Genomic DNA, 69,874 nt, shown 5'->3' with positions numbered 1-69,874 from the left:
CTTTTCTTTGAGGAAAAGCTGAGCAAAGTTGTAAAGCTGGGGGCAGATCCTTGGGACCAGCAGATCTGTGAAATCTCCTCTGCAATTTTTTGTCCTACAGCATTTAATTACAAGGTCCCAGGGGTGTGTTCTTTATTTTAGAAGCCCCCACTGTGTGATGCTGATCTGTCTAAGATAGATGGAGATGCACTGATGGAGGGACAGATACCCTGAGCTCTGCATCCTGCACCCTGCACAGCCCTCTTCCCATGGGTGCAGCAGGTCTGCAACAGAGGCACCACTGACCTTTAATTCCCACTGCCACCACCAGCAATGAATTTTTTGCCACCAGAAAAAAGCAAACAGTACCTCAGTCTTTCATAAAAATTAATTGTCCTACTTCCTGGAATTATTACTTTCTGTCTTAACACTTATCTATTAATTGCTTTGGGATGGAAAGCAGCAGATGGACAGGAGTGCATTACACACATGATTTAAGGCCCAGGGTTACAGTGTCACCTTCTCTTATTATTTCACAGGAGCTGGGGTCTAACACAGTGATTGTTAATATTTGGGTTGGTTTGCCTGCGAGTGCCTGGAAAAAAAGGCATCTCTTGAGTTTATTTTTCTTGGCAGAGGCAGCCTGTACATACAATGCATCTTTAGTTTTTGTAAGCAGTTGAGAAGCAGCCTGGAAGGGGTGATGCTGAGTCCTTGCTGAAGGGCTGCCCAGGCTGAGAGCCCCCAGCAGGGTCTTGCTCTGCACCCATTTCCAAAGGAGGTGCTGGAGCAGGTCCTGTGCTGTGCTCCCAAACCTCTGCCAACCCCAACTCACAAGATTCCCTTAAAACTCCAGCAAATTCATATTCTTTTAAATTGTAACAAGGGAGTTCTTTCCTCTGCCTTCTGCCTTTGGCATTATTTGGGGTCCTGGGGTTCTCTGGAACCATCAAGGCCAGAAATGACTCCTGAAAAAAAGAGGAAAGTTGAGATTCTGGTACATTCACAGGTCTCCCAGGACCCAGGCCTTACAAACCCCATCAGCTATGAGGATGTGTTTGTAAGAGTTGGCAATGGCCAGGTTTTCATGTCCAAGTGTTTGTGCAAGTGAAAGCCCAGATTTTCATTCGTCTGAAAATTATATGGTGCGATAAGGAAACGAAGTGCATGAAAAACATGGCCAAGCAAGAGCAGCCTCCAGCTTCAGAGCATGTGAAAATGTGTTCCATTAAGTGAGTGAAATGATGGGTTTCAGGTAATGCAGGGTTTTTTTATCCCTTTCTATTTTTGGGGGACATAATCGTGTGAGGAGACATAGGGGATGTGCAGTGAGGGTGTGCAAGGGAGGTACCTGTCAATAAATAGAACTTCTGTAAATAGAGCAGTGGGTGATCCAGGCAAGTTTGTCCATGTTATTAAATGAAAGAAAAAAAATCTGCTGTTTCTTTATGAAATCCTGTAGATTTTAAGGGATTATTCAGGGCTGCAACCTGCAGCTACCGTGCTGCAGCACCGCTGGGCTCCTGTGGGCCAGAGCCAGGTGACAGCAACAACTGTCCCACCAGAAAATGCCACCACTGGAGTGAGTAACCCCAGGAACACTGGGAGAGGGGCTTTTTGTCAAAGGATAAAGGTAGATGGAGTGTTGGAAGGAGACAGCTCCTAACCAGAGCTGATGGGAAATGCTCTCCGGGCTCCGGGCCAAGGGCAGTGGGCCTGGCTCCTCGCTATCTGTTTGACCATTTGCACCAGTCCTGGGGGGATAAATGAAGCCACTGAGATTTGATAGTGTGCTGCAAACATTTTGTTCCTATTTTGCAATGTGTCAGCCTTTAAAGGCACCAGTGTGGAGTGCAGGGCAGTGGAAATCCATCCCCACACCAGCAGAGCCGTGGGTCCCAACAGCAGCGCCGCTGACCCTGAGGCCATGGGAAGGAGCCTGCAGCTCATCTGGACATGTCTGCAAGGGCTCCTGATGCTCCAGCACAGGAGATTTGGGAGCCATCAGGCAAACCATGGGGCTGAGGAACTGGAGCCATCAGGAATGAGATGTTCCCTTGGGTGGCAGCACCTGTGCCATGAAGAGTCCCCGGTGCAAGACTGGACAGGGGACATGAGGAGCCCCTGCCTCTCCTCCCTCCCCTTATCCACCCTGCAGGCATCTCTTTGGCACTGGGGTGGCCCTGCCTGCTCCTTTGCCGTGAGAATGAGCCTGGGACAGGCAAGGGATGAGCAGGTGAGGATGGGGGCTCACCAAGCCACTGGCAGCCCCTGAGCTCCCATTGCTGCTGGTGAGGAGAGGAGATCCTGGGGTTCACAGAGACTGGAGCCAAGACAGGCTCCACAGCCCAAGTCAGCAGCTCCCACCAAGCCTGGCCTGGTGACACAGTCACCCAAACCTAGCTGGCAGCTGTCCCTGCCAGGTCCCAGAGCCCCTTTGCAGAGTGTGAGGAGCAGGTTTGGCTGGCACGGAGGGCAGGAGCAGAGATGTGTGCTGGGGTTTCACTGTTCCTGCTGTCCAAAGCCAAACTCTTTCTTTTCTCTCAGAAATATATCTAATGCTTTAGGCAGCCAGGGTGTGAGTGTCCTGGGGCAGCAGATGTGTCAGGAACTGGGGCTGGTTCCTCTCTGGCACCGTGGCAGCAGCGGTGCCAGAGCTGAGCTGGTGCCATCCAAGCCCAGGTGAGCCAGTGTCAGTGCCATGGGAGGCAGGTCAGGCTCAGGAAGGTGCCTGAGCACGGGGGCTCAGCCCCAGGGTGCCCCAGCCAGCCCCAAGCTGCTCCAGCCCAGGTTTCAACCTGCCCATGTTTCTGAGCTTTCAGCCATTGATACAAGCCTGGCTTGTTTTCAGCTGAGCCTCAGCCTGGCTTAGAGGAACCATAAAAAATGTCAAGCACATGAAAACCAGGGGGTCTCAGGGAAGCTGTTTGGGCTAACAGGAGCACTGCAGGCAGGAGATGAACTGGGGCTGTGCTGGGGTGCAGCATCACCTCACTGTGACCATGGGCAGGACAAAACCCCCAGGGACATCCTGCTAAGGAGCCCCCAGAATGTGTGGGCAGGTTCCTTCCAGGGTGGATGGTTTGGGAAAGGCTTCTCCTGCACAGGGGTGTTCCTCCCTCTGGGTTTGTGGGATGTTGGGTATTAAGAGGAAAGCAAATCTCCTTGACAAGATCTGGTTGTGGGCTGAGCTTCCATTTTTCATATGAAGAGGCTTTGTGGTACCAGGACAGCCCTTTGCAGGCTGATACATTTTCTGAAAGGATGTTTGAGCACAGATAAGAGTGTTTCCAAAGCTATTTGTGTCCCAGCCAAGGAACTCTGGAATGGGAGCAGACCAAGGAACTCTGGAATGGGAGCAGACCTGCATTTTATCTCCCTGTGGGAAATGAGTAAAATTAGTTTTCTGGAGGGACAGGGTGAGACTGGATGTTTAGTAGCCCAACCCCTGTTACACATGGAGATAGCTGGAAGCTGGACTTTACTGGCAAACTTTGTGTTTCCCCTGTCCTGAACCATCCCAAAGGGAATCAGTAAAGTTCCAAACACGATGGAGGTGAGCAGAGATCACAAAGCGAGGTTTGCACAGCTCAGGGTGGTGCTGGGATGCAGCAGGTGGGAACTAAGCCACTGCAATATAAAAAAATCCTCTGGACATTTATCCAGGGCTTTCAGGGGATTAAAACCAGATTGTAATTAAGGATTTTTCTCCTTTTCCTGTTATTATTTTCCCTTCTCAGCACAAGAGGGATCTGTGTGGCATTGCAGGGCACTGGCAGGGTTCTAGCTCACCTGCAGAAGGTGAGGGGTGCAGGAGGCACAAAAGCTTTTATATAAATGTTGGATGAACCAATTGACCTCCAAAAGAAAATATTTTCAGAAGCACTGCAGGGAACTGTGTGTCCAGATCTCTGGGATTTGAGCTTCTGATTCCAGCTTGGAGAGCTGAGTCATGTGAAGGCTGCAAATCTGATTCTTTGCCTGTGACCAGACTTCCAGGCTTCAGTGGCAGGCAGGGTTTGGCCTGCTCCACTCATCCCAAATACATCTGCTTGTCTCAAGTGAAATCTAATTTGGCACTTTTGTGAGATTTGGCCATTGTTAATTATGCCCTCAATTAATGGCATAATGTAGGCTCCTGAACTTGAGTCTGCTGCCGAGTCAGGGCTTGGCTTGGAAAAATGTTGTGAGATGCCATTCTTGGAGAGGATGTTTCATGGGCACTTCATTTAGGACAAGTCCTAATGTGCATTTGGCAGCAGAAGAACTAATGGTTGCACAGACTATTTAAACATGACCCCAGAGATTATAGGTTGGCAACGTGTGCTGAGCACAACCATCTCCTTCTGCAAAATGAAACTTAATCACGCACCCCAAAGCAGTGAAACATCGAGTTAGCAGAAAGTTTGCCCTGCTGTTATTAACTCTGATTTCTTACTTTAAAAAACTGCCTCTTACTTGATTTTTCTAGTGGGATCTTACAAAGCAAAGTCCTCCTACTCCCCTTGGAAAAGCAGGAAAGCATATTAAGAGCACTGATAAAAGGTAAACAAACCAGGAGACACAAAGTTTCTTGATATGCTCTAATTGAGCTGGTTTCCTTACTTCTGCTTTGAAAAGGAACAGCCATGAGGCATTCTTGAGAGAGCCAAGTGAACTGCTGTTATCTCAAAAAGGTCTCCTTAATGTCTCGCTCGTGGGGGCTCCAAGTCTGCTCCGGCCATTGCCTGGAAGTCTAAGAAAAGAAGTCTACTGGCCTCTGTGATAAAGCTCCCATTTTTAGGCCTTGGGAAGGATGGGGTTGTTGACAGTTCATTCCTGTGAAAATTCAGTGCGGCCCGGCCTCGGGATTGTAAATGGAAGGAATATATGGCAGCACTAATGCAAAAGGTATGTGATTAGATAGTCCTGGCTGCTATCTGCCCCAGCGTCCTGCTGATAGGCAGCTCTCTCTCCCCTGGTGCTACATGGGAGCCATCAGCGTTGCCAGACTGACGCCAGCCCCTTCATCAGCTGCCTCCCAGATAAGGGGGAGGCTGCGATCTTCACGTAACGCGGCGTTTCCCCAGTGGGTGAACTTGAGCATTCCTGGCTGCATCTTTCACAGGCATCTTGAGGGGCCACAACGGGGATAATTTATGGTTTCATACTGCAAGGAGTCCAAAAGTTCAGTGAGAGGGATCCTGTGGCAGCCACACACGGCTCCCAGCGCCTGCCCAGGCTGGAACCTTCACTTGAGCAGTTCCAGACACAATGGCAGCAGAAGACCTTGGATGGTGCTGGTGTTCCAGGCTCCTCAAGGTGGGACCCTGCCTGGCCACAGCTCAGCCCGTGGGCACCACCAGGGTCCCTGTGGGACATCAGTGCCCTGGCAGGTCAGCAGCCCCAGGCACTGGTGGCCTGAGCCCTCCAGGGTTCTGCAAGGCACAGTGAAGGTGATTTCAGCATGGACACGATGCGGCTCCAGGCTGCTCCAGTTTGAGCCCTGAGCTCTGTGGTGGGAGTGGAGCAGGTTCTTGCTTTCCTGTGGTGTTGGTAGGGTGTGGCCCACAAGTCTCTTGCACAGACCCAAAGAGAAGGGGCCTCCCACCCACATAACACCCACACCTCTGAGGGGCAGGCCAGCAAAATCAGCTGCCTCACCCTGTGTTGTGGCCACCACTGGTTTGTGCTGCTGCTGGGGAGCTGGAATAGAGTCTCAGCCTGTCCCTGCCCTTTACCTGGGGCACGTGGGAGATGCTCCTGGTGCTACAGCTGTCTCTGCAGACCTCCAGGGATCTAGCTAGGCTCAGCAGAGTTTTTCCCACCATTAGCTTCCCTGCATGCTGTAGCTCAAGTGAATGATCCTTCTAAAGTCTTTTAGCACTTGGCAGTGGGTGATGACCTCCATAAAACCTATAAACCCCCCTCCAGTGAAATGCACTGCAACCAGGATCTCGGGTGGACTGGTTCCAGTTAGTCCAGAACATGATGCAAAGGCACCCATAATTTTTAGGATCAAATGCCAGCTGTTTCTAGGAACATGCTGGAAGCACTTGGTAGACCTGAAGGCTCCACAGACAATTGCATTTCCTCCTTAAGCCTTATCTTTTTCCACACCCTAGAAAAACCTTAGAGCTTATTCATTCATTAAAACAGAGGGGAACTTTCCTCTAATCTTTTCTGGGTGACTCACAGGCTGTCAGAGCTGCCATTGGAGGCGTGACCAGACTGTGGGGATGTTGACCCAAGTTTCCTCTGGGCTTTTCAGCTTGGGTGCCCCAAACTGTTCCCGTGGCAGAGTGGATCCCCACGTGTGTGCCAGGCAGTGGGTGACACCACAGTGGGAGCTCTCTGGGTTTGAAGGAACCTCCTGTTGGTCCCAATGGTCTCTCAACGTGTGACACAGGCAGGCTGCAGAGCACGGCTCCCTCAGAGCCATGTGTGGGCTCCTGTTAGTCATTGTTTGCAAGGATTTGAGTGATGGCCAGCACTGATAGAAATGTCTACACGGCCCTGGAGATTCATAACTGTCGGCACAGAAGAGCCTCCTACAGAAAATCCTTAGCCTGAAATCCCTAAATCCAGGTGCCAGCCCTTTCCTGGCAGCTGGGGCAGGGATGCCAGCAGCCTCCTGGCTGGCAGCTGGAGGGTTGGACAAGACACAAAGCCAGATGTTGCATGGAGTAGGTGTGAAATTCAGTTTAACTGAACTGATCTTCAAACAGAAATTAAAAATAGGGGTGACATTTTACTGCACTCAGTAATTGACATCCCTGGGCTCATTGCTGTGCATTTACTTGAGGATTGTTTTGTTCTTCTCCTCCTTTGTGCTTCCTCTGTCTCGTTTTAAAACTGCCTTGATTTTCATGTCTTTTCCATGGAGCAACTACACCAGTAATTTTGCAGTGAGGTGACTTTCAGATTTCACATTAGGGTTGTTCCTGATTTCTTGGAGCTGCCAGTTTAACAAGGTGTGTGAAGCTAGAGGTGTTTGAGTGGGTACAGCTCAGGTGCAATGCATTGCTTACCATAAAAAGGAAAGGAGCATGATTTTGGGGATCTGGTGGGTGGCACTAGCTCTGACATCCCATGCATGGCTGGCTGGGTCTGGGCATCACCTTCTCCAGCCAAATAGCCAAAAGGGAAAGGAAAAAGAGATACAAGTGCAATTTCTGCACACCTGTTGAGAGCTGCATTTCTGTGTGTGCTAAACCAGGCTTTAGAAGCAAGTTTAGAATTTCAACTTTCATTTTGAAGGAGGTTCCAACCACCTCTATTAGGGACATCCTGTCGGATGCTGCTGCTGCAGGGAGTGTGGGCCCTTCATTTCTGGGAGCCAATTTAAAAGCCAAGTTTAAACATGCAGACCACTACTTATTTCAGTGAATCATGCATGCTTAGGACCTGATCCTGCGAGCTCCAGAACATCTCCTGGGAGATCTTGAGAGCTCTCCTTGATACTGCAATTATCCTTTTTCAACTGGAAGACTAAGGCAGCAAGTGTGTTGTTTGGAGAATTGCAAGGGAGGGCTCGGTGGTTTGGGTTCTGCTGATGAAAAAACCCATTAGGGGCGAGCTCACCCCATTAATTGCCCCAGTAGCAGCATGGACAAACAAGTGGTTACATGAACAACAGAAGCAGTTGGACACACATCCATGGGTTGTTCCTGCTTGTTTGTTCACTGTTTATATCATAGGTCAATTTAAGGAGCTGACTTGAAGACCATCACCTTTTCCATCAGCAGAACCCACCCACGCAGGGGATGATCACTGCCACATTTTCTCCCATCACATTGTTCCTTTTCTGCCCAGTGTGAAGCTCAGGGCTGACAGTAGGAGGACAGCCAGGGATTTCTATGAGGTTTGAATCCATATTTACTTCAAACCATCACCTTTCCCTTTTTATTCAGACAGAGTAGATCTTGTTCTTAACCACTGGGCAGGATCAGATAAACCCAGCACAATCAGATAAACCCTCTATGAAGGAATGAAGCTGTGGCTGACCCTGGATCCCTGGAAGTGTCCAAGGCCAGGCTGGACAGGGCTTGGAGCGCCCTGGGATAGTGGAAGGTGCCCTGCCCATGGGGACAAGATGAGCTTTAAGATCCCTTGCAGGATTCAATGACTCTGAGAGCACACCCCTGTTCACATGGGTTTATCTCTGTCCTTTACTGCACCTCCTGGTTGCTGCTTGGCAACTGGAATAATATTATTGCACACACACACATGAAATAAGGTCTTCCCTGCAGTTAGGGTTTGTTTCTCATTCCAGGTGAGCAGATCCAAGCCCTGCCATTTTGGAGGCTGCTCTCCTTGCTGCAGAGAGCAGCTGCCAAAAGGGAGGCAGCTTACAGCACTGAGGGGATGAGTCACGTTCTTACACACTCGACAGGATTAGACATTTCACTCCTTAATGCTTAAATGGAAGGTCATTAAAACAACCCTGTGGTTTGGGGAGGATAGCAATTCCATAAGTCGCTTATTTTGGTGGCAAGTGAAAAGCTTGGTTTGAATCTAAATTGGTTCTCAGTGTCGTGGCAGAGCGGAGCAGCACGGCCGGGCTGCTGCCTCTGCTCCTGCTTTGTTGTGTCCAGCCATGTCCCAGGAATGTGGGAGCTCTTCTGGTTTATGGCAGGGTTCTGCTGGAGCTCAGGAGCTGCAGAGCCCCAGGCAGGCACAGAGAGCCCCTGCTCCAAGAGCACAACGTGAGGGGATCAGGCAAAACGAGGGCTATGGGAAACTCTGGGGAGAGATCAAGGCTGGAGGGAGCCTGTAATGTTTTACCTGGGGTTAGTAGTCACCACCCTTTCCAGAGAGAGGTTTTAGAAGGCCAGTGGTACCTCCCCAAACCTCTCAAGGCAGAATCTTTTTTTATTGTGATAATAAAAATAACTTGCCCCATGAGCAGCGGAAATAGTGAAGCTCTGGTTTCCTCCCTATTTTTACCTTGTGCTGGGATTTCTGGGTGACAACAAAAACAGCTTCCAATTCCAGCTCTTTCTGACACAGTATTTCCATCCTGCCAGTAAATTCTTTGGTGTCACATCTTCTGGGCTGTAGGTTGGTCCTCCCCCAGCAGTGGTGCTCAGAGGCTGCTCTCCTCCCAGCTGGGATGGTCATGGAACACAGCTCAATCAGGGGGTGACTGACCCACGACTTTGCAAGCCCCTGCCATGGCTGGGGAATGTGTGCACATGCTCACATCCATGGAGAGCAGCCACACAAGCTTAGAGGAGCAGTTAAAACACGGGAAGTGTGTTCTGGATAAGGCCATGCTGGGTATGATCTCCTGGTTTCCCAGGCTGAGCCCAGGGAGGAGGCTGGACAGCAGCAGCGGCTGCAGCTGACCCAGCATGGAAAGCCTTGGGAAGGGTCTGGAAGCAGCAGCACCTCAGGCAGGGCTCCCCCAGGGTACAGAACATCTGCAGCAGGTTGAGGTAAAGCACCATGAAAATCGTTTTCACAGCCAAAGATCCCCGTGGAGCTGGGAGCTGTCAGGCTGTGTCTCCATCAGGGCTGCTCCACTCTGATGGAGCTGTGAGCAATTCCCAAACCCAAAGGCCTTCAGCCTCCTAATGGAGTGCTGGAAGCTGGGAGGTGGATGATGAAACGTGTTTCTCTTTAATCTGCCTGGATTAGGAATGTTTCATTGCTCACTGGGAAGAAACTCCAGCAGGATAAGTGATGTTAACAGCTGCTAATCAGATGGTGCCAAAGCAAGTCCCTGCACATCAGGCAAAGCCTCATCCACAGGGAGAGGGGGAAGCACATGGACAGGGAGTTCTGGGGGCCAGGAGCAAGCACAGGTGATCATGGGGAAGGCACCAGCCCTCATGCTGGGCAAACAGGGATTTCATTCCAGGACAGGCAGGAAAACAGAGGTGACCACCCCAGTGCTGTTTGGGGGCAGGTTAATGCCAAGGAGAGGCAGTTGTTGCATGGAAGGGAAGCTGCCAGGCTTTCTTGGTGCTGGAGATAATGGAGGAAAGTGAAACCTGTGGTTATTTGGGGATTTTGAGTGAAAGACAGGCTGCTTTAAAAATTACTGAATTTTAGGCTCAAGTTCATTTTGGGAGTTGGGTGGGGGGCAGGTGCTGGTTTGTGGTTTGTGAATGCAAATTGAATGTTTGGCTTGTGCTGTTTATTGTTTCAGAGCTCTATTAATTTTATACATTTTTAAAAGCAAAATAATGAAATCCCTCTGTTCTCTGGGAGATCCATACCAGGATGGCACCTGGACTCAGTGCTCACCCTTCTCTGGCAGTTTTACAACCCTGTGTCAGTTCTGCATGCATCCCATTCCAGAATTAGTGCTAAAATCTGGTTTTGGCTTCTCTACCACAGACCAGAGCAACTCCATTGGCATCAAGTATCACCTGGAGAAAGATCTGGCACGTGGTCTTCTTCCTTTTGTGCTTCCATGGGACCTCTGGTCCCATCTCTAGGTTGGATGTTGTACTCATATATTTTAAATATCATCTCACCCACTACTAAAGTAACTCTCAGCCTGTTCCTGTGATCCCTGACTGTTCCTGCTGCTGTTCCCTTGGTTTTATCCAAAGTGGTTTCAGCCTGAGAGTCTGATCCTGTGCCTGCAGTAAGATTTAACATTGAATGGGGAGCACAGACTTCAACTGTTTTTATCCTCATTAGCTGCTTGAATTAGACCTTGGACTCAAAAATAATGGAGCTGTTTTTTTCTTTTTAAACCTAAAATTTAAGTTCTGCAGAACCTGGTGGGGCCAGCAGAGAAAACCTTGATACCAAAGCACTGTCTCATTCCCCTGCTGAGCTCCCTGACTTCAGCTCTGTGCCTTAACCACAGGGCCACCCCTTGACCCCTTCACGGGACCATTTATTCATGAACCAAGCTGATGGAAACCACCAAAGAGCCCCAGCTTAGAGAAAGCCCCTGCTGAGCCTGCAGAGCTCATTCAGCCCAGGCCAGCATGGGCAGGCTGGGCTGTGGTGGCTCCCAGGGCCAGCAGTGAGGTGGTGACGTGGTGGATAATCACCACATGTCCCTCAGAAGGTTCACAGGGATGAAAAGGCTCTGTGCAATTGTAGATTTTATTTTTTCCCCTCTAAGGGCAGCGTTTGGCTTGGGCTCCCCAAAGCAGTTCAGTTTATTAATAGTCTGCTCTGGAGCCGAAGTGACTCCATGGAGGGGAGTTATTCCACACAAAACAAAACAGGAAAACAAAACAATGTCCAACTCCTCCGTGCTGGAGGGGTGCTCGGAGAGCTGCATTGTTCCACCTCCACACATGGAGCACAGGAGACCCAGGACAGAGCAGCCCTGGCAGGAGCAGGGTGCTGGGGTCAGGCCCAGGGCCAGGGAGAGCATTTGGGGACGAGATGTGAGTGAGTGAGTGCTGAGAATGAGTCTGCTCCTGGCCAGGGCTCTGCTTTAGGCACTCAGAGGGAGCCAAGGGAACTTGCAGGCAGCAGCACCGTGTGTCACTGAGGGATCCCAGCGCTCGTTCCCTCAGAGGCAGAGGGATCTGTGAATTTCCCTCATCGCTGCCAGCTCTGTGCTGGGCACTGACACTTGCCCAGGTGCAGCAGTGCTGTGGAGTATTTCCCTGTCTCTCCAACCCGAGCTTTTGTGGGTCCTCATTTTGGGTCCTTTTGCACCCCTCTGCTGCTGGTTTGATCAGTGCTGCTGGTTCCTCACCTCAGCCAGGGCACAGGGAGAAGGTGGAGCAGGGGCACGGGAGGGGCAGAAGATCCAGGGGAAAACAACACCCAGGAACAGGCAGGCAGAACAGGCTCTTCTCCAGGGACTGTGAGGATTAAAGGAGACCTCTCAGCTCAGGACAGCCTGGGAGGACGAGGCTGGAATCTTAGAATTGTTTAGGGTGGAAAAGACCTTTGGGATCACAGAATCCCAGAATGGTTTGGGTTGGAAGAGACCTTAAAGCTCAGCCCATCCCACCCCTGCCATGCACAGGGACAACTTCCACTGTCCCAGACAGCTCCAGCCTGGCCTTGGACACTTCCAGGGATCCAGGAGCAGCCCCAGCTCCTTTGGGCACCCTGTGCCAGGGCCTGCCCACCCTCACAGGCAGGAATTCCTTCCCAATATCCAATATAAAGTCCATTCATCAAGCACAGCCATTTAGCCAGTTGTTTCTTTTTGCAACTGATGTTGTGGGTTTTGTTGATGCTTTCCAAATCTTCTTCCCATCCTGGCAAATAAAGCCATGTGGGCTGAAAAGGACATGGAGGGGGGAAGTAGGATTGCTCCAGCTCTGTACCATAAGCAACCTGGTGGGAAACACAGGAGACAGTTGTTCCTCAGGAAAATAAAACATGGAACTTTTCCCATGGCAGGGAGAAACCTTCCTTATCATGAAAAGCCCAGCATCATCCAGCTCCTGCCTTCCGCCTCCTCTGCCTAAATATAAAATATTCCTCTCATTTATTTTAAATATTAAATATTCCTCTCATGCCTTGTTCTGCTGGGATTCTGCAGTGCTTTGAGCATTGCTGGCTTTTTTCACAGCCATATTTCAGCAGGTCCCCTGTGACAGACAGCCAAGTGCCTCCCACCAGGTTTAGAGCTTGGGATCATTCTCCTACAAGAGGAGAATAAGCTGTAAACATCCCCTGAACAGGGCTGCTGAAGCCTGGGACGAGTTTGGGGAATCCCATGAATCTTGGTGACGGTACAAGGTATCCACTTAATGACATCCTCAACTTCCAGCAGTTCTAAAAAGTTTATTACATTAAGTCTGGGATGAAAACAGATCGTTGGCAGTTGCAAATTTTTGTTCTAGTTCTGGATAAACCAAATTATTTTCTGGGAAATGAGGGCTTGAACAAAAATGTTGGTTGAATGCATGCATGGATTTGCTCTCCAAACTTTATAACATTTTCAAATTAGAATGAAGTGTCAGTTAGAAATAGAGATGATTTCAACTCAAAGAGTCAAGACACTTTGTTCTGAAATTATTTGAATTTCTTCTCATTGAAATCCCACATCCATCTTGTAAGGAAGTGACCAACCTTGTGCTGGAGCACATCTGAGACAGCTAATTTTGAATCTTTAGCTTAAAATCACTCATCAGGCTGGAGGAGCACAGGGCCCATCAGCAGCCACGTCAGAGGGAGGGTGAGCTGGGCACCAGGTAGGCTGGAGACAAATTAACTCATTATTCCACAGGCTCCTCAGCTGCTTTTCCTGCCTTTGAACACCACAGAATCCCTCCTCCTTAGTCACTATTTATACAGTTGCACACAGATTGTTTCTTAAGCATTCACATATTTTGTGAAGTCAGAAAACACTTTTAAGATGCAAAAACCCCGATGGTTTTAATGACTTTAACAATAAACAGGCAGAGAGCAAAGCGTGCACAGTGCTGGGGTCAAACCCACACTGAATTTCCACTGGCCTCAGCTCAGAGGAGCTTCAAGCCTGTGCTTTCACTTCCAAATCACGCTGGGCTGCTGAAAACAGAGTTTTTACTCATGCTTCACACATAAATGGGGAATTTTGGAGGGCTGGGGGTCACTCAGAGCTCCTTGCTGGGCGCTGGGTGCTGCTTTGGCTGAGTTTTTGCAGAGGAGCCCTTCAGTTTAGGGTGCTGCTGGCACCCAGCACTGGTCTGGCAGCAGAAAACTTTCTTCACATGCCTTTACATTTAAGTGAGGCAGCTTAATTGTTACTCAATGAAAGCCCAAATCTGCAGCAGAGGCATCGCTCCACGCCAGGCAGAGGAGCTGGGATTAAAGAGCTGGCAGGGAGAGACCCTTATGCAAGGGCAGGAGGATCATTCAGAAATACCCATAAAACACCAGAGAAATCTTTAAATATTTATTAAAAACAAAGTTTGACTGTTAATTCCCCCTCACACATGACCCGTGAAAGAGATTGTAGAGATGGGGAAATGAAACCACAAAGCCGGTGAGGGATTTGCCTGAGGCCTGGGCCATAAATCAGGCTCTCAACTGGAGAGCAGCTCTTCCTGCTGCCTCCTGACTCCATCTCCTCTCCCAAAAACCACACAGGGACGAGGCTGTGGCCACGTCCCCACCTGGGAGTGATGCTCAGCGAGGTGGCAGAGCTCAGAGATGAGCCCTGCAGCTACAGGGAGCACCAGGGAGTGCCTGGGACCTCCTGATTTCTCCAAATCTTATCCTGCCATGATGAACAACCAGCCTTCTCCAGCTGTGATGAAACAGCTGGGACTTCTTGTCTCCAGCTTGGGAGTGCTTTCCTGGCCTTATCAATGAAAACACACCTGAATTTTACCCAGTATTCTGCATTGTTAGTGGGGAAAATGATTGGTGTTGGCAGTTTTTTGTTTAGAAAAAGCGTTTAAAGCTCTTTTTGGAGTCTTTCTAATTTTGCCCAGCTGTTCTGTGATTTTTCCTTTGGCTGGCTCAATCCCTACCTGCGGCCCTGGTCCCTCTGCCAGAGACAAATCCATCTCTCTCCATCCCCTTCTGCAAGCTGGCTGAGCCTTACCCCCAGCACCCATGAGAAGCCAGGCTCCCCAAACCCAAACCCAAACCCAAATCCCCTGATCTCCCCAAACCCCCTGGGCTCCCCAAACCCCCTGATCTCCCCAAACCCCTCCTGATCTCCCCAAACCCCCTGATCTCCCCAGACCCCCCTGGGCTCCCCAAACGCCCCTGATGTCCCCAGAGCCCCGGGTGTCCTGGCGGTGTCGCGTCCCCGCCGTGTCACCGCACAGACGGAGCCTCCTCGGCCAGCGCCACTTCCTCCCGTGGGACTCTCCAGATAAGTCACTTGTGTATTAAAAGTTGTTTACCCCGTGCTCAAAGCAGGATGCTTCCCTTATCTGCAGGCAGAGCCAATTCCCCCAGTGCCTCCGTCATTGCTGGCTCTGCCTTATCTCCAGCCAGCCCCTGCCCCAGCAGCCCCGGGCTCGCGGTGCCCGCTCCAGCCTCTTCAAAGGCTCCAAATTGCTCTGTAATTTGAATCTTTAACAACACGTGGAGAGATCTCCCGGAGCTGGAGCTGGCCTGTATCATGTCTGCGAGTGGCTTCATAAATACCATGCTGAGGAATTTGGGAATTTGGATTTTCTCCCTGTGTGTGTGTCCATGAGGGATGCTTGTGTTCTAAAAAATGCATTTTCTGCTTTCCTCTGGAAAAACTACTGCAGATCTACTGTGCAGCTCCTTTTCCTCACCCTTCCATCCCTGTCCCATAGCTCTGGCTCTTGTACCCTCACCCAGGGCAGGGTTTAGCCCCCATCCCTAATTCCCAAGCCTGAGGGCTCCAGTGGCTCCTCCTGGGCCACCACCGTGGTCAAACCCCCATCCCCATCTTCCTGAGAGGCAGAAGCCACATGCAGAAAGTCAGGATAGGGAAAAAAAAGCTCGATGGAATGTATTTATCTGAAAACAATAGTGTGTCTGGATGGAAAAGGCAGCGTTTTACACCAATCATGTGGTTGTTATTAGTGCTTTCCAAAACACCCAGAGGTACCTTGTGTGTGAAGTGAGGGCGGCCTGGCCTGTTCAAAAAGCAAGAAGTGCATCTCTGCACCTCACACTGCTCTGGTGCTCCAGCCCTGCACTGAGGCCCAGCTGGCTGCCAGAGGAATTTCCCATTCCCCCAAATCTGCAGTCACGGGGCTTGAGCCCAGCCCGAGGTGCTGCAGCAAATATTTCTGGTTGTGTTTCTGCTCCCTTTGCAGTCCCTTCCCCAAAGCAGGAGAGTGTCCTGGAAGGGGCTGCCGGCCCTGCCCGGCTCTGTGCTGCCACCAGGGCTTGGGATGCCGCTCCAGTGCCCAGCCAGGTGCTCTGGGATGACCCTGCTTGAGCAGGGATGCTGGAGCCGATGTCCCCAGCGCTGTCCCTTCCAAGCTGAGCCCTTCTGTGACTCTGGGCTCTGTGGGGACCCCGTGGGGACAATGCTGGTGGGCAATAGGGCACTGCCGTGGCCCCAGCTCCATCCTTCAGCCAGGCACAGAGCTGCTGCAAGGAGGGATCGTTTGAAGCTGCTCCAGCCCAGCCGGAGGGTTCATTTCCTCGGCTGAGGCAGCCCCAGAAACCCAAGATCCACTGATAGCCATTGAGCGAGGATTTCCATTTTTGGTGCGAGCTCAGACTTAAAATAGACAGTCTTGAGCGAGGAAGAAACTCTGTTGACAGAACATAGGGAACATTCCTCCAGTGTACTTTTGCAAAGGACTATCTCTGTCTTTAATCTCCGCGGCGTTTCCTGCAGGTCTCCCGGGCCCAGCTTCCCTCTCATTGTTCCTGGCGCTTTTGGAAATGACCTCAGGCAGTTTGCAGTGACTGGCGACCCACGGTCAGAATGACTAACCCAGTCTGTCTCCATCCCTTGGACATGTCCCATTGACTAAATAAATGACAGGCACTGACATGTGAATAGAAACAAAAACAGCCTGACAAGTGAAATCTTAACTCTTTGGAGCAAAGAGACGTCTGGACGCGGGCTCATCCTGCCCAGGGAATGGCTGCGAAAAGCCCTGACTGAGATAAAAACCATGAAAATGCAGCAAGGCTCCCCAGCTGCTCGGGACACCGGCAGGCTGGGGAGACAAACGCCTCCAATATTACTTTTAATTGTTCAAAATTGGTTTGTACAGCTTTTTATCTCGGCACATCTTTAATTAAAAGCGCAGCTCGGCGTTTATGCGGCCGTTTGGGTGTCTGGGCTCAGCATGAATAAATAATTCCACTGGACATAGCAGGGGCAGCGAGGATGGGGCTGTCACAGGATCCCAGCCCCAAACCAGACCCACAACTGACCACAAGGGAGTCTGCAGATGCTTCCTGCCATTCCCATTCCCTCTCCCTGCACAGAACCAGCCTTTGGAAAGGTGATCCTGGCTCCCTAAGCCTGCATGGACCTGCCTGCACTGTTTTTAGGGAATATATGGATTCATGCCCCTCCTAAAAGCCACCAGTGCTGCTGCTGTCAGGTTTCAGGGACACAATTCCTCATTTTGCCCAGCTCCCTCCATCTCCATCCCAGCTAAGCAACACCAAAGTTTGGGAATGTGCCCCACCATCCCAGCATGAGCCATTTTTTTGTGCTGTCTTTTTTGGTGCTGTTTATGCATCAAACTTGCTGTCTTTGAAATCTAACAATAGTTTTACCAGTAAGAATAGAACTCGTGTTAATAAGCTACATTTGTGGAATTTTTTTTGTTGGAAAAGTAGGCAAGTATTCTCTTTAATATCACCAATTAAACGCTGTAATTACAATAATTAATAATGCTGTTTAGCAGTTATTAGCACTGGGTGCCTTGTCAGGATGTCTGTATTAGCTCAGGTTTAATAATGAGCTTCATATAAATCCAAAAAGAAGAAAATAATGATACGGGGAGTGGTTGCAGCACTGTGGTCTGAGGGCTTCTTGCTTTAATGTAAGCAACAAATAATTCCCTCTGGCTCTCAGCATTTGTGGATAAGGCCATAAAAAAGGAGAAAAGAAAAAAAAAAAAAAAGAAAGGAGGAAACCTCAGCTAATAAAAATGCCACCCTGGCTTTATGGCCGCACGAGGAGCATTTGTTGCTTGGCTAATGATGATGGGAGCAGCTCCTGTTGGGATGGCCAGTGTCCCTCTGTCCTTCTGCACGTGTCCCACCTGTTTGGAGAGCCCAGGGACAGGGTGGCACTGGGAGCTGGGGCACTGTCACTGCCATGGGCACTGCCCTCACTGGAGGTGGCTTCGGGAGGGGTTGGCAGCACTTGCAGCCAAAAGCTTTGTCCTGACCTGGCTTTGGGAATTCATTAATTCATTTCCTTTGTCCTGAGCTGTGCTGACCAGCTGCTGTCCCTGCCACAGGGCTGGTGGAGCTCAGTGAAGGGAGGGAGGGTCCCATGAAAAGTGGGACAAGAGTTTCTGGGGTTTGCAATCCTCAGCTGAGCTCTCCACACACACTCCTCCTCTCTCATTGCTGGTTTGGTCTGGGTTCAGCACATGGTCCCTGTGCATCAGGCATTTACCAGCTGAATACAAAGAGGCCAGGAGCTAAACCCCCCTCATTTGTATAAAATTAATTTTCTATTGAGTGCCTGCTCCAGGCAGGGCTCCATCCCCTCCCTCACTGTCACCCAGCCTGGCCTGGTGGCCTGGGAAGCTCAGCTTTGCACCCTGAGCCAGGCTGCATTTTGGGAAGGGTGGGCAAGAGCCAGCGTGCCAGGTCAGGCTGGGCAGGAGCTGTTCCAGGCCATGCCCACCTCGGGAGGGAAATCAAGGTCAGAATTCAGCTGGGACCTGCCTGGGGGAGGTGACAGGTGCCACACCAGGGCTTGGCTCACCAAAACACCAGGGTTTAGTGTCAGAAATGCATGTCCAGCTAGGGAAAACCCCAGTTCTGGCTCCAAGAGGATGGCAAGGGGTGTGCAGAGGGCACCTGCAGCCCAGGGCTGCCTGGCCTGCCCAGGGGTGGCCGTGCTGACAGCCAGGGTCCCTGTGCAGCATTAATGGCAGCATTATTCATGCTGCTGGCACCCCTGGGGAAGGAGCTGCTGCTCCTGATCCTCTCCCAGCAGCCTGGGAAGTCAGAGCCAGCGCTTTCCTGGACAGACAGGGGCCCTCAGCAGCTTGAGGAAGAGAAGGGCCAAGCCCAGGGTGCCAGCTCAGAGAGGGGTTTTCTCATTCCATGGTGTGGCAATGGAATGGAGAGGATCCCCTGGAGACCTGGCTGGCTTCCCAGCCCATCTGCCTCCCAGCAAAGCCTGCTCCTGTGCTGGGTGTGGGAGCTGGTGTTCGCTGCACCAAACTGTGTCCTGGTGTCTGTTTGAGGGTGATTTGCTCTCAGAAACACCCAGCAGTGCCAATGACTCCAGGGTCAGCTCCTTTCCTCCCCAGTCCTGCTTTCTGTTGGAAAAGCAGCCCTGGAGGTCCTGCAGCCAGCTGCCAGCAGGGACACTCAGAACGCAGTTTCAGCACAAAAGGAGATGGAGCTGTGGTACTTCAGCAGTGAGTGCCTCTGGCTACCTTTGGTCTGCACTCAGAACAGGGAAGCCAATATTCTCTTTTTCCCCATAATGATTTTCATGTCCCCATTTAGAGGTTGTGAGAAATCTGGGGAAGCATCAGCCCAGCGTGCGCTGATCCCACAGCCGTGTCCCAGCTTCAGAATCCTGCCTTTTTCAATTTTCCCTTGCTGCCTCTCCAGCCAGTGACTCAGTCCCTATTTCTATTCTCTTCCCACTTCTGTTCCTGCTCCTCTAAAGTTTTGGTCAGTGGCAGCAGCTTTTGCTGATGTCTTGTGGCCGCTCCTCTCGGAGTTATTATTGGAGATGCCTGTGCAATAACAGTGCTGCTCTGTGAGATGCTGCTGCAGCTCTGCAGAAAATATTTACAAAGCTGTGCTAAGCAGCTCTGCTGGAGTGACTGGCGTCTGCTCTGAGGCTGCCCAGACGCCACTCACTCCAGCAAAGAGCTGCTGCAACAGAACAAATTGCCCAGGGCAGCAGATCTTGGGCAGGGAGAAAAGCCAGCAGCCCAGTCTGTCTGTCTTTGTGTTTTCTAAGGGAGAAAAATTATCTTTTTACAAGCCTGCCCTAGTTGGCTCTGGCCAGCTCTTCCCAGAAAATGCCATCATAAATAGGAGAGCAAACTACTGCAGAAATGGACAGGTTGCCATTTAGGGCTGACCTTTCTCAGATCTGCTTTGGTGTCCTCCTCAACCTTCCTTCTCCTCCAGCCCCGCTGTGTTTTTAGCTCCTGCTGCTAGCAGAGCACCACTGCTCACAACAAACCTCAATTAAAACCCATTTTGGACATAAACATATACATTTATATATACTCCCTTTGCTTTCTGGACCAGCTCCAAATAGAATAATCCTTTTTTTAATCCTATCCCCCTGGGGAACTTCCAGTTTTGTGTTTGCAAATTGTATGGGTAAACATGGAGAGGGGTAGATTTATTTTTTTTAAGGACACTGGGCTTGGCATGTTACACAGTTTGTTGCTGGATCAGCGTGGTGGCAGCACACAGGGCTGTTTTTCTTACTCAAATAGTCCCTTTCCAGGTCAGAAATGACAATTCACCCAAGCCAAGCCAACAAGAACGTCAAGGGCAGTTTCAGAACTGGGTGTTATCTGCCTGGAAAGGGCTCCAGAAAGGCAGACTGTCTCCACAAGCTGCTGAATAAGAGCTGATAGAAGGACAAACTGCTGCTGTTTGTTAGGGGGGTGTGATTTCTGGATGTCCTCTGGTTGCAATTCCCTTCCCATCCAAGCAGAGCAGCTGGTTCATGTGACAGAGCTGGGCCCCTGCAGCCAGAGCAGGACAGGAGGGGTTTAGGGGCTGCTGGTCCTTCCAGGGCTGGGGAGGGAAGGATTGAGGCTGGGGCCGATGGCCCAAATTCCCAAACTGCCCTGCAGGCAGGGGCTGGGCTCAGCATGTGCCTCTCTGTCCTCCTCAGAGGCTGCACCATTTTTGGAGGTGCTGAAGGTGACTTTTCCTCCCCATCCCTTTCTTCATCTGACAGAATCCCAGAATGGTTTGTGTTGGAAGGGATCTTAAATCTTATCCTGTCTGGGCAGGGACATCTTCCCCTATCCCAGGCTGCTCCCAGCCCCATCCAGCCTGGCCTTGGGCACTGCCAGGGATCCAGGGGCAGCCCCAGCTGCTCTGGGCACCTGTGCCAGGGCCTGCCCACCCTCACAGGGAAGAACTTCCTCCTAATACCCAACCCAACACTTCTCTCCATCAGTTTTAATCAGTTCCCTGCTGTCCTGTCACTCCAGGCTCTGGTAAATGTCCCTCTCCCTCTTTCCTGTGGGCTCCCTTCAGTCCTGGCAGGACCTTGCACGTCCCCTCCTCATGCTCCCACCCCTGTGGGACCCACTGCAGCTCCCAGTGCACCCCCAGGTGGGAAGTGCTCCTGGATGAAGCCCAGATGGAGGCCCAGCAATCAATGCCTTCACCTCTCCTACCCCGTGCCTCATTTTCTCAGCTCATCAGTGCAAAAGGCCAGGGAGGATCCCAGTCAGTGACAGCAGGAGGGGCACAGATGGCAGCCTCGTGCTCACAGGTCGCCTTCCCCTGCCAAAGGAAGCCTGGGCACACTGAGGAGCCCCTCACCCTTCTCTGCTTTGCTGGGCTGACTCTGCATTTTCTGAAGGCATCCAAGGCTGCCCAGAGAGGACTGCGCTTCCCAGAGGGGATTTTCAGCACCTCTGGGAATGACAGGAGCTGCTTCTCCTGCTTTGTGTTTCACCCTGTGACTGACCAAGAGCCACAGGGTGCCTCTGGCTCCTTCTGCCATGGGAAAATTGGAAATGAATCTTTTATTCAGGAGAAAAGCCCCACTTTTCTCTCTGTGGAGGCTGGCACTGTGCTTGGATGGAGGCACTCTTCCTGTGCTACAGAGCTGGAGACATCAATGCTTTCCTTGGACTGCAGCAGGGCTTTTCTGGGATGCCTTGAGTTTGCTTTCCTAAAAATGAAAGCAGCAGCACAGGGGATAATCCTGTACTCGTGGCACTGGCCTGACCTGTGGTTCAGTCCTTGTTTGTCATGAGCCAAACCAGGGAACTGAACCCAACACTCCCTATCTCAGATCAGGGCTCTCCTCCTCAGTGCTAAAGTCAGACTTTTCTCCCTCAGTAACTGCTTAAATTAGTTTGTACAATTTGGCCCAGCTCCACCTAGAAGGGATTTAAAGAATCCATATCCCTGCTCCAAGCAAGGGACATTTCTTGGAATGGGCACCACCAGGGATGGATGCCATCACCCACCCCAAGGACCTCTGGGGAGATGATTTTACCTCTGTGGGTTTGACTAGAAATCCAGGCTTGCTCCCAGAAAACCCTTCCAAGCAACATTTCGTGGAAACTGGTACTTTGTTACCAAAAAGAAAAAAAAAAATTCTGGTTTTGCCAAAGTGACATTTTCTGACCCAAGAAAACATTTTGTCAAAAAGCTTCCCAACCACTCTGCTGGGAATGTGCTCTTTGCCATCAGTCCCCAAGGCTGGAGCGCCGGGGTGTTGAAATGTTACTACAGCCCTGGAAACTGTGAGTCAGCTTGTCCCCACCCACAGCAGATACTCGTGGGAAGGGCCTTGAAAAGCCTGGAAACTCAGCAGCTCCTGCCTTGTGCAGCTCCCATTAACCCGTTCCCATGAATCCCTGCTGAAACCCAGCCTTTGGCCAATTCCTGACGGATTTTGGCTCCTTTTTCTCCCTCCTGATGGTGATGAATTGTGGAGGATATTTAGTTTCAGTCCATCCCTAAGCAATTTGGCTGATTTGGCCTCAATTCACCCCCACAGGCAGCAGATGCAGCCCCAGCACGGGCCGTGATGGAATTGGGTTGGGATGGGATGGGATGGGATGGGATGGGATGGGATGGGACGGGACGGGATGGGATGGGATGGGATGGATGGATGGATGGATGGATGGATGGATGGATGGATGGATAGAGGGATGGATGGATGATGGATGGATGGATGGATGGATGGATGGATGGATGGATGGATGATGGAGGGATGGATGATGGATGATGGATGGATGATGGATGGATGGATGGATGATGGATGGATGGATGGATGGATGGATGGATGGATGGATGATGGATGGATGGATGATGGATGGATGGATGGATGGATGGATGATGGATGGATGGATGGATGGAGGGATGGATGGATGATGGATGGATGGATGGATGGATGGATGGATGGATGGATGATGGATGGATGATGGAGGGATGGATGATGGATGGATGGATGGAGGGATGGATGGAGGGATGGATGGATGATGGATGGATGGATGGATGGATGGATGGATGGATGGATGGATGATGGAGGGATGGATGATGGAGGGATGGATGATGGAGGGATGGATGATGGATGATGGATGGATGGATGGATGGATGGATGGATGATGGAGGGATGGATGATGGAGGGATGGATGATGGATGATGGATGGATGATGGATGGATGGATGGATGATGGATGGATGGATGGATGGATGGATGATGGATGGATGGATGGATGGATGGATGGATGGATGGATGATGGATGGATGGATGGATGGATGGATGGATGGATGGATGGATGATGGATGGATGGATGGATGGATGGAGGGATGGATGGATGGATGGATGGATGGATGGATGGATGATGGATGATGGATGGATGGATGGAGGGATGATGGATGGATGGATGGATGGATGGATGGATGGATGGATGGATGATGGAGGGATGGATGATGGAGGGATGGATGATGGATGATGGATGGATGATGGATGGATGGATGGATGATGGATGGATGGATGGATGGATGGATGATGGATGGATGGATGGATGGATGGATGGATGATGGATGGATGGATGGATGGATGGATGATGGATGGATGGATGGATGGATGGATGGATGGATGATGGATGGATGGATGGATGGATGGATGGAGGGATGGATGGATGGATGGATGGATGGATGGATGGATGGATGGATGATGGATGATGGATGGATGGATGGAGGGATGATGGATGGATGGATGGATGGATGGATGGATGATGGATGGATGGATGGATGGATGGATGGATGGATGGATGATGGAGGGATGATGGAGGGATGGATCCCACTTGGAGGAAAGGTGCCAGAGCAGAGCTGGCTGCTGGGCTGGGATGTCAGTGCACCCACCTGAGCATTCCTTGGCCAGGCAGAGGCTCCTGCACTGATGTCCCAGGTTCTCCATGGGGTTGTCACAGGAAATGGCTTCAAACTGCCAGAGGGCAGGGATAGATGGGATATTGGAAATAATCCTTCCCTGTGAGGGTGGGCAGGCCCTGGCACAGGGTGCCCAGAGAAGCTGGGGCTGTCCCTGGATCCTTGGGAGTACATCCAGGCTATTCCAAGCCCCCTTGGATGGGGCTTGGAGCAGCCTGGGACTGCCATGGCAGGGATGACACTGGCTGGGCTTTAATGTCCCTTCCAAACCAAACCATTGCAGGATTTTATGCCCCAGGAGAGTTGGGAAAGTGGGTCACTTGTAACCCATGGATTACATCCCATGGGAAGGGTTTTGCCAAGGCTGCAGCTCCTCCAGGATGGGGGCACAGCCTGAGGTGCTGAGGTGAGATCACCTCTCTGCACAAAGGGTTTCAAGATGCCAAGGAGCTCTGGGAGTGTGGAGTCCAGCAGTTGGGAAATTCTCCATGGAGGAAAACTCTTCAAACATAATTTTTTTAATACTTTGGATTTATCAAAATGCCTCATTCTGATTTTAGCTTTTTCCATTTTGAAGAGGGGCCAAGGTCCTATCACAGTGTGTTACCACACAGGGTATAACATTTGCAAGAGCAAAATGAAAAATCAGTTTGAACTGGAAAATCATGGCAATGTCATGAAAACAAAGGAAATGGGACATTCTGATGTTGTCAAATCCTTTTTTCTCTGGTTCCTTTCAAAATCAGCTTCCAGCAAAACCAGCAGGATTTTATGAGGCATTTTAGTTTTTGGCAGAGCCCCTGGCTCTGGCACAGCAGGTTTGTGGTGCTTTCTGTGGTCGGGCCCAGACACTCTGAGCCCCCATTCCTGGGGGGAAAAGGGGGTGCAATGTGTCCCCCAGCCCTCCCCACCCCTTGGGGGTCCCCCTCTGCCCCCATTTTAAGGCATTAAAATAACCTACAAGTCGAGCTCCTACAACATTTAAGTGTCAGTTATTAATTTTGTGTTTTAACCCCTGTATTCTTCCTTTTGATCAGGAATGTATCAAATACTAGAGATTTTTTTTTTTAAGAAGCAGAAAATGATGATATTAATTTTCCTTACTGAATACCTGGAGTGCCACAGTCAGGGTTTGGGCTCTGCTGATGCCTTTGAGGGTGCTGGCAATGGCAGGGCTGGTCCCTGTCCCCCTTTTTTCCCCATCCCAGCTGCAGTTTGGCTTTGGGAAGAGGTTGGTGCCCTCCTGGCCACCCACGGTCCTCTTGGACCCAGGAGGATTTGGCTTTCTGTCATACCTGGGAGATCCATGTCAGATAACACTGGCAGGCTTTCAAAAGCTTCTCTCCAGCTTCCCTGCCAAGACCTATAGGATGTGTTCCAGAGCATCTCCCAGGAATGTTTGTTATTATGACAGGCAAAAAAAAAAAAAAAAGAAAAAGGTGGTTTAAAATAAAAAAAGCCAGTGAAAGAGGACATTGCTGTTAATCACCAGCAATCCTTTAATAAGCACCATTACTATAAATTGTGTGTGCATTGTGGGGGCACAATCGAGGGCTCTGTTGTGGCTGCCCACGTTGGGGCAGGAGCAGGAACAAAGTGCTGTTGTTGCAGGGGCTGGGATGGATGGCATGCGGGTGCAGTGGGGCTGCTCCTGCATACCTGTGCCCGTGGAGATGCTGGGCTGCTCCAGAGCCCATGAAAGCCCCATTGTTCTTGCTGCCATATTGCACACTCCATGATTACAGAGCCTTGGATGAGTCCCTGGTTGCAATAATAACCTATTCTTAGCTCTAGCACTGCTATATTTAAGATTTATATATATTTAAATGCTGGTAATTGCACATTTGGGACATATTGTAATTTAGGTGACAGCTTGGAAAGACAGTGGTGGGAAGAAAAGCATCAGCTGTGTTTGGGGAGGTGAACCCTGGGGTCATGCAGGGCAGGGTGATCCGTGGGGATTTCAAACAAGGGCTGGGACCTCTCTGGAGCAGCCTCAGGACGGGCAGGGATCCCACCAGGGTTGCAGATCCATCCCTGGGAGTGTCCAAGGCCAGGTTGGACAGGGCTTGGAGCAGCCTGGAGCACTGGAAGGTGTCCCTGCCCATGGAAGGGGTGAAGCCAAATGGGCTTTAAGGTCCCTTCCAACCCAAACCATTGCATGATTCCATGAGATCCAGGCAATCCCAGTTTCTACTTCCATGTCTGAAGCTGAAATATTCTTTTTTTACTCCTTTTGTGCCTTCTCACTGTGAAAAAAGGCATTTCCCTCCCACAGTGGGGTGCTGGGTTACTTCAGCCCAAACTGTGGTTCAGGTGTGAAGTGAGGCTGCAGTGTCAGGGGCAGCAAGTCCCTCACAGGTTTTGTAGGAGTTTTTACATCCTTAAGCAGGCAAGCTGCACATTTCCTAAACCTCACCCCAAAATGGCAGGGGAAAAGGAGCTTTGCCCCTGGTCCTACAGGTCAGAAGGGGCAGAAGTGACCCCAAAATCAAAATACCTATTTACATTCTGTGTTTATATTGATGCAAACATCGGTGGCACACAGCTATGGATTTTAAATGGAGTGTTTGATGTTGCACTGATTAGCTTTGCTGTAAAAAAAAAAAAGGTAGTCTTCATCCAGTGGATCTAAATTGTGTTCTTGAATAGATTAGGGCAGGTTTGGGGAAAAGTGGACAGAAATTTGGACAGAAGCCTTCAGGTATCGAAAAACCACCCAAAAGATTCCAAGAGAAAAACTGCAAACATTCAGGTTGCCTAGGTTCTGTTGGTAGAAATAATTTATTTGGTTTTGGGTGTTTTTCGCTTAACCGATCAACTGCTGGGGGATTAATTGCCCAGATTAATTTTTGCTTATTAGCGAAGCCTTCAGGCTGGCCCCAAGCTTTTCCTCCAGCAGGTTCCCACCGATCCATCCCAGGGTGGGGGAACTTCCCCACATCCCTGGGATGGAGCGAGGATGGGCAAAGCCGTCCTGCTCCGAACCCGGCTCTCGCCTCCCTGGCCGCGCGGGAATGGCTGTTTTATAGGCATTTATTTATTCATTCTGTATTCGGGGAAGGGTTATTGTGATGGGTCCCATCCCGGGGTGCCCCACGGGCACTGTGTGGCTGTGGGGCGGGACACGCGGCCGCGGCTCCCCCCGCTCCCGGCGGCGCTGCTGGTGGCCCGGGCCGGTCCGTGTCCCCCCGTTCGCTCCCCCGTTCGCTCCCCAGCCCGCGGTGCCGGCGCGGTCCCGGCCCCGCCGTTCATTCACGGCCGCGCCGGGCTGGGAGCGGGGCGGGGCCCGCGCCGCGCGCCGGCCAATGGGAGACGGCGGCGCCGCGCGTCACGCGGCCGCGGGCCAATGGGAGCGCGTCGGGCCTGAACTTTTGCCACGGCGGACAAGTTGATACATCGCGGGGGTGTGTCCGGCGCGCGGCCCGCGGGGGGGCCGTTAACCCCCTCGCTGCCGTGACCCACTTTCGCCGCGCCGCGCTCGCCCACCCCCCCCGCCCCGCGCCGCCGCTCCCGGCGGGGCGACCCCCCTTCATCCCGCCCCACGGCAGCGCGGGGCCGCGCGGGGCCGGCGGCGGGCGGGCGCGGGGCGGCGCGGGGCGCGGGGCGCTTTAAGCGGTCGGAAACCCGAGCCGGTGTTTGCGCAAGGGCCGGTGCCGCGCGGAGCCGCCGGAGTGTCTAGACTGGCACATGATGGGCGGCAGCCAATGGCGGCGCCGCTCGCGAGGGGCCCCGCGCGCGCGCCCCGGCCACACAAAAGCCGGCGAGGGGCGGGCGGGCGCGAGCGGGCGGCGGCGGCGGCCCCGGGAGCCGCGCACGGAGCGCGGGGACCCGCCGGACCGGGGCCGCGCCCTGCGATGCGGACAAGGGACGCGCTGACAACCGGCCTGCGCTGCGGGCTCTGCTGCTGCTGCTGCTGCTTCTTCGCCTTTCTGATTTAATTTTTTTTCCCTTTTTTTTAAATAATTTTTTTTTTTACTTTTTTTTTTTTTTTAAATACTATTTTTGGCTGAAGGGATCCGACGCCTCCGAGCGGCCCCCGGCGCCGGTTCCCCGCCGGGCGGCACCCCCGCGCCGGGCGCGCTTCCCCGCTCCTCCCCACCTTGTATGGTGGAGCGGCTGCGGGGCGCAGCCGAGCGCTGCCCCGGGCTCCCCCCGGCCCTCGCCCCCGCCGCTCCCCGCCCGGCCCCGCGTTGGCAGCCGATGTAGGGCACGGCGCGGCGCGCCCGAGCCCCAGCGCCGCCACGGGAGCGGCCCCCGCGGCGCCGTCTATGCCCGCGCCGCCCCGCCGCCCCCCCCATGGTGCGGCCCCGCCGCGGGCCGTCGGAGATCCGCTGGGCAGCAGCGCCGCGGGGAGTCCGGGCTGCTCCGGGGCTGCGATGAGATAGAGCCGGCGGCGGAGCGAGGAGCCCCGCGGAGGAGGGCGGGGGGCGGCGGAGAGCGACGCGACCCCCGGCCGCCCGCGGGTCGTATGTTCAGGTCCAAACGCTCAGGGCTGGTGCGGCGACTTTGGAGGAGCCGCGTCATTCCGGACAGGGACGGCGGAGATGGGAGCGCCAGGAGCGGCCACGACCTCGGAGCCACCGGCAGCTGCAAGATCGCGGAGAAAAGCCCCTCGGTGGAGCTCCGCGCGGTAGCGCGCAGCCTGCTGCTGCGGGAGCCGGAGGAGCGGCGCGGGGCGGCGGGCGAGGCGGCGCCGCGCGGGGACCCCATGGCGGAGCGGCGCGGGGCCCGGCTCCGCGCCCCCGGCTCCGCGCCGGAGAGCGACGGCCGGACCGTGACCTGCTGCCTCTTCTCGGAGCGGGAGCCGGGCGGCCCCCAACCTCCCCCCGCCGCCGCCCCCGGCCCCGACGGCGCGGCCGACGGCGGCTCCCCGGAGCGGCGGGGCCGGGAGGCGCGGGCGCGGCTGCTGCTGCTGGAGCAGGAGCTGAAGGCCGTCACCTACTCGCTGCTGAAGCGGCTGAAGGAGCGCTCGCTGGACAGCCTGCTGGAGGCGGTGGAGTCCCGCGGGGGGATGCCCGGCGGCTGCGTCCTGGTGGCCCGCACCGAGGTGCGCCTGGGGGGCCTGGCGGCGCCCCCGCACCTCCTCCTGGGCAAGCTGTTCCGCTGGCCCGACCTGCAGCACCCCGCCGAGCTGAAGCCCCTCTGCGAGTGCCAGAGCTTCGGCGTCGCCGACGGACCCACGGTCTGCTGCAACCCCTACCACTTCAGCCGCCTCTGTGGGCCAGGTGAGCAGCGGCGAGTTGGGTCTCCCCCGCCACAAACACGCACCGATTTGGGGGTTCGGGGTTTCTGACCCCTCCCTGGGTTTATCCGAGCCCTGGCGGGCAGCGCTGCCCCGGCCCCGCGCTGTTGCGGGGATGCCCGGGGGGACGCGCCCGCTCCGGGGTCCCCGCCGGGCATCCCCCCTCTCTGGGAACCAGCGCTTCCAGTTGTGCGTTCAAAGCCCTTTCTCTTTATTGGTTTTTTCCCCTTCCCGCGGAGTTTCCCCGCTCTCCGGGAGCCGGACGGGCGATAATCGGCGGCTCCATCCCGCTGGCGCCAGCCTGGCTCGCTCCTATCGGAGCCGGGCGGTCACCGCCGCCGGCTTAAAGCCGCAGGCGCTTCGGGGGGGCTGCGGGGATGTCCCCGCCGCGGGGATCCCCGCACCCGCGGGGACTTCGGGGGCTCCTGCAATTCTCCAGGGTTTCTCTCTTTTTTTTTTCTTTTTTTTTTTCTTTTTTTACCGTGGGCAGAGATGAGCGTTTTCAAGGCGTGGGTTTGGGATTGTTGAGGGTTTTTTGTTTTTTTCAGCAGTACTCGATTGTGTGTCCGTGTCAGCAGGGAATGGTTACACGGAGCAGAGACATGTTGGAGTTTGAGGTGCAGAAACGGAAATAATATTTAATAGGCTGTACAAAAACTGTAATGAGAATGGACAGCTGGATTCCCACTGCCAAGAGGGCAGGGTTAGATGGGATATTGGGAAGAAATTCTTCCCTGGGAGAGTGGGCAGGCCCTGGCACAGGTGCCCAGAGAAGCTGGGGCAGCCCCTGGATCCCTGGAAGTGTCCCAGGCCAGGTTAGATGGGGCTTGGAGCAGCCTGGGACAGTGGAAAGTGTCCCTGCCCATGGCAGGGGTGGAAGGAGATGATTTTTTTTATGTCCTTTCCAATCCAAACCATCCTATGATTCTATGCTGACTGTCCCTTTTTTTGGCAAGAACTTTGATTTTATTATTTCTGTTGCAATCTGGGCTCCTGCCTCGCTTTGCATCACTTCTTTCAAAGAAACTTCTCTTCTGGGCGTGCTTCTCCCGAAGGTCGCTAGAGGCTGGAGGCAGCTCTTTGACTCCAGCTGGAGTTGAGCTGCGTTTTTAGGAACGGGGCATTTCTTGTAGAAACGGGAGAAGTTTCCCAGTGTCTCTCCTGCAGCCGTGGTGGTTTTCCCAGCGGCGAGCGGCTGCCAGCCCTGTGCTGGGAGTAGTAGAAAGCAGAGCTGTTATCGAGTGGCTCCTTATCACCTTGATAACGGGTGACGGTGCCAGGACCCCGCCCGCGCCGGCTGGGCGCTGGTAACAGGAGCCAGGAGAAGGCCTTGATGCCCTTTTTCCACAAGTGGCTCCCTGCAGGGATCATCCTGTTGGTGTTTCCCACCCATTGGGGTGTGAAAGTTCTGGGGCGCTTCCAAGGAGGCCCTGGTGACAGCAGGATGGAGTGCGACCAGCACAGCCAGGTCTGGCTGTTACCTCCACACGGGGACACCAGCACCTTTATTTTTTTTATATTTTGGGATTTATAAGCACCCTTTGAGAAGAGCACCCTGCTCCCTTCGGGGGATTGGGGAAGCTTTTCTGAGGAGCAGTAGATGGCCCCAGAGCCGTCACACGGGGGATGCTGAGGTGCTTTAGGGGAGCCCAGCCGGGTGAGCTGCAGTTGCTGGCTGGGTGCTCTCCGGTCCGGGTGGGGGCTGAGGGGCACTCCCGTGTTTCCCTGCTCTGGGGTTGGTGTGGTGCCCCTCATGGACTTCACAGAGCAATTCCTCACTGGAGTCTGTGCCTGCTCAATGCTGATGCAGCCCAGCTGGCTGCACGCTCAGTTTTGGCAAGTTACAATTCAAGAAACATCACTGCCATACTGTGGAAGGGGAAAAGAAACCCCTGTAATCAGGGCCTGGAGTTTCCCCGTGGTCCTGGCCCTTCAAGAGCAGCGAGAATGGTTGAATGACCTGGTCCAGCAAAGCACCTCTGAGGACTCGCTGGGCTTGGAGCACATGGCTGCTCAGTGCTGCTGCTTAAAGCTGAGCTCGGGAGCTTTGTGAGATGGATTCAGGGTGAGGGGGATCATGGTGGCCTCTGCTCCTGAGCCACTCGAGTGTCAAAGCCTTTTGGGATGGACCAAGGTTATGGCATGGCTTGGTGGCTGAAGCCAGCCCGGCTCTGGTGCCAGCCCTGCGTGCCAAGAGGAGCCTTCTCATCACCCAATCCTTCTTTTCAGTGCTTGGGAAGTGCTTGGGGAGCTCTTGTCAAGCCCTGTGTGTTGGAATCACCCATGGAGGGTTGTCTCCCAGTGCAGATGATGGAAATGGGGTTCTTGGGCAGCAATTTAATGTTTTGTGTGACTCAATTTGTGGGTGTCCAGGCACAGATATGGGGCAGAGGGGTGAAGCACTTTCAGTAGCAAAGCCCACTTTGAAAGTTCAAGGTGGAACACCCATTGTTCAAAAATTTGGGAAACCTTGGTCTCCAGTTGCTTTTGTTTTGCACTGGATGTTTATAACCTTGGAAGAGTTCCTCCTACCCCTAAAGAGAAAGCGAGAGGGTTTGTTGATAAACCGAGCCCAGCACTAACCTGAAGTTTTGTTTTTCCAGAGTCTCCACCACCTCCCTACTCTCGGCTGTCTCCTAATGATGAGCAAAAGCCACTGGGTACGTGTTTTGTCTCTTTTGATCTCTGGGAACTCTTTCATGGTGCAGCCCCGGTGCTGGTTCTGAGACAGCCCTGCCTGGCACGCCAGGCAAAAGCCAACAAGTCGGGGTTTTATGGCTGCTCATTATTTCTGAGCAAGCATCAGCTGACAAGTTTTAAGAAGTAAATGGATGCCAGTTTATCCTACCAAATTACTGTGCAGACACATGCATATTTTCCAAAATAATATGAAGCTCTATTTTTAATGAAGGCGTAATGAAAGGTTACCAGACGTCATGTTTTGTCTGCGTGTGTAATCTGCGGGAGTGGGAGCTCCTGGGTGCCATTTCCATAAAGGCCTGGCTGTGCTGCTCCATGCAGGAACCAGCTATTACCCTTCCTCTGCTCCTTACAAAGAGATGGAAACCCTTTGAAACTCGGCGCTCTGTCATTTTGGAGCGGGGTGTCACTTCTCCTGGGGAATTATAAGAGGTTTTCCAAGCAGAGTTGGTGAGAGCAGCTTTGGGGTGGCTAGGCTGGGGTGTGGAGTGCAGGATGCTGGCAGCCCTGGATCCTGGTCCTGTGTGCTGCACACTGGCCTGGAGATGTTTTGAGCTGGCATCGCTGCATCCTCACCATCCTTTCTCATCTTTGCCTCTTGTGCAATTAAATGGGAGGCAAAGACACGGGAGCATGGGAGGGAAGGGAGGAATCCCACATCCCTCTTGGATTTCTTGCTGGGATCAGTGCAGCTGGGGCCTTTCTGCCTTTACCCCGTGGTCAGTGATTTGCTGGGGTTAATGCCCAGAGGAGCTGCTTTTGCTGCCGTGGGGCAGGGACAGGGAGGAGACGAACGGGGCTTGGCAGGGATAGGAGGGGACAGCAGTGCCTGCCTGTCCCGCCCAGCCCCGGGGGAAGGCGCTGCTGCCCCTGCCAAGGCGAGTCCCTGCCCTGCCCGGCCTGGGAGCAGCTCAGCCATGTGTGCACCCCGCGCCTGCATCGCCACAGGGCTGTGACCAGAGCAGCCTGCAAGGCCAACTTGGCTTCTGGTGGCTTTTTCTCTTTTTTTTTGTTAGGTGTGGAGGCAAAAAAAAAAAAAAAAAAAAAAAGAGTTGTCCCTCCCTGTACTCCCCCTTCCAAGTTAATTCCTTTTAGAAACTGCTTGTGCTGCAGGGAGAGATGATAGTGAGGGACACGTGACTTTATTAAAACAACAGCCAGGGGTTGAAATTTGCTTCACTGGCTTGTTTGATTGGAAAAATAATAGTTAATCTGTGAGCAAACAGTTGAGCACTTAATTAGAGGGGTGTAAGCAAGAGAGAATAACAAAGACTCTTAACTTGTTAAAACAAAGTTTCCTTCGCTTCAGCAAAGAGGAAGGAAGGAAGCAAGAATAAACAGCTTCAAGAATTTTAATGGTGATAATTAAGTATAGTAACTCTGACTTGTTTAGAGGCTTAATGTAACTTTATCCAGTAAGCACCAAGTTCCTACTTGTTTGATCAACTTAACTGGAGTTATTTTTGTGGTCGAGGCAATTCAAACTTTGCATTTGCGTGGTGGAGCTCCAAAGTTAATGGCTGCTCTCTGGCTCTGTGCAGAGTTTCTCTCCTGGGGAGGTGGTGGGAAGCCCAGCAGCCACGGGTGCTCACGTAGCGCTGGCAAACGCAGCAGCACTAAAAGTGCTTTTTTTTCCTTTGTTTTCCTCCCCCAGATCTATCAGATTCCACGTTGTCCTACACTGAAACAGAGGCTACAAACTCTCCCAACGTCACGCCCGGAGATTTCTCAGGTTGGTTCTCAGCTCTTGGTGCTTTCCTCCCTCCATGGGGGCTGGTGGTGGGGCAGGACAGCAGGAGGGGATGGGGGTCCTGGTCCTGCTCTTGGTTTGTGCTCTGGCTGTGCAGAGAAGGACAAAAAGCAGTTGTTTGAGTTGGTTTTTCAGAGCCATCCCTGTTGTGTGTGCTGTGGTAAGATGCTGTTTGCGGGGTGGGCAGGGATGTTCGGAGGTGGCCACAGGGTCACATGTGTCCCGTGTGGAGCCACCAGGATGGGTGCCAGGCTGCAGGACTGTGGGGCTGGGCTGTGGGCCCTCCCCAGTGCCATGGCAGGGCAGAGGGGCCCTTGCAGAGCTGCTGCTCTGGGGAGGTTCTTGCTGGTACCGTCGGGCTGGTGTTACCTGTTGGGCCCTGGCCCCGGGCTGCGCTCCCTGCTTTCATGAGCAGCTCCCAGCTACGGAGCCATTGGAGATCCCGAACAAAGCTTGGCTTAATTAGGTCCTGGTTTTTGCTCTGCCCCACCCTGCAACCTTTCATTCACTTAATGGGGCTCTGCAAGGCCTGGGGTGGTTTTACCTGACAGCAGGTAGAGCTGGGGCTGTCCTTGGCTCAGCACATCCCACATCTCTGTCCCTGCTGGCTCACTGTGTGACAGGAGGGGCCTGGCTGTAGGACCAGCCTTAATTCCATTGCCTGGTTCATGGTCTGAGAGCCAAACGTGGGGTTTGGTGGAGCCCCATGTGCCTCCTTCAGCAGCTGGGGTGGGGCTTGGGCGCCTCTGAGGCTCCTGGCTGGATTGCTGAGCACGTGGATGGGATGTGCTGCTCACCTGGGGATGCTGCTAGTCAGGGGAGGTGCTGGAGGGGACCTTTGGGGTGCTGGTGCCTTGGTTGTGGCATTTCTCTTCATTTTCTTTCCTTGCAAGAGTTCATGGTCAGTTTGGTGAGGCTTGGGCATTCCTGGGGATGTTTAGGCCAATCCCAGCTCCAAAGGGTGTTCAAACAGCACAGGGTCTGTATCATGGCAGGGTGGCACACGTCTCTCTAGGGATTTTCCCTTCTCCTTGTCCTTTCAGGTGTCCCTGTGGTTGGGCCCACAGGCTTTTGCTGTGCTGCCAAGTGTCCAGAGCAGGGGAACAGTTGGTAGCAGGACTGGGATCACTGAGCTTTGTGCTCTAATAAATGTGTTTGCAGTTCCCAGCAAACATTCCTAGGGCTGGATGCACATCCCTAAAGCTCCCCGTGCCCGTGGCTTTTGTTGTAACTTGATAATTGGCATTAATTACAGCAGCCAAGATGGAAAAGTGGGGTTCCTGAAGATGTAATGGTTTAGCTTCCCTCGTGGCTCAGTCTTTATGGGACATCTGGTGGGTTTGCTGGAAAGAAGAGAGATTTTAACTTTTCCTTGAACAATATAATGATAACATGTGACTGAGATTGTGCTGAAACCAGATCCCTCCTCTCCCCCTGTGCTGTTTCCAATGGTGTAACTTTTAATAAGAGTCTGGGGCTGGGTGATTTATTTTTCCCCAGTGTTCAGGATTGCTGAAAGAGGATAAGAGCCCTGCTGAAGTTAACCCATACATGTCATCACAGGCAAGTACAGGGGAAAAACCCACTTAGGCTCCAGTCTACCTGCCACATTTCAGTTTGTTTATTCTCCATTTCAGCTCATTTAATAGCTCTGCTTGAAGTGTAGGTCTGTGGGAGTGATACACAAAGCACGTGGTCCTCCCTGCCTCCTCTTGTGTACTCAGTGTGCATTTAGCTTGTCTTCCAAAAATAAGTACATTTTGGACCTAGCATCAAGCCACTGCTATTTATTGGTCCAGCTTTGATCATCAAAAAGGCTTTTCCTACTAAAGCCACAAAATTCAATTTTGCGTAACAAAGAGAACCATTCTTCTCCTGTTTCTCCTTTACTTGATGAACTTCTAAACAGGAGGTTTTAGGGTGAAGGCAAAAGATGATCTCTGTTATATGTGTTAATTTAAAAAAATAACAAATCCTGTTTTTGAAGTAGAGCCTTCCATGGCTAAAATATTACCCTTAAAAAGAGGGAAGCAGTGAAGTGTCAGGCTCACTGTAAAGTTCAGAGGAGCAGTCAGTGCTAACTGAAGCACAAGCTGTGGGTGGTTGGGTGGATGTGACCTGGATCCATGGATGATTCCCCAGAGCCCTCTTCATCTCCTGATCAAAGCATCTGGGTCTTGGAACAGAGTTGTTTGTACAAGGGTCAGTGTGCAGCCACAGCTTCTCCCTTGGAATGGGGATGCTCCTGTTTTCCCAGTGAGGTGCAGTGGCCTGGGAAGGTCTGGCTTGGTGGCCAAGGGCACATGGAGGTGTCTGACCCTGCAGTTTCCTCCTCCTGAGCTCAGGCAGTGCCACACTCAGCACAAAGAGAGCTCCATCTTTCCCTCCTCGGATTCACTCCTGCCTGGGGAGCAGAGCTGAGCAGAACCTGCTGTTTGGGGTTACATTTGAAGCCCAGGTCGTTCCTGTGTGCCCCGGGAGCCAGCAGAGCCTTGGCCAGTCCTGGCGGCTCCCGCCGGGGCTGGGGAAATACCAGGGAAAGGGCAAAGCCCAGCAAGGCAGGAACAAAAGCTCAGCCTCGTGACTCATAATTGGTGGAACATTTGTAGTAATTTTTTTTTCCCTTCCCCTCAGACTTGGCTCCTCCAGCACTTGCCAAGAAGCTGCTGTACCCGTTAGACTTGCCAGGCGTGTGGAGGCTGAGCCTCTCTGCAGGGATGGGGTGGGATGGGATGGAGCAGCTGCTGCAGCTCTGGGATTGCCTGCCTTCCTCTGAATCCCACAGGGCTCTCCCTCACTGGCCCTGGCAGGGACCTTTTCATAAAACCCATGGAATAGCCCCATTCCTGTTGGAAAAGCCCCACCATGAGCCTTGGGCAGAGTTCTTGTTAGTGGTGGCTTTAAATAGGGGAGGGCAGGTGGGAGAGCAAAAGGTGACCTTGCATCTGTAGGTCTCTGTGCTGACCTGACCATCCCCAGGGAAGATGCTGGTTTGTTTTTTCCAAAAATAGTTGTTTTGGGTGTTTTTTAAACTTTGAAATCACTTCCCATGTGCTAAAACTCTTCAGGAGTTTTGAGCTCTGGTGAACCTGTGTGTAGCTGAAAATGTACATCCTAAAGAAGAAATGTTGAATTGGTGGTTTGTTGGAGGAGGGATGAATTCTGTCCATGCTCCAAAGCAACAGGAAGGTGTTTTCCGCCTGGAAGTGGAAGCACAGGCATGAGTTTATTCCAGCAGCTCTGCTGATGTCCAGAAGGTGCTGAGCTCCATGTGGAGATGAGCTGTGCTTGGTGACTGATGGTGGAGGAAAGCTGAGAATTAACAGAGAGAAAAAACCAGAGTCTGAATGGGCAGGAGCTTATTTAAATTATTGCTGGTTTGGTTGGGTTTTTTTTTCTCTTAAGATGGGGCAGTTTTTGCAGGGCAGTGGTGGGGCTGGGGGCAGTGGGTTTGGGGAGCAGGGTTCCTGCAGCACCAAAGGGAGGAAGAAGACAGGAGCATCCATCCCAGCTGGTGACTCAGCCCTGCTGAGGTGATGCCACAGCTCCAGGCAAGAGCCAGAGGGTTTTTTCTGCTCCCAGCAATATTTAGGATGAACTTAAGGAAGCATATTTTCAAACCCACTGAATGGAGAAAGTGAACGTCTCCCTTCCTCTCCCCCCCAGAAATAACAGGCTGCAGGATTTATGCTAACAAGGAAATTTATGAAGATCCTGTGTGTTAGGAGGTAGGAAAAAAAAAAAAAAGCAGCCCATTAAATCTGTCAGGCGGATGTGTGTGGCAACTGGGCAAACATTGCCCTTTCCGGGCTGGGGGAGAGGCTCTGGAATTACCTGTTCATAGAAAAAAGGGTATTTTTGTCAGCAATGGGACAGCAGTTTCTTCTGGGGGGAAATGTTGAGTTTTGAGGACAGACTCAGTGACAGCTCTGGGCTGGGGGCTGGGTCTGGCCCAGCACCACCCTGGAGCCTTTTCATCCCTTCTCCCCTCCCTTCCTGCAGAAACAAATCCTTTAAAAAAGACACGACCTATCTGTGCATCCAGTTTAATCACAGACAGATGTTTGTTTGGGCCAGTAAGGGTTTTGGTTTCTTTTTTTCTTTCATATTTAACTGTAGGTTTGCTGGCTTGTCTTCCCCTGTGCAGTCTAGAACAATCAGGGTTTGGCCAAAGCCTCTCCTGGTCGGAGGAACGAGCCCGTTGCCAAGAGCTACTTCTTTGATGCAAAAAAATACATCCTGGAGGTGCTTTGTCAGATGTTTTTATATTAAACAGCTTTCCTCCATAGTTTCACTCTGCCAACGGGAAATAAAGTGCATCTATTTTCCAGTGTGCTTCAGAGAGGAATTCTCTGCTCGCTGTGGAGGCTTTTCCCACTTGGCTGGGGATGGCCATGGGTGTTGGAACCCCATGGGAGAGCCTCAGAGCAGCAACCTGCCCTGCCTGGGGCTTTGCTCATGGGCAGCTTCTGGCCCTGCCTGGGGCTGGCATCGAGGCAGCTTCTGCAGCTGAGGGTGAATCATGGATTAATCCCTGCAGGGAAGGTGGGGAAGCTCTGGGAGCTGCTCCCGGGGCTTTCAGGGCTGTGCCTTTCACAGAGGTGCAGGTGTGCTCCTTTCTTTTATACTGAGATGTCTGTCTGGGCTGGTGATAAACCCCTGGAGCCAGTGGATTTATGGAGGGCAGGGGGTTTTTCCACATCCCATTTGTGCTTGCCAAGGTGGGGGCTCAGGTGGCAGCTCCTGCAGTTCTGCCATTCCTTTGGAGCAGAAGGTGAAGGGATCATTGACTCTGGAGCCAGCTGGGCTCCTCGTTGTGTCCAAATCCTGTTGATTCCACCTGGGAAAATCATGAGCAGATGAAGAAGCTGTTCAGAGCAACGAGCAAGCAGCAATTAAAGAAATTTTTTTTTAAGAGTTAGATGACTTACAAATGGAAGAGAAGCACCCTAGATCAAGGCTGGAGGGAGATATTGCCTGCATGTGGTTGTTTTTCCATTAAAACCCTGTGGGATAGCTCAGGTTGGGCCCCCAAACCAAGGGCTGGAGCACTGAGCTGTCCCTGAGCTGGTGAGTGGCAGTGCTCTGGTGGCAGTGCACCTTTGTGGTGCCACCTGTACCCCTTGTCCTGTGTGGAGGGGGGCCTGTGGCTCCATCCATACAGAGTTTGGAGCTCTGGCAGTGCCTGTGCAGCTGTAGAGGTGCTCCTAAAGCCAGTGAAGCTGTTTGTGTAAAATACTCCGTGGGTTATGGGCTTGTAGTGCAGGGCTCAGCCAGGACAGTGATGTGGGGAGGAGAAATTCATTTTACACAGGCTGAGGAATTTGCTGGGTGGAGGTGGGAAGGGGTGGTTTGTGCTGAGGGTCTCCTGAGGAGGGACACTGAGGTTCCTCTGAGGTTTTCCATCCTGTGCAGCAAGGAGCAGCAGCCTCCCAAAGCAGCCTGACAGGAGGGCAGGTGTCTCCTGGGCTGGAGGTGGACAATGTCCCTTTGCTGCTAAAACCACCCAACAGCCACACTTTAGAAATGAGGACAGTCAGAGCTGTCCCTGAAAAATCTGGGCAGGTGGAATTGGGCCTTGTTCAGAAAATCCCAAGTGGCTGCCTGGGATCATCTGCCTGGAGAGGCCCAGGCTGCACAAGGGTGGGAGAAGGTTGGTTTTACCAATATTGGTAAAACCCTGGGCCTGATGCAGAGATGAAAGCTGCCCTGCAGACGATGCCTCTGTATTTGTGTGCACACACAGCTCCAGAGCCCCAGAGGAGAATTTTCCATCAGGGATTCAGGCAGGATGATGCCCTGGATGAAGGGAAGGTTCCACGGGCAGTATTTGGGGAGCATGGCTCCCTTGGAGGCAGGACTCTGAAGTCCTCAGTATATTCCAGCAGAGAAGGAGAAAGTTGCTTTTCCTCCCTCTGTTACCTAGAACTGGGATGGATTTTCACAGCTAGCCTAGATGTTTTCAACCTAGAAGTTCTTGTGCTTTCTCCAAGACCCAGATAAAATATATTTTTGTCTGTGGTTCATTGAGTAGTTATGATGTTTGGCCTTGAATCACAGAATAATCACATCCCTCACTTCTCCAAGCACCTAGGCATCACTCTTTATAAAAAGAAACATCAGGAAGTAAGCAAGTTACTTAAAAGTAAATTAGTTTAATCTTTGTAGCCTAAACGTTACATTCTTGCACCCTATTAGGGGCTGGATACGACTTTCTAGGTAGTAAAAGTTCCTTTGATGTAGCTCTGGTTGTGTCCTTTAAGCAGCATGGATCCCATGGATCCAGCTTTGTTTGAACTTTCCTTTTTTCCCTGGGCCTGTGTTTTGCTTTTTAAAGGGATTTGCTGAATACTGGACACAGTGTATTTATGACCTTTGAAAATGGTGAATGTTTTGAAGGAGGAATTTTGGCTTCTTATAGGGGACCTGTAGAGAGAGGCTTGTGTTCACAGTCCCAGTAATAGATTTTTTTGTGGCACTTTGATGAGTGAGAGGTGTTTATAGGCTTGATTCATAACTGAGTTACCAAGGTTTTCCACGGAAATAACTTATTAAATGTGTGGCGCTCACCGGAGCCATTGAAGTCTGGAGATTTGCTCTTCATCAAAGGCACCTCCTTCCCTGGGCTCCAAGGTCTAACTCAGCATTTTACCTCTGGAGGATGCTCAGACCCAAAAGGGCTGTGTGGTGTGCGAGCTAGAGCTGGCTTTTAGTAAGAAATTAAAAAAAAAAAAAAGGCAAACTGGAAGAAGGAGGGAAAAAAAAAACCTCAGGAAAAACATCTCCCCTGTCGTTGGGAGCTGCTGATGGTTAAACCTGGTTTTCTGGAACACTGCTTGTTTGTGTGGATTTTGCCTCTCTGCTCCACAGCTGAAAAGTCCATCCCTTCAGTGCTGCTGAGGGCTTTGAAGTGTCCCCAGCCCCTGGAAGCCCAGGTTCAGTTTACTGGCAAAGGAGACTCAGCTCTTTGTGCTTCCCCAGAGCCTGGGGCTGTCATTCCCAGCTCTGCCCCAGGCTCCTGCTCCTGGCTGGTGGTGCAGGAGGGGGACATGGGCTCACTGAGGCCCCACCTGGCTCCTGGGGACTGGGGTTTGTCCCAGCTCTTGTTCTGCCCCTGCTCTGTGCCTTTCACTTGGCTGAGTCATCAAATCCTGGTTTGGGTTGGGAGGGAGCTCAAAGCTCATCCTGCTCACCCCTGCCATGGGCAGGGACACCTCCCACCATCCCAGGGGGCTCCTGCTCCAGCCTGGCCTTGGGCACTGCCAGGGATCCAGGGCAGCCCCAGCTGCTCTGGGCACCTGTGCCAGGGCCTGCCCACCTTGTCAGAACTCCTTCTGCAGGTTTGGGAGTTTAACTGGGAGTTTGTGCAGCACTGGGGTCTGGGCTGGGGATGCTCAGCACTGCTGGATTCCTGTTTGGGTGTGTTTTTTGTGTAAGAACAAAAACATTTCACATGGAAATGCCTGTCTTGGCTGACCTCTGGCAGGGCTGCCGATGCTGCCTGGTAATGGCCTTTGCAGCTCCTGGGGCTGGAGCAGGGATCAAACAGCTCTGGCATGGATGTGCTGGGCTGTGCTGCTGTCCCAGAGAAGCTGCTCCTTCAGGGAGAAGCTGGTTCCTCATCCCAGGCTCTGGATATGGGAAAATACGTGGGGAAAAAGCCACCAGCATCAGAGGGTATAAACAGAATTAAACTCAAAGCTCCTCTCCTGCCCCAGCATCTCCTTGATCAGCCCCACACCCCAGGTTTCCCCCTCTTTTTTCTTTTTGTATTTTCCTAGTTTTAATCTTTAAATGGCTGAGAGTTGCCTCTGGTGCCCAGGCCTGAAAACCCTCCCAAAATACAGCCTGGCTCCCCACAGGGATGCAGTCCTGCAGGGAGCAGGCTCAGCCTGGGATGCTGCTCCCTGCCCTCAGCATTTTGCCTTTCAGGTTATAAAAGCCCACGTCTGAAACCTGCCAAAAAGTCAAATTCCCAGCAGTGCAAGAGAGAGGGATGTGTGGAGAGTTTGTTCTGCCCTTCACAGCAGTTCCTGGGGGATGCAGGGGGTCTTTGCTGAGGCTTCAGGGAGCCCACGTGCTCCTGTCCTGCCCTGCAGCATCCCCCACCCACCCCAGGGGCATTCCCAGAGCAAAAGCTGGGCCAGAGCCATCCCTCCCTTCCCAAGGCAATTCATGGCAGTGCCCTGGTGCCACATTTGCTGTCCCAGCTGGACACTGCTGCTCTGCTGGCCCCACTGCAGCTTGGCCACGGCCCCACCTGGGCTTGGAAGAGCTGCCCTCCCCTTCCTGCTCCTGTGTTTGGTTTATGGCTTTGGAGATGTTCCTCTCCTAAGTGCTTGTGGCAGAAGGATCAGGCTGCCCATTCCTTCAGGCTGCTGCAGGGGCATCTCTTGGTGCCAGGGCTGCTTGGGCAGGATTTCTCACAGTGGCTCCACGGAAGGGCGGGAGACACAACTGTGTTGGTTTTATCTGTGTATACCATGAGCAGGAGCAGAACCTGCCAGCAGAAAGGCTATTTTTCAGCTCTTTCCATTTATTAAGGTCTCATTTGCTAAGATTTTTCCATGAGAGAAGCCAAAGAATGTTAAAGACTTGAAAAAAAAAAAAAAAAGAAGTGCCAGCTGCTTTGTGCTTTCACACAGAGTGATGCAAAGTTGTGTGGTTAATAGGGAAAAGGTACCTCAGGAGCTGCAGCACCAGGTGCTGGTGATGAGAGCTGGGTAAGGCCCAGGCTTCCCAGAGAAACAGTGGCTGCCCCATCCCTGGGAGTGTTGGATTGGGCTTGGAGCAGCCTGGTCTCGTGGAAGGTGGGATGGGATGAGCCCTTCCCACCCAACCCAGCCCGTTCTGTTTCTCTGATGAGCTCTAGGTTTACCCCCCCATCTGCAGGGGCTCCTGCTGGGGTGGACGTGCTGTGCACAGCACATCCCTTGGCTTCCCTCTGCTCTTTCTTTTGCCCTCCTGGCTGCTCCAAGGCCTGGCCTGTGCTGTTCCTGAGCGTGGAGCTCACACAAGGCCCCGTTTGTGCGAGCCTGTGCTGGGAAAAGCCAAGTTTGTCCAGGGGGAAGAATGAGGCACTTGATTCACCCCCCCTGTGTGAGGCTGTGGGGTCTGGGAGCATCCCTGTCCTCCACAGGGAAGGCAAACATGGGCCGTGCTGGCTGGGAACTCCCAGGGTTCTGCTTTCCCTTAGTCCTGAATAAATGTTGCTCCTTGGGAAGCAATGCTGCATCTTCCCCTCAGCTCTGTGGCAAACACAGTCATTGTGTCCTGATTTTTTGCCTATTTTTTGTTATTTGTTGCTCTTTAAACCCTACAGTGAGAGCTGTAGGTAAAAATGAGCTGTAGTTCAAAAAAGATATCCAAGCTATAGGTAAAAAAAGTTATAGTTTTTTTTTCCAGCATTCTTCTTAAAATCCAGAGGAATTGTGACATAGCCCAACAGGAGCTCTCAGCCTGGAAGTGTTTAAGGCCAGGTTGGATGGAGCTCTGAGCAACCTGGTGTGGTGGGAGGTCTCCCTGCCCATGGAAGGGGGCGGAACAGGATGATCTTAAAGGTCCCTTCCAACCCAAACCATTCCATGGTTCTGTGATCCAAAGCTTTGCCAAGTCTCACAGCAGTCAGTGGTGCTTATAAAAATCTCAGGCTCCAAGGTTAGATCTGGTTGGGTTTGTCTGGTGCAGCAGCTCGGGGTGTCCAGCTGTGAGAGAAGGGGCAGATGTGAAAATGAGCAGTTTAATGTCTCAGACCCAATCCTGCCCTATAAATTGTGTGTCTGCAGCTGCCACTGAGGGCTCAGGCTGCTCTGCCACGGCTCTGATCACTGTAACACTCAATCCAGCAGGTTTTGATTTTGCCTGTTCTGGAGAGCTCTTTCTGCTGAGGTTTTGTGAAGCTCTGGGAACAGGACAGTGTTTCCAGAGAGGCTGTGGGTGCAGAGCAGTCCTTGGGTGGCAAGGCCAGGGCTCAGTTTCCCTGAGCGTTGTGGAGTCGCTTTCTGAGATCTGCAAAAAAAACCCCAACAGAACACAAAAAAACCCAACAAAACTTTATGAATCGACCAGGAAGCCAGTAAAAATTAGTAGTAACAAGCGGATTTCAATGGAAATGGGTTTGCTGCTCTGCTGGCTGCCAACCATTTATGAGACTGGCCGGGTGCCGGGTCCAGCGCCGCATCCCTCACCCTCCTGCTGCTGGAAATCATTTGTGACTCCAAAAAAATAAATAACACTATTGTGGAGCTCTTTTTATGGCTGGGGCCTGAGCTGGGTGGCAGCTCTGCAGTTTGCAAGCCCTGCCTGGGGGCTCCCTGCTCCATCTCAGGTGGGTTCCTGTGGGTTTGCAGGGTGCAGGTGAGGACATGAGATGGGAGTTGCATCTGTGGGGTGTTGGATCTGTTCCTGGATGTGACCCAGGGGAAGAGCTGGGTCAGTGTGGCTGTGCCAGTTCAGGGGTGTTGGGTGCTGTTGGGTGTTGTGCCAGCAGAGGTTTAGGATGGGTATTTGGGGAAATTTCATCCCCACAAGGGCTGTCCAGCCCTGGCACAGCTGCTCAGGCAGTTGTGGAGTCACCATGCCTGGAGGGATGTCAAAGCCGTGTGGCTCTGGCACCTGGGGACAAGTGGAATGGTTGGAGCTGCTGATCTTAGAGGGCTTTTCCAGCCTTATCCATTCTGGGATTGCTCCTGCCTCTGGTGGGGACATCCCAGCCCCCCCAAGCCCCAGGGTGGTGTCCCAGGAGTCAGGAGCTGGCTCGTGTGGAGGACCAGCCCCCAGAACGGGCCCATTGCTGCTTTGGCTCATCTTTAAATGCCACAGGGGTTCCCAGCATGGGAATTCATCTGGCTCTTCCATTTGCACCAGGCCTGTGCAGTGCTTGCACAAAGGGATGTGTGTGACTGAGGGGACTTCCACCCCAGCAGAACAAGGAAATTCCTAGGAGAGGACAAGCCAAGGTGAAGATCCTGTGAGTTCATGGAGCTGCTCTTGCCCCATTGCTGAGTTATTTGAATGGAAGGGAAATGTCAGCAGAATCATGTCTCTTTAAAAAAAAAAAGTCACTTCACAGGTTACAGACTAGGAGCACATTGGGCAGCTTCTTCATCACTGGAACAAGAAAATTGGAGTCATTCTTTATTCCCCAGTAATTACAGGCACATATTTTGAAATCTCCGTGTCTTTTCCATGTTGAATCGCCAGTGCAGACCTTCAGAGCAGGATTGAATTCAGCTGTGCTTGAAAGGGTCGGTCATTTGAGACTTCCAACATTAAAAGATCTTTGCAAATTAGTTTTGCTCTTGCCATGCTGAATTTGTTTGTGTAGAAAACCTCAGTAGATTTGGTATGTGCCTGTCTTTGAAGGGCTCTGCTTCAAAGGCTGCAGCTCTGGGTGTTTTATGTGCTGAGCTCTGCAGTCCCCTGAGCTCTGCTGCCTCGCTGGGAAGTGTCAGCTCATGTTAAACCTGCAGGAAGGAAAAGCTGAGCGTGGCTTTTCAAAGCTTTCAAGGAAACTGGATGCCCAGGGCTTATTCCTGTAGGAAACGGGTGCTGGAGCTGCATGTGCTGGTGTGTGTCATTGCTACAGCCCCAGCAATGGTTCTCTCCATGGCCCTTCCCTGGGGGTCAGAGGAAACCTCTGTGTGTTTGGAGAATTGGGGGTAGTTGGTCCCAGAAAATTCAGCTGAGATCTTGGCAGTGAGAACCAAACACAAGAGATTCAGTTGGACTAGAGCTAGTATTCAAACAAAGGTAAACAGTGAAAATAATATTATGAAATTTCCTGATTCTTGGCTTGAAATGTGGGTTGTGGTTTTTTTTTTTTTTCCCAAAGAAATTGAATCTCAGAAGGGAAAATGGGAGAACCTGTCTCACATCCTGGGCTTGTGCATGTTTAGATCAGGTCTGTCACCAAACAGGTTTTGTTGGAGTGAGGCTGGAGCCCTTTCCCCTCCAGCCTGGTGTATCCATGCACATCCCAGCGGGCTGCACTGTGGAACTGATCACTTTAAAACACAGAAACAGCAGAAAAAAACCCCATAAAATAGAAGGTGTTAATGGAAGGGCTGCCCCAGAGAAGGGCTGCCTGTGCCTGGACAAGCTGTGGAAGGTTTCTGTGAGTGCATTGTCCACTGTGGGAGCCTTGGGCTGGAGGGAAGGAGCTGCCCTGGCTGGGTGCATGCAGTAGGACCTGGCAGGTTTAACTGAGGACAAACCAAGCAGCACCAGGACATTGCTGGGAGCCAGCAGATAATCCCAGCTCAGCCCCGGGCCGGATGGCTGGCGCTGCTTTCCCCGCTCTTCCCCCTTTGCTCCCTCTCATTGAGATTTCGACACAATATTATTTTAATCCCCATCCTGTCGCCCCTCCTCCTCCTCGCTGTGCCCTTCCCTGCAGGCTCTCTCCCCCCATGCAGGCTCAGAGCTCTCAATGAGAAGCAGCTGCCTCCCAGAGCCCTCTCCCCTCGCAGCGGGGCCAGCCTGGCACCGGGTGGGTCGTGGCTGCCTGGCTCTCCCCCAGCCCCCTGAGCTTTTCCTGCTGTCTCTGTCCTCCCTCGGTGGTGTTTGTGCTCCTGGGATCTGGGGCTGGATTTGGAGCCATCCCACTGTGGAGCATCCTGGGGTGGGCACAGGGAGCACCCGGGTTTGGGATGTGCCATGGCACTGCCACCTCCAGCCATCGCTGCACAGCCCTGCTGGGGTTAGAGGTTGTTAAATTTTGGCTTTATTTGTTTCTCTCTTGTTTCTGTGGGTCAGACTGCCTCGGTGCAGATCCCTGGGGCTGAGTGTTTGGTGTGTGTTGAGCAGGAAGCAGCCCCTGGGATTTGGAGTCATGTTTTCCACCCTGTTCAAACCCCCAGGGAGGTTTTAGGGATTCAGGGGATGCTGCCAAGGCAGGCAAGTGACTGAAAGCGGTTCAGGCATTAACAACTCACATGTCCCAGCTGCAGCAGGTACCAAACTCCTCACATCCAGCCTTCAATGGCTCAGGGCAGTGGTGAGGGTGGGCACAGGCTGGTTTAACAGGGATGGAGCGTTTCTGCAGTGCCTGGGTGAGTGCAGCCACCTGAGGGAAACAGCACAGGCTTATCTTGGAGCTTCTATTCCTTATTTCTCCTTTGAAGTTGTGCTTAATGCTTGTGTCACATGAATGACCTGGAGCAGTGTGTAGGGTGTATGAAGAGCAGGCAGCAGAGATGTTTTTCCAGAGCTGTGTCTTTATCCTGGATTAGTGGTGGCACAGGGGTGAGACTCTGGCTCCTGCTGTGGGTGGTGCAGTTTGGAGGTTTGGTGGTCTCCAAACTACAAAGGCAACAGTGAGTGTTGAATGCAGATCCACTCCCAGCCTGGGAGCATCAGCTTGGATACCTTGGATTCATTCCCTGAGCTGTGATGCAGCAGACTGTGATGCAGAAAGAAATTCTCACCAATTCAGCATTTCACAGCTTCCAGAGCAGAGTTTTTCTGACTAACTCAACCCAGCAGGTCCGTGAGAAAGGGGGGATGAGAAAACACTTCCCTACACATGCCAGAATTCCAGCGTGGCCCTTGGAGAGCTGTGGCCGTGGCTGCCTTCTCCAGGTGCCACCCAGGCTGGTGGCACTCCCAGAGCAGGGGGGAAATCCAGGCTGGCTCTTTGGAAATGCAGCAATTCCAGCACTCCCAGAGCGGTGCCTCTCTGTTGGAGTGAGGTCCTGGGTGTTTATTTGAGGGAAGAGCAGCTCAGCCAAACATCCTGCTTTTAAACTCAGAAAGATGCCTGCAGCTCTGTTTGTGTGCAGCCTTCAAGTGCTGGGCTCTGGGCGTGGATGGGATTTGCAGGGAGGCTTTAGGGACAGCCTCCCTTGTTTTGGGGTTTCTGCTGCAGTGAAAGCTGGGATTTCCTCCTCACGGCACTGGAGAGCTGCAGCACACTTGCATCAAGATATCCAGTGTCAGGCAGGGAGCTGGATGTCCTGCTGGGCTCTGAAAATCCCCCTCCCCAAGCGGGGTGTTGGAGCCCTGAGTTTTGAGTCAAAATAAAAATCAGTGGGAAGTGCCAAGTTTGGGGGGGAGTCTTGGTTTTGGGTCAAAACCGCTGTGGTTTTGTTCCCCCCCTTGTTTCAATCCCAAGCACAGCCCTGCCAGAAACTTGGCTCAGCTTCCCCAGCAGAATTAGGGATGTATTTATGTTTCAGGGTTTGTCAGGAAACCTGAAACCAGGTGAGTTTGAACAAGGCCAGGCTCTGGCTGGGACAGGGCTGCGAGGAGGAGCAGCACAGGGATGTGCCTCAGGGAGGGCACAACCAGGACTTATTTTTGTAGACATTTCATAGCAACAGGGCTAAAATAGAGTTGTTGCTCTGCCTTCTCCATTGCACTGAAAGGAGACCCTTTTTCTGCTGAGCAGAGCCCCTGTGGTGGCTGGGATGGGGCTCTGGGCTGGTCCTTCAAGCTGCAGGGGAAGTTTGTGGCAGCTCTTAGTTTCAACCATTGATTCTGAAATAAGGGGCTCATGATAAGAGTTTTAACTTCACCCTGCCCTGCACAGCACAGCATTGTGCTTCTCCAGCCCCTGACATCCTTCAGTTAGGTAGGTGTAGCTTAATGCCACCACTTAGACATCAATTCTGTGTCTGCAGGTAGAGCACATCGATGTATTTATTCTCACAATCCATTTCCAGCTCCATTTCCTATCCAGAGTCATCCAGACAATGACACGTTGCCCTTAAGATTTGAATTCCCTTAGTGAGATGTTGCTTTTGCATGTGATTAAAGAGCTAATAATGTTTTGGACCATTTTGATGGTGTTTGGGTAGCAATTTGTGTACTTAATCTCAGAATAATACAGATGTCCATGTCTGAGATGGTTTTTTTAGATACTTAACTGCAGCCAACAGGGAGGAAGAGCCAGTTGAAGGGCACAGTTCATCTTCTCTCTACAGAACAGGGCTAAAACAGGGCAGATGAGTTGTGTCCCCATCATTCCCTGCTGGGGAGTGCAGGTTGGAGGGTCTGGGCTTGTTCACACAGATTTGGGGTGCTGTGATTTATCCTCGGATCAGCTGAGCCAGCAGAGAGGATTTGGGTGGTTATGAGGCACTGGAAAAGAAAAGAAAAATCACTATTTTTAAAAGAGGGAACTGTGGGACGTTGGCCACTGGAACAACCAGCAAAGTCCTCCGTGACTTCCCCCAGCACCATCTCCGCTGCTTCGCGGCGGGCTGGGAGCGTGATGTCATGGGCAGAAAATAGCCCCTGTTGTTATCAGAGTAAAAGTTGAATTTCTTGTCATCTGTGCCTGGGCTGCTGGCCCTTCCAGCCCTCCCTCAGCAGGAACCTGTGAGCACACCCCCAGCCCCTTCCTGATTGTTTTTCCAGCCCCATTACACAACAGCGCATTTGTTTGGATTTGCAAATTGGTCCCGAGCAGTGTCAATAGCTGGAGATACACACAGAGGGGAACGGACTTTATTTGGGTTTTAGGGCCTTGGGAGTGAAGGGAGCCAAAATAAATAGGGAGCTTTATCCTGGGCCGTGTTAGCCAAACAGCCCTGGGAGCTCCTGGGGAGAGGTTCAGTGCAGGGCAGCAGGGATGGAACCATCAGGGACCCCGGAGCGCCGGGCAGGACTTGCGGCTCAGGAACGTCCCCTTGAGCCTGGGCTGTTGTTTTTATTCCTTAATGATGGATTTACAAGGAAATAAGGACATCAGGGTCGGCAGCAGCACGCTGGGTGACTGAGCCCAGTTTTCTTCTGGCTTTGGAAACCACGTTGTGTTTATCAAGCTCTGTCATAGGAGAAATTCAGATTTTCGTTCCTCTGCTACTGCCGCGTTGTCCTGCAGGAAAAACCTCGCCAGCATTTCCACTTCTAATTGGCTCATGGCAGGTTTATCCCCATTTTCCTTGGATCTCTCTGCAGTTCCTCGAAGCTTTGTGGCAGAGCTGGGAGAGGCCAGGTCAGAGCTTCCTTGCATTGCTGGGCTGGAGTGTTGGGCTTGGTGGTTTGATGAGTTGTACCTTCCCAAAAAGCTCGAGGACTTCAGCTTTTCCTCTTCTGGAGCTGTTTGAGACACTGGTGGTGGAGCCTTGCTCTGTGTCCCCATGGGCAATTCTGACTTCATCACTGACACCACCCTGGAGCAGCCTGAGAGCTGCTAAGAAAGACAATCTGAACACCCAGGCCAATTTCTGTTGATTTTCAGCTGTCTAAATACAACCATGGTGAAGTCAGTGGAGTTACTTTGAATTTCTGGTCAATATTTGGAGCAGAACCTGGCTGTGCCCATGTGCAGCATGGGAGGATTTTTTTGTAAAAAAAAAAAAGAGGAAAATATGATGGGGGTTGGAGAATAAATGGGGGGTGGAGAATAAGGCTCAGGCTCCCTTGTTCTTCCTGACTTTTTACCATCCGGAAAGAACTTTCCCTTTGGAAAGCAGGTTGCCTCAAGTGGCCCTGGTGGCTTGCTGAGGGCACTGGGTTATGACAATAAATAAAAGCCAACAGCACTTCTAGAAATGTGAGGAATGTGAAAATGTTTAAATGATTTAGTACCAGAAAACTTTATTTAAACATTTAATTGCAGAACATGCTTTCATCTTTAAAACATCAGTGTTTGAACTCCCATCCAAGTTTTTTCCAGACTTTCTATGTACTTCATCATATACAACAGCAAGCTGTGCTTTGCAGAGAGAATAAACTTCCAGTTCCCTGATTCCGTTTGTTGCTGTTGCCTCAGACGCACCTAAATTACAGTAGAGACGCTGTTCTGGGGAAAAAATCCTAAACATGTTATTTCCTATGTTAAATAAGGTCTCTTTTCTTTGAAGAGTTGGAGCTGGTGAGTGCTGTGTCCAAGCAAATCCCACAAAGCTGCAGTTTCCCTGTGGAACCAGCCTGGATACGGATGTGTCCGTCAGCACATGGGGGATTTTTCCCAGTGCGAGGGAATATTCACCTCTGGGAAGTTCATCTCCCCAAAAAGCACCAGGAGAGAGGCTGCTCTGGGTGGGTGGCACTGGTTTGGACTGGTGAGGGATGCAGCAGTGGGCTCTGACGAGTTGGGCTTGACTTCAAACCTTCCACAGGCACTGAAAAAAGAAAAAAATTTCATTCTTAAAACGGATGAGCATTAGTGGATTGTTTGTGAATTACATAATTCTGGAGTGTAAGAGCCGTGCTTTGAAGAGGAAAAACCTCAGGGCTCCATGCACACCACCACCCAGCAGCCATCAATCCCTGATTGTTTTCAAGGGCAGCCACGCTGGAGTCACCCCGTAGCAATGACTCAGAGCACATAAGCAGCTCCCTTTTGGGGTGAGCCCAGGGGATCAGCTTAGTAATGATTTTCCTGGGATTGTGGCCTCAGGGCCCCTTGGGTGCAGCATTAGCATTGGAAATGTCCCTGTTTGTGTTCCTGAGCGTGCACGGCCAGGGCCTGCCGTGCTCTGCTGGGGAGATTTATGCTTCCTAAGTACATTGTAAAAGTTTTATAAAGTAGCTTAAATATTTACACAATAAGCATTTAAGGAAACAGTTATGCCTCTAAAGGAGCTGCTGATCCTTTGGGTCCATCAGACCATGGACATGAGGGTTTTTTAACTGTCTGACCTCCAGGAATTGCTTTTTTTTTCCACCTAACTGGTTTTAAGCAGGCAAACAAATGGAAACTCATACACAGGAACCTATAAATAATGTTAATGACCTGGCTTGTATCCTCAAAAGCCAGGAAATTTAGGAACACGCCGGCGAGCTGGCCCTTTGCTCACTGAAGGGTAGAAGGCGTCGCTGGGAGGGTTCCTGCCCAATATCCCACCTATCCCTGCCCTCTGGCAGTGGGATCCACTCCCTGTGTCCTGTTCCTCCATGCCTTGTCCCCAGGCTCTCTCCAGCTCTCCTGGAGCCCTTTTAGGCCCTGGAAGGGCTCTGAGGTCACCTGGAGCCTTCTCTTCCCCAGGTGAACTTTCCCAGCTCTCCCAGCCTGGATCCAAAGAGGCTCCAACCCTTGGAGCATCTCCATGGTCTCCTCTGGAATTGCTCCAGCAGCTCCATGTCCTTCTTTGCCTTGCATTTCCCCCAGCACAACTGCCTTGCTTCTGCTCCCAAATTTCCTTTTGCAAGGCTCCAATGATGCTGCATCTCCAGGGAGCTCCAAGGGGCCTGTGCACCCCCCTTTTTATTTCTTGCTTCATCCAGCACCAGGCTGTGACATTGCCTGGAATTCCCCCCTCAGGAGCTGCCCCATCCCACTGTAAGGGTGGAATCCTGCACTGGTTTGGGTGGGAAGGGACCCGTGAGGATCATCAAGTCCAGCCCCCGTGGATGTGTTGAAGAAGGTGGGAGGGTCCAGAGCTGGAGCTTTGCTTGGTCTGCTCCAAGCAGAGCATCCCAGGCCCCTTGGGTGACCTTTCCCTGTCGTTTCAGGCCAGCAGGGAATGGGACCCCTTGGCTGGGTGGGTGCTGTGCTCCCCTGCCCAGCAGCACCCACCTCCCCTTCCCCTGTGCTTCCTGAGGCTCTCAGGGTTGGGTTTTTTCCTCCCGCTCGCACGGCAAACGGATGTTTAGATTCGAAAGGAAATGGGATTGCTGTTTGCTCGGCTCCTCCTGGAGCAAACAGCCCTTCAAAATAACTCCAGTGGCGTAAGTGCCAGGAAAAACAGCGAAGCCAAAACCTTGTAAGCAAATAATTGGCCTTTTTGTGAGAGGGCTCCTCTTCAGCTCCAAGTTTGCAAATCAGAGCTGCTCTTTTCACGTTTTGTTTTGAGGTTTTGCAATTCTTCTCAAAGCAAACAGATCCAGTACGTGCCAGATGGGTTTTACTGGTCCCAGAGTGCTGCTTCCAGGTGATTCCCCTGGGACACGCAGAGCTTTTGGGTGGGAAATGGGAGTTACTGGAGCTCTGGAGCTGAAATCTGGACCCCGGGTGCTGGGTGTTGCCCTGGAGGAGGTGGCCCTGAACGGTGCCCTCAGGGTGTCCTGTCCCTGTCCCTGCTCCTGCAGGGCCCTTGGCCGGGGCTGTGGGAAGAGCTCGGCTTCCCCACGCAGCCCAGCCCAGCCTGCCTGAGTCACCCCGGGCAGGGAAAGGCTCAGCAGGTTGGGAGAACCAGCTGGAAACTGCCTGCCTGCCCCAGGGCTCAGCTCTGCCCCACAGCTGCACCCTCCAGGTGGGAAAAGGGGGCCAGGACCACCCCAAAACAGCGACCCCAGAGGAGAGCCCAGGGAGCTCCCCAGGGTGAGCACTTCAGGGGTTTCTTTGGGGTTCCTGCCACTCCTGTGGTACCCCCAGGGGCTCATGCAGGGAAGCAGGATGTGTTTAAAACACAGCAAGTGATGAAGTGTCACCCAGACTGAGCTGTTTCACAGCTCTGCAGCCATCTCATCCCGGGTTTCAGCTGCTCAGCTTGCAGGGAAAGGGGTGGAAGGGGGGCTGCAGCCTCCCTGGGGTGTCCCTGAGCCCTCTTGGCTCTGGGGGGTTTACAGACACCATCACCCACCAGCATCCAGGTGCTCCTCTGGTGGAAAATGCTGAGTTTTTCAGGGTTGGTAGGTCTGACACAGAGGATGCAGAGGTGGCAGTGTGTCCTGCTCCCTCTTCATCTCCCTGTGGAAAAACTCATTTGAGTGACGACTGCAGACACTGAGGTGAGGTACAGGGGGAACAGGTACTTTTTTTAAACTTCATTTTATTTTTTCCTTTGGAAATGCAGCCTCTCACAGCCATGCTGTCACAGTTAAAATAAGGTTTAAATTACAGGGCTGGCTGTGGCTTTTTCCCTTTCTTTCAGAATTTTTGCCAACTTGCAATTTACTTAATGAAATCCTGCTATTTCGTTTAACGGGGATATTTTTTGCAGATGTTGATTTAACCCAGCTTTATAAAATATGTGAACTGTGCAGTTTCTTTCCTATTTTTAACAATTTAAGGATTCTAGTGCAGGACTTGACAGAGTTTATAACACCAATATCTGTTGTACCATGTAGTAGTGGGCTTGGACGATGAGGCTTCCACATCATACACAGCCCCATCAGAAACAGTGTGAAATGCTGCAATAATGGGCAAAAATTACCCAAAGTGGGAATTTGTGTGAGCTTTGTGAATGTATTTCTGGAAAAGTATCCAACCCTGGTTTTACACCCAGTTATTCTTCAGGGTTTTGCAGGGGGGTTCTCTACATCCATGTGGATTCTTTATATGTGTGATATATATGGAATGAGGAAAAAAAAAGGGTCTGGTTCAGGCTGGTGACAAGCTGCCTTTTGAATGTGTAATGCCCTGTGTTTCCCCCAGTATTCCTCACTTTATTTTTTAGAACGGATTTCCCCGGAGGGAGGGGAGGAATCTGCTGTTTCTGCTGCAGTGCTGAGCTGAGGGAGTGCAGTGTTGAACTCATTATCCCTAAGGATGCCTTCACGTGCTCCCTTAATCTCCCTGGCCTTGATGTACAAAGAGCCCGACCTGCTCCCCTTCCTCTCCTTCCCTTTCCCTCTCCATGGGAAGGTCATTTCTGTGCTGCTTCTTCTGCAGTTTCTGAGTTCAGCCTTTGCTTTCAGCCCCAAAACAGCTCGTGGAGGAGTTGCAGCCACAAGCCCTGCATAGACCAGTCCTGAAAAGGTTATTTTTTTAGCTTGAAAATGCAGTTCCACTGGCTGTGTCCTTGCTATAACTCACAGCATGGAGGGACAGGACACAGGGAATGGCTTCCCACTGCCAGAGGGCAGGGATGGATGGGATACTGGGGAGAAATTCTTCCCTGTCAGGGTGGGGAGGCCCTGGCATAGATTTTCCAGACAAGCTGGGGCTGCCCCTGGATCCCTGGAAGTGTCCAAAACCAGGCTGAACTGGGCTTGGAGCAACCTGGGATGGTGGAAGGTGTCCCTGCCCATGGCAGGGGTGGAATGGGATGAGGTTAAAGCTCCCTTCCAACCCAAACCATTCTGTGATAACTCATTAATCCTTTTCTCCTAGAATATCCCGAGCAGAGCTGGAGTTGTCTGGGATTCATATTAGTGCAGCAGGACAGGATGTATTCCATGGAGTTCTCTGTGTATTTTGGCATTTTCCTATTTCCCCCCCCCCCCTCTTTTTTTTTTTTTTTAAAGAAACTGTGGTTTGTAGAAATGAAAACAAGTCCTTCTTGGCCAGGGAGGGTAATTGGTGTGAGTCACCTCCAGACTCCGTGGGCAAGTACAGCGTGAGGAATCTGGGAGATGACACTGGGACATGGGGACTTGCAGAGGTCTGGGCTGCAGTCATGCTCTTCAGTCTTGTGGGTTTCATGCAAATACATTGATTTTCATCCCCCACCAGTTTTCTTGCTGTTTATCTGCACTTTAACAGGTTTTACAGCACCGTTCCAGGGAGTATAAAAATGTGACAGTTGGGCTCAATGATTTTAGAGTTACAGCTGTGACAATTCTACAATTCTTAGAAAAGATTTGTTTGATCTTCAGGGATGGCCTTGTCCCAGGTTAGCAGAAATGGTTACTCTGTGCATGCAGTTCTCTGGGCTGCTGGTTTGTGGGTTTTGCAGGAGAAGGGCCCCTCCGTGCACACAGATGGCACAAGGGCTGTGTTTGTGGCACTCAGGAGATCCTCCAGGAGATGCCAGCCCAGCATCCTCCCTGCTCCACTGTGCGCGTCAGGGACCGACCCTGGGGCTTAAATCCCGAGTTGCTGAAGTCATTGTTTAGTCTTTGCTTGAAGTGGGAGTCAGAGCCCGTGGATGCTGGCCACGGGCAGTGGTGAGTGGACCAGCTGCCTGCTTGGAGCAGGGCTGGGGCAGCCCCAGCAGATGTTTACACACAATTCATGGAGCAGCTATCGGAAAATCTGGCGTGTGGGGGTGCCCACGCAGCCCTGGGCACGTAGGAAGGCAGGAGCCATCCCTGTGCTCCCTTCCACCTCTCCTGGTGGGATTCCTGCACCAGGCCCTTCTCATCCCTGCTCACCCCAATCCCATCCCAGCCCTTTCAATCCCTCCATCAGGCAGGAGCCCGAGACCTCCCTGTACAGGTTCAGCCTTTCAGCATGACCAGGTTGGCCAGCACACCAGAGGGATTTGTTTCCGCAAAGGCCAGGCTGGCACCCAAAATCCTTTAATTCCCTGTAAAACCCCAGCAAATCCTCCACGAGCGGGGACTTGCAGGAGCCGTGGGCGTTGTGACAGCGGTGGCAGCCCCGCAGCCCCGGCTCCCTCTCGAGGTGCCTGCGCAGACAGAGAGGCTCGGGAGAGCTTCAGAAGGAGCAGGAGCTTGGCTTCTGGCCAGGCAGAGCAAAGCCTGAATTCCCATTCCTCTCACAGCCCCTGTCTGCTTCCCATATATGTGAGGGCACTGATACCAGGCTGGGGAAAAGTGCCTTTTTTTGGGGTTGCTGGGGAAGAATTATCAGAGGAGGGGAGGCTTCAGCTGGAGTCCTTTTGGAGAGAGGGTTGGGTTGGAATAGAGGACCCACAGCCTCTGCGGGGTCTGGGATGAGCCCTCTGGCACAGGGTTGGGTTGAAAGGCAGAGTTCCCAAGCTGAGACCTCGTGTCTGCCCAGCTCCACACCCAGCCGGCCAAGGAGGAGCAATGCAGCTCGTTCCCAGCTTGTATGGAGAAAAGTGTTCCTTGGGCTGCTGCTTGTGCCCCCTCAGGGAGCCTCCCTGTCACAGGTTGTTTTCCAGGTTGGGGATGGTTTCCTAAAACTCTCTCAGTCCTTGATACTCCCATGGAGCCAACTCTGCCCTTGAAGGTGTTGCTGTGGATGCTGAGAAATCAGGGTGGCCTTGGGTTTTTTCAGCCCATTTGCTGCTCCTCACTTCACCTCTGGAAACCATTATTCTCAGGAGTAAATCCCGTGGAGGTGTGAGAGCAGGGACAGGCTCTTGCTCCAAAGGGAATGGCTGGGGCTGGAGCAGTGCAGGCTCTCAAAATACGTCTGGTGGTGGTGTTTTGTTTGGTATTGCTTTGGTTTTCCTCCCAGCTCCACTCATTTCTGGTTAGGACACTAAAAATCTGCTGCAGCCACAGCATGCTCAGGGTCCTGTGTCCTGTCCAAGCTGCAAAGCCCAAAGTTCCCATTTTCCCCGGTGTTTTGGGAAGTGGATTTTCTGTGATCAGCTGGGACATCTGAAGGAGGCCTCATGAAGGGGAAGCTGAGCATTCCCCTCTGGAAATGGCAAGTTTGGGTTGTTCCTGGAGGGAGCTGAGCTGTAATTTGGGCTTGGGCTGTGCAAGGAGGTGGTGATGGGCTGCCTGGCCTGTGCAGGACTGCCTTCCTGGTTTGGAGGAGCTCAGTGCCCATGGATTATCCAACAACTGGACATAAAAAGCAGCCAGTGCTGGGTCAGTGGTCCTGCTGCTGCTGGGGACACCCTGATGTTCTTGGGAAGTGTGGGAAACGAGGAGGCTCAAGCAGCATCTCTGCAGCCTCCTCATGACATCCTCACCACCTCAGCCTCTGGCTTCAAAACCATCTCCAGCACTCAGTGCCCCCTCCACCCTGGGAGAAACCCCTTCCTTGGAGGTCTTTTCCATCGTTAAGGATTGAGGATTAGTGCTGGTGTGAAGCAGCAGGGTTTGGTTTGGTGCAGCCACAGCCTCTGGCCCGTCCCCTGTGCTGAGGAGGTTCCCAGGCTGGGCTCCAGCGCCCAACGTGCTCCTCGCGAGCGGCGCGATGGAGGCGGGAAGGGGTGTTATTCCTGTTTCTCTTCTGAGGGACCTACTAATTAGTTTCTGCTTTTAAAAGGCTTTGAAGCGCTCAGCCGAAACTCCTCTGGGAGCGAAAACTATGATTATTTATATTTATCCCATTCCCCAGCGCCCCGGCCCCGCCGCGGCTCCGGCCGCTGGGAGGATTATCCCGCTGCCCCAGGGGAGGCTGACAGCACCCACAGCTGCTCTGCCGAGCCAGAACGGCTTCCAAAGGCAGGGAGAGCCCAGGAGATCCCATTTGGACATCCCAGTCCGTGCCCACCCGCTGGGATGTGGCTGGGGTTGCAGCCCCCGGACTGGTGAGCAGCGGGAGAGGCGTGGGGAAAGGAGCCTTGCACATCACAGCTGTGGCTGCAAGGGAGATCTGCCATCCTGTGATTTATGGGGTGATTTCTCCCAGATCCTCAGCGTTTTTCAGGCTCATGGGGAACAAAAAAGGGACTGCACACATGGTTGGGTGGAGGACCTGAAAATGTGCGAGTTCTCAATGTAAAAGTGGGGAAAAGAGGGGGCTTCCCCCCATTTTTGTCCTGGCTTCCCTCACCCTGCTGCAGAGGGCACTTTTGGGAATGAACCTTCTCCCCTGTGAGTGGAGCTGGTGCCTTGCCAGGAGCAGGCAGAAGAAAAAGCCAATCCCAACCAGACGACACACGGAAGATTTTCATCAAACCTCCGGATTTTACAGCAAATCAAACAGTGGGGACCTTCCCTCGCCCAGCCTTTCCCCTGTGGTTTTCACCAGCTCATTTTTCTCCCCATTCTCCAGCTGGTTGGGGCACAGGGGTGGATGCTCAGGGAGATGCCAAGCACGACCCCAGGATTTTGCTGGGTTTGGGTTTATCCAGGGCTGGTTTCCAAGAGGGCAGAAGTCCCAGGCAGGCTGTGGTTGATGACAGCTCTGAGGCTCTCAGAAGTGGCAGCCAGCGTGGGCGGTGACGTTCGGGGCTCCTTTTGAAGCTGTATTTACATTGTTGTGCTCCCTAGGACGTGCCAGGTGTAACGCAGGTACCTGGAGCTGGAAAAGCCATGGATGTGCCTGAAAGCTCTGAGCAAGACGGGCTGAGGTTAATGGAGACTGTTGGACTCGAAAACATTTTAAAAATATCACCTAAATCTCTGAAAACTTTGGCGTTCAGAAGGAACACATAAAAATGTCAGGGAAAAATACCCGAGTTGGGTTTTTCCAGTTTTCACCCTTGGCTGAAAAATCCTTTCTAAAACAGGGGATCTGGGGAGAAAAACAGCGCTAAAATACCTTAAAATCATGTTCTGGACTGTGGATTTAATGGCCAGGGAAGGTCCATTAGAAGAAAACTCCTTGAGTTTAGCTTAAAAATAAGCTAACTGATGATGACTTCCAAATTTCCGGGCAGAACTAAACATGGCATGTGTTTTGCTTTGAAGGATATAAAAAAAAATTAGCATGAGCTGATGATTTTGCAGAGTGGTTTCTTTTATGCAGAGAAAATTGTTTTCATCCTCATTCTTGGCATTGGCTCCTTGTCCTGTGTTGCTTTTGTTTCTTGGGCTGCCATGGAAATGTCCCCCTTTCCCCCCAGGCCTCTCCACACACCTCTTGCACCGGCTCTGGTGCTCGTCAGACCCTTTTTTTTGAACTAATTTAATTAATTAACCCAACGCAAGTGTTCCTCAGAGTTAATCATCTCCTGGGTTAACAAATTAAATCTGCTGGAGGAGGAGGCTGGGGAGCAGCAGAGCTCTGCTCCAAGGGAAGGCCAGGAGGAGGAGGAGGATGGTGGCCATGGTGGGGAGGGCTCTTGTCAGCTGTCTTCCCTTGGTTTTTTGGGATAAATGAGCTGAACTGGTGTCCATGGCTGCTCAACAGCCACATCCAGCACGAGGAACGTGCCTTGTGGGGGGGACCCTGCAGTGACAGTGGTGACACCAGGTTATTGACAACATAAAATCTCATTCTTGTTTTGTAGTTGAGGTGGGAGCTGGGCTGAATCCTTACATTCAGTGGAGTAAACCAGAAACCAACACCAATATCTGTTTGCACCATGTAGGAGTGGGGTTGGACAATGAGGCTCCCACATCATCCACAGCCCCATCAGAAACAGTGTGAAATGCTGCAATAATGGGCAAAAATTACCCAGAGTGGGAATTTGTGTGAGCTTTGTGAATGTATTTCTGGAAGAGTATCCAACCCTGGTTTTACACCCAGTTATTCAGGGTTTTTGCAGGGGGATTCTCTAAATGCTGCGATAATGGGCAAAAATACCCACCTGCCTTTTCCCCTCAGGAGCAGCTTCCCTGGAGAAGCCAAGGAGGAGTTAGGGAAGGGGACTGAGCTGTCCTGTCCTCAGCAGGATTTTCACCTGGAGAAGCTCCTGCCCAGCCTCCTGTGTCTGTCCCCTGCTGGGATTAGGATGTTGCCCTAAATACACACAGTGTGCCCAGCATTGGGGTGCTCCCACGCTGGGACCAAGATGGGGTCCCCAAGCCCTTTGAGGTGCCCTCAAGGTGCCATTCACAGCTCCCCTCTCCCCAGCCCAAGGGGCCGTGCTGGGGTTGGTGCTGGTGGCAGGGGGGCTCTGGGGGGCACAGTGATGCATTCCAGCTGAAACTTGTAAGGCAGAGGTATTTTAAGTATATTGGCTTAAAGAAAATGGTTGTGAGCTTTGCTGGGGCAGATTGACAATTAATTTCTCTTTTTTTTTCTTTTTTTTCTTTCTTTCTTTTTTTTTCTTTGCAGGGCCATAAAAATTCCATTTCTCTGTGGAAAGTTTTAACCCCTTCTTACCCTGGCGTTTGTTTCCAGGGGTATTAATGGGGGATTATTTTAAGTGATGGCTCCCCAGTGAACTGTTAATAGATTTTGGGGAAATGTGTGTGTTCTTTGTGCTGGGTTTTTTATCTGGACCATGTTCACAGTGCCCTGTGTATGGCTGTAACCTTCCTGCTTCCCTGCTCCTGTGTGTCGGGCAGTGTAAATACAGATCTGTGCTGTGGCAGAGGGGAGGAAAAAGACTGAGCATGGGTCTGATAGTCCAAAAGTGGAGTAAAAGTGAATGGAAAGGTGTTGAGGCAGGGTGTACCTGAGCTCCATGGGGAGTGGGCTCTCTGGTGGGAGGACTTCTGAACATCCTGCTTCATTTCCAGGTTGCCCAGATGTGCATTAAGTCCCCGTCACATCTGGAGAGTGCAGTGATTTCTTTTTCATGTGCATGGTCTTCCCTATGGGCACCTCTTCAGTGTGTTTTGAGAAGCTCTTCCTTGCAGCCATGTATTGAGGGGGCCATTTGACCTGCTGGGAGGAGGTTTGGTGGCTTTGGAAAAGCCAAGGAGTGAATCAGAGCCGTTTGTTTCATGTGCTTCGTGATCTGCCCATGTTTTCCATCCTGCTTTCAAGTGCAAAATCAAGCAGTGGGACTGTGCAGCGTTTTGTTTTGGAAAAAAGCATCTTTCTTTTCTCTTTTAAAGCACTCCTTTGAACTTTACTGGCATAAAACGCTGTCAAATCACAAATAGTCTCAAACCTCAAGTTATTTTCTTTACCTCCACACTCTGCAGGGAGTGACAGCAGCAGTGCTGCTAACGCCAGGAGGATTTACAGTGTTTGCTCTCTGCATTTATTCCCAGAGCCAGATTCCTTTTGCCTGAGCCATGCAGGAGCCTTTTCCCTTTAAATTCTGGGCTGGATTCTCCTATCTTGTTCCTTTATCTCTAATTGTTTGAATTCACTTTGGGATGTGCTACGAGGCATGGCTGTGTGGAGGAGCAGTGGTGGAGGAAGGAGTAAACACGAGGCAGAGTTTCAGCCCCTCCATCTGATGGATGAAGGTGGCTTTGATGGAGGAGATAGCCCTGACGCCAGCCCCTCTGGAGCTGCTACAAGTTGTAGCTGCCTACAATGATAGTTGTTAAAAACCCCTCCTGTAATACCACTGCGGGACTCAAATATTTTCCTTTCTTCAAAAAGAACGCTAACAAGCCCGCCTCTGTTCCAGCAGAAGTGGGAGGGGGGGAAAAAACAGAACAAAAAGTGGATTTTCTTGTCTGTGCATAAAGGGCAGCATGGAAAAAAAGAGGAGGGAAAAGTGGAATATTTATTTAAAAGGCAGAGGAGGAGGTGGTGGTGTGCCGGCCGCCCCTGCTCTCTGCAGAGTGGTAGTGCCTAATAGCTGGAGGCGAAACTAATACTTGGCAGGGGATGAGACACAGCACAGGCCCCCCTGATTTGGGGGCTTGCTGAAGTGCTTGTTTTATGTCAGGGCTGCGGGATGAGTTCATCTTTGCAGGAATTGGTTGAGTGCACTGGGAGATAAAAGGAGGGAGAGGAACCCAGCGCAGCACGGGGAGCGCTGGGAGAGGGACCCTGAGAGCTTCCTGAGGGCAGGGGCTGCTCAGATGAGCCTTGAGCTGTCCCCTGCCAGGGGGTCACTTCCCTGTGGGCTGCTTTTTTGGATTTTAAAGACTTTCCTCTCCCTTGGCCAGAAGAAGTGGGTTGAAAGGAAACTTCTCCTTTCTTGAGGTGCAGTTACCTGAAAGTCACATTGTCACCTGCTGGAAGGAGCACAGGACTTCTCCAGGAGTGCTGTGGGCTGGCAGAGCTGGCACTGCCAGGCAGGGGCTGTGGGATGACAGAGATGAGGAGCTCACTGGCAGGGGGCTGCATTCATGGATGGATGGAGGGGGAAGTTCCTGCCTTAAGTTGCATGGAAATGCTTTTAATAAAGCTCTTTCAAATGCATGTTTTCATGGGTGATTCTGCTTAGATATTTGCCAGTTCCTGGAAAGCAGAGATGGCACCAGGGCTGTTGGCACTTGCAGCAAAATATTTTTGTAGGATAGGCACTGTTTTCCTCCAGCTTTACTTCCCCCCCCCCTTGTATATTAATTTGCACTAAACCATGAGAAACTCCTATTTAAATGTTTATTGCTGACTGTTCCCCTGATTAATGGAGCTGCTGGGGACACTGGAGGTTTGAAGTTGTCCCATCCTTAATCTGTAAGGGAAATGCAGGGGCTGAGCAGTAGTTTCTCAAAAATGTAATAACAAAACCAACATAGCTAATGGGCATGGAGGGCTTTGTGGAGGTTGGGAGGTTAAACAGATGCAGAGCTCAGTAATTGCTACCAGCCTCCAGCCCCGGCACATGAAAGGCTCTGAGCTGGTCTGTAGCCCCCAGATCACTTGAGTGGGACAGCAGCAAAGTTCAGTGTTTGGGGAAAGCTTTGGGAAGGCATTGGGAGAACTGTAGGATGTCCCAGGGGAAAAATGACTGTGGAAACTGGATGCTGGGGAAGATGGATGGGTCTCTTAGCACCCTGGTTCAGTGGAAGTTGTCCCAGTTGATTGACAGAGAGACGGACTGCGATGGTGTCCCCAGAATGTGACCTGTGGTGGGTGAAGGGGCTGCTTCAGGCTGATGAGCATTGCCCACAGCAAAGGGCATCCTGCTGCCTCCCTGCCTGCCCCGTCACCCCCTCCCCCTCGGCCCTCCCCTTAAATTTGTATAGTTACAACTCCAGTTAAACTCCAACAAAGCCGCTTAATTCAAAGCTGGTTAATGGGGAGGGGAGCCCGCTCTCCTCCGGGGTAATTTGAGCCTGAAAAGAAGCGGGGCTGGAGGGCTGGGCCTGAAATCCGGTGTGTCAATGGGGGCTCTGGAGCAAAATAATGGCATCACCCCGCGGGCGAGTTAATGGGACATGATGGCACGGAGGCACCAGGGTCAGCAGGCCACGGGCACGTGAGGGATTGTCAGGGAGCTTAATGCTGGCCACGGAGCACAGCCAGCCCAGAGCAGAGCTCCTCACTGGAAATTCCACGGCGGTTTTCCCTTAACCAGTGCGGCAGGAGCAGGAATGGTGTTCAGCAAGTGGTTAATTCGCCCTCTTTGGGGCTCCTTCTTTTCCTGTCTTCCTTCTGGAGACATCATAAATTCTGGAGGCATCATAGATTAAACAGATTTCTGGCAGCCTGTGTCCCTCCCATCTTCCCTGAGTGTAATTCCTAGAAAGAAGAGACGTCTCTCATTGTCTGGAGAGTTCCAGTGGGTTTTTAGAAGGACATGTATAGTTCCTAGCAGCTACTCCCCCTTGGCATGAAACACTTCCTCAGATTTCATGTTCCCCATGGGAACATCAGCGTGGCTGTCAGAGAATATTACACTGAGGAGACACCCGGCGGGTCGCTCATCCAGGCACATCCTGGACATCTGGGGGTCAGCTCGGCACAAGTTTGGCCTGGAAGGTGGGGTTACAGGGGTGCTGGGGAGCCACCAGGCTCAGGATACCGGCACAGTGTCCATACCAGCTCCAGTGGGAGGAATGCAAATATCCTGAGGACACGCAGGCCCAGCTGTGGATGCAGGGTTGGACATTAAATGGAGAGAGATGTGCTGAGCTCAAGGGAGATGGTGGGCATCCTGTGGGATCTCCAGCCTGGGCTTGACCACCAGTCTTAGTGGCATTTAACACCACTGAAGACAGGATTTGGGTTGAGCACCAACTTTGGGTTCAAGATGGACTTTGGGTTGAGCACAAACTTTGGGTTAAACAGAACTTTTGAGGTGAATGCAAATTTTGGGTTAAATACAAGTTTGGGTTGAACGCAAATACAGGGTTGAACATGAAGTTTGTGTTGAACACAAGCTTTGGGTTGAGCACGAGTTTTAGGCTGAGCATGAATTTCAGGTTAAATACAAGTTTAGGTTGAATATGGAGTTTGTGTTGAACACAAGTTTTAGCTTGAGCATGAACTTCGAAATAAATTCCAGCTTTGTCTTGGACACAAGTTTTGAGTTGAGTGTGAAATTTGTGTTGAACACAAATTTTGGGTTGAGCGCCGTCTTTGGGTTGAACATGAGATTTGTGTTGAACGCAAGGACTGGGTTGAGCGCAAGTTCAAGTTCTCACTGAGCAGAGCTGATGGGTGGGAGGAGCTGTTTCCCAGGCTCTATCCCTGTGGTTCCCCAGGTGATCCCAGCACTCCTGACTCGCTCTCTGTCCCCACAGACGCCAGCACGTCGCCCGATGCCGTGAAGAGGAGCCATTGGTGCAACGTGGCCTACTGGGAGCACCGGACGCGCGTGGGCCGCCTCTACACAGTGTACGAACAGTCTGTCAGTATCTTCTACGACCTACCTCAAGGAAACGGCTTCTGCCTCGGACAGCTAAACCTGGACAACAGGAGCGAGACTGTGAGAAGGACTCGAAGTAAAATCGGCTACGGGATTTTACTGAGCAAGGAACCGGACGGGGTGTGGGCCTACAACCGCAGCGAGCATCCCATCTTCGTCAACTCCCCGACACTGGACATCCCCAACTGCAGGACTCTGATCGTGCGCAAGGTGATGCCGGGCTACTCCATCAAGGTGTTTGACTACGAGAAGTCCTGCCTGCTGCAGCACACGGCCGAGCTGGATTATGCAGACGGGCCCTACGACCCCAACAGCGTCCGGATCAGCTTCGCCAAGGGCTGGGGGCCCTGTTATTCCAGACAGTTCATCACGTCGTGTCCATGTTGGCTGGAGATCTTACTCAGCAACAACCGGTAACTCTCCGAGGAAAGGAAAACATCAACGGCAACAAAACACACACACACAAAATGAAAAAAAAAAGAAAAAAAAAAAAAAGACACAGACTATCCCAAATATCATCTACCTAGATTTAATATAAAGTTTTATATATTATATGAAAATATATATTATACTTGTAATTATGGAGTCATTTTTACAATGTAATTATTTATGTATGGTGCAATGTGTATATGGACAAAAAACAGAAAATGCACTTTGGCTTATATAATTCTTTCAATACAGATTTTTAAAAAAAAGAAAAAAAAACAACAAAAATTATACAGCAAAAATAGGAGAAAGCCCTAATTTTGATGTATGGTTTTTTGAAATATTATTAATACCCAGACAAAAAGCTAATACCAGTCACTCATTGATAATAAAGTATTCGCATTATGGGGGGGGATTTGTCTTTTTTCTTCCCCCCCCCAGCTGAAGTTGGCAGCAGTCAGGGGGGTTCCAGAGGGCAGCTGCTGTCTCCCATCTCAGCCAGGACCCTGGAAAAGCAATAAATGAGTTGGAAGGCTGCAGCTGGCTCCAAGAGGAGGGTGAGTGAGGCCAGTTGGAGTGCCAGGGAACACTGGGAGGAGGTGAGAGGAAGATCTGTAGCTCTTCTCACCCAGGGCTGTCTGACCTCTCTGATAACACAGAACAGGGTGGGGATGAGGGTGCACATCCATGCTGTGCAGATTAATCTTCATCAGTGCTAATCAGTAGGTCTTGGAGAAAAGCAGAATATTGCACGGCCACAAAGCTGCCCAGCAGTACCAGTTTGGATTTTTTGCCTTACCCAGGGGTTGTCTGTGAGCCCTGCACATCCCAGACATGTTTGATGGTTGAGAAACAAATGGAGGTTTTGGACAACTCATGGTTGGGTGGATCCTCCACTGGAGCATGGCCTGGATTTTGGGAACGTCTCCAGTGCCTCGGAGGAGCCATGAGCAGCTTTGTCCTGTAGATCTCCCAGTCTGTCATCCAGGCAATAAATGATCCAGGAGTGTTTGGGAAGAATATATTTACTCTGAGGAGCAGCTGCAGCCAAAAAAATGTCCTGGTCAGATGTGCCTGTCTCAGCTGATTTACTCTGCCTGGAAATCCTGGATAAAATCAGCTCCTTTGCTCTGACTTGTGCTGGGCCTGGCAGGGGCAGGTTGGACACGGGCTTTGCTTGGTCAGGGAAGTTATTTATTGCCAGGGAGGAGCTCTGCCAAGTCATGGAGTTCTGCTACAATTCCAGTCTGTGCCTTTGATTTCCATAAAATCCCAGCCTCTGGAGCCCAGTGACTGGGAAGCTTTCAAGGTTGCAGAGGATGTTTTTGTCACCTTCGTATTTGCAGAGAAAAAGATTCAATGAGACCTCGAAGGGTTAAATAGGGCCTGAATTTACCGCTCAAAAGCTCTTCTGGTGCATGTCAGGGTCCTGCATTTTGGCACCTGTCCCTGATGTTCCTGCCACAGCCACGAGTGAGGATGGGGAATCGCAGAATTGTGGAATCCTGGAGTGGTTTGGGTTGGAGGAGACCTGAAATGTCACCTTGTTGCACACCTTCCACCATCCCAGGGTGCTCCAAGCCCCGTCCAGTCTGGCCCTGGACATTTCCAGGGATGGAGGAAGGTGGGGGCTGCATCCCACAGGGAAACACAGGAACCTGGGTGGATGCTGGAGAGATCTGAGCAGGGAATGTTGCAATGACATTACCGCAGTCATTTTTCAAATTATAACCATATTTGATGTTTAATTAGGACCACATTGGTTGAATTCCTGCAGCATCAGGATTAATACTTGACATCATTAATTTTTGTTTGTGTTACAGCCATTCTTAGGGAACGGTGTCAAAACATGTCACTCTCATTTAAAGCAGCTTTCAAGAGCTTTGCAGGGGTTTTTTTATCCCTTTGGCTTAAGTTTGGTGGGTCCTGCCAAACCACCCACCTCCTTTGCTGTATCGCTTTCACACAGTCTATCAAGAGGCCATTTTTATGTTTTGGGGGCTTTTAAAAGATTTTTCTCAATACTGTCCTCATTTTACCTGGAGAGCACCAGCAAACATTGCTTTTTTTGTTTCCTTTTCTTTTCCCCAGCATTTCCCACACCACATTCACACCTTTGCTCCCTGTTCTCCTCCTTGTGGAGCAGTGCCACTTTCTACCCACTTCATCCATAATTTTGGACAAAACAGCACCAAGGACGGATTTGAGGGTTAACTCGGGGCTTTCCCTTGTGCAATCCACTGATGGTGCTTAATTCTCTTTTTTTTTCATTACTCATGCGCTTCCCCAGGAATAAATCTGGAGTTTTATTTCAGTTGACAGCAGGGCTTTAAAGGGAATAAAAAAGGATTTTATGGTGAGGCAACAAAATAAGACATCAAGTATCCTTTTCTGTCTCATTTTGCCCCTTTAATACCTTATAATCATCAAAACTTAGAACTCTTTACAGGAGCTTTAGGACTTCAAAGCAGTTGAGCTCCACACTGGACTCTCAGAGCTCAGCTGGAGCCTTCCCCGCAGTGGGGATGGACCTGGGGCTGGGAAATGTCACCTGGAGCAGCCCTGGGGTGGTGGCTGTGGGTGGAGGGCACTGCCATGGGGAAGGAGGAGTGAATTTCCTGCCAGGTTTGCAGGAGCAGCTGGGCACGGTTGGGGTTGGTTAAGGAGCTGATGGGGTCCTGCTGTACAGCACCACAGCTGCTGCCAATTGCCCCAGCCCTACACAAGCAGGATGGCCACAACCCTGCTCTTTTCTGAGCTGCCTCCTGAGCTTCTCCATGTGGGATTTTCCTCCTTCCTGCAGGAATTGTGCTCTCCCAGTACCTGAGGTAAGTGGAATGTTCCCTGTTGTTGGATCTGTGTGGTGTTTTAGAGCATTTTAGGGGTAGAAATTGAAGAGCTCCCTCACAGGAGGGTGCTGGCCTGTGCTTGGCCTGATCTGTGGCATCCCTATGGCTCCTTTTGAGCTGGAGCTGGCTCAGCTTTGTCCTGAGGAGGCTTTTGGGTCGCCCCTGTGGTTACAAATCATCAGGTGCCTATTTTGGGCAGTGCAGTGGGGAAATGAGGGGGTTTTTTTCCCTGTAGCAGTACTGAAACACCCAGGGTCACACTGAGCTGAGGGAGTTCTGAGCGTCTGCTGTTGTGGTGCCAAGGCCGGGATCCCTCAGCAGCCCTCAGGGGCCCGGGGCAGGGATCCCTCAGCAGCCCTCAGGGGCCGGGGCAGGGATCCCTTAGAGCCCTCAGGCAGGGATCCCTCAGCAGCCCTCAGGGGCCAGGGCAGGGATCCCTCAGAGCCCTCAGGCAGGGATCCCTCAGCAGCCCTCGGGGCCCGGGGCAGGGATCCCTCAGCAGCCCTCAGAGCCCTCAGGGGCCCGGGGCAGGGATCCCTCAGCAGCCCTCAGAGCCCTCAGGCAGGGATCCCTCAGCAGCCCTGAGAGCCCTCAGGCAGGGATCCCTCAGCAGCCCTCGGGCCCCGGGGCGGGGAGCCCTCAGCAGCCCTCAGGGGCCGGGGCGGGGATCCCTCAGCAAACACAGCTTTGTCCTGGTGCTGAGGGCCCAGCTGGGCACTGACCCGGAGCTGCTCTGCTTTATGGGTGAGAGGGGATGGTTTTATTGCAGGACAGGGCTGCTGGGTGGCTTTGGTGCCTCAGCTGGTGACTGTCACCCCTCTGAGGCAGTGACTCCTAAGGTGGAGCTGCCCCAGGGCACGGCCTTGGCAGGGAGCAGGCAGCTCTCTCCATGCTGCTGCAGAGCCTGGGGTGGGTGGAGTGGCTCACCTGGCTCTCCATGGGTCACCTGAAGGTGGTGGGACAGGGAGATGTTCTGAGCTGGTGTTTGAGCAGTGAAATTCATGGACAGTTTTTCTGTGAGTGCTAAGGTTTGGCTGGAGGCATCACCTGCGTTCTCCTGGTGTTGTGCGTGTACCCCGAGTCCACTCCAGTGGAAGTCCTGAATTAGCAATTCTCATATTAGACCTGAGTCCTTGCAGGCTTTGGTGTGTGGACTGTGTTTATTTGATAGGATCCTCTTAATTTAGCAATAATGGGGTTTAAGTCTGTGCACTGGACTGGGGAGGAGCAGCCAGTTGCTGCTGGTGGGTCCCAGAGGCTGCTGCTCCTCCTGTGAGCAGACATTCATCATCCCAGTCCTTGACTTCACTGCTGCTATGACTGAGAAATGTGTTTCAGCAGCCAGAATGGAAAAGAAATTATTGCTAAATTCATCCACTCTCAGGTCTTACGAAAAAGAGAGGCTGAGAGCCCTTTGTGGCACAGGTCTGGCCAGTTTTCTGGAGGCTGCCAGTCTTTGGGCCATAATCCTCCTTCTCAGGGCTTTATCTCCACAGTGGAAGTGGGGAGGGCTTGTTCAATTTATAATTCAGAGCTGGAATTCAAATTCAGGACTCTGTGTGGGCTACCAAGGGAGAGGACAAAAATCCCTTTTGGTGTAGAGAAGGGAGCTGAGGTTTGGTTTGGGGTGTGAGGCTGCTTGGCTTCATGGGCTGTGAGTGGTGGAAGGTCTCCAGCTCTTTGGGACGTGTGTTAATGCTTTTAGCAGAGCTGCTCACACACCAACCTGCGCTTCCCAAAGCCCTGGGTGCTCCAGGCTGGGGCTCTGCCTGCTCCGGGGTGGGATGGAGGTGGAGGAGGAGCTTTAACAGCTGCCCAGGGTGGTGCTGGCTCAGAGGATGGAGCTGCTGGTGCCTCTCAGGGATGTGGGATGAGCCTCAGCAGACAGAGGGGGTTGTGGGGTTTTTCCTGACAAACACCAGGAGAAAAAAAAATTAAATCTCATCCATCCCAATGCCTTGTGGAGAGAGCTGGTGTGGGGAACTGCTGCTGGTGCAGGGCATGGCTGGGGGCTTGGGGAGAGGCTGGTGGATCTGCTGCTCCCTGGCTGGTTTAAGCTCAGCTTTGGGGGAAATGGGAGCTGGGTGCTGCAGAGCTGTGCTGGGGAGGGGAGATCCTGTACCTCCCCTCTGTGTCCTGAGCTGCCTGGTGGGAGAACAGGATCTGCTCTTGTGTGTGTCCAGCAGGGACCACGGCTTTCCTAGAAAGCAAAAATAAGGACTCACCTCCATCTCCCCTCCCCTGGGGTGGGCTGGGGGCTCTGCAAGGGGGGGGCCCATGGCATCACTGTCTGCTGGGTGATACCTGGGGCTGCTCCAGCACCCCAAAACTGCATCCAGGAGCCTGGCTGAGTGCAGAGCATCCGGAGTTATTTCCTGTGAATAACTCCTTTTGCTCCCCTCAAAGGTCTTATTTTCTGTCTGGGGCGTGATGAAGCATTACTTGCTGCTTTGTGGATAATCCTTCCTATATTCCTGATTTATGGATGTGCTGGTGTGATGCACAAAGTGGCA

General features: G+C 52.0%; 1 protein-coding gene across 1 annotated transcript; it reads left to right on the top strand.

The window, feature by feature from the left end:
* The first annotated feature begins 27,263 nt into the window (after positions 1-27,263).
* On the top strand, positions 27,264-64,917 carry SMAD6 (SMAD family member 6). Its single transcript, XM_071441151.1, has 4 exons — positions 27,264-28,834; positions 31,455-31,511; positions 33,206-33,283; positions 63,962-64,917. The coding sequence occupies exons 1-4, from the start codon at positions 28,078-28,080 to the stop codon at positions 64,501-64,503; spliced, it is 1,434 nt and encodes a 477-aa protein (XP_071297252.1). The 5' UTR covers positions 27,264-28,077; the 3' UTR covers positions 64,504-64,917.
* The last annotated feature ends 4,957 nt before the right edge of the window (positions 64,918-69,874 follow it).

This window comes from Agelaius tricolor, unplaced genomic scaffold, assembly GCF_023055355.1.
Source record: "Agelaius tricolor isolate 1412-34295 unplaced genomic scaffold, bAgeTri1.0.p SCAF_16, whole genome shotgun sequence".
Lineage (NCBI taxonomy): Eukaryota > Metazoa > Chordata > Aves > Passeriformes > Icteridae > Agelaius > Agelaius tricolor.
Note: the sequence above shows the minus strand (reverse complement) of the source record. Positions and strands in the feature narration are given on the sequence as shown.

Bases quoted from the DNA above. Each gene is read 5' to 3' on its own strand.
- SMAD6 (XM_071441151.1), top strand. From the start codon at position 28,078: ATGTTCAGGTCCAAACGCTCAGGGCTGGTGCGGCGACTTTGGAGGAGC. The intron at 28,835-31,454 runs GTGAGCAGCGGC...TTGTTTTTCCAG, and splicing joins CAGCCGCCTCTGTGGGCCAG to AGTCTCCACCACCTCCCTAC. The intron at 31,512-33,205 runs GTACGTGTTTTG...TTCCTCCCCCAG, and splicing joins TGATGAGCAAAAGCCACTGG to ATCTATCAGATTCCACGTTG.